This window comes from Bufo gargarizans, chromosome 6 (assembly GCF_014858855.1).
Source record: "Bufo gargarizans isolate SCDJY-AF-19 chromosome 6, ASM1485885v1, whole genome shotgun sequence".
Taxonomy (NCBI): domain Eukaryota; kingdom Metazoa; phylum Chordata; class Amphibia; order Anura; family Bufonidae; genus Bufo; species Bufo gargarizans.
Window position 1 is genome coordinate 51073966 of NC_058085.1, and position 72089 is coordinate 51146054.

The 72089-nt window shown below is 44.1% G+C and overlaps 2 protein-coding genes across 2 annotated transcripts; both read left to right on the forward strand.

Moving 5' to 3' along the window:
• The first annotated feature begins 1221 nt into the window (after positions 1-1221).
• On the forward strand, positions 1222-26858 carry TTYH2 (tweety family member 2). The gene is made up of 9 exons (XM_044299340.1): positions 1222-1313; positions 13428-13497; positions 13582-13637; positions 13718-13810; positions 18391-18483; positions 18597-18739; positions 19072-19257; positions 20224-20302; positions 26008-26858. The coding sequence occupies exons 1-9, from the start codon at positions 1242-1244 to the stop codon at positions 26086-26088; spliced, it is 873 nt and encodes a 290-aa protein (XP_044155275.1). The 5' UTR covers positions 1222-1241; the 3' UTR covers positions 26089-26858.
• A 4795-nt stretch (positions 26859-31653) lies between these two features.
• DNAI2 (dynein axonemal intermediate chain 2) lies at positions 31654-49923 on the forward strand. The gene is made up of 14 exons (XM_044299282.1): positions 31654-31702; positions 35188-35375; positions 37935-38096; positions 40168-40289; positions 41340-41482; positions 41601-41714; positions 44955-45094; positions 45506-45628; positions 46027-46250; positions 47178-47313; positions 47450-47596; positions 47768-48004; positions 49269-49307; positions 49535-49923. The coding sequence occupies exons 2-14, from the start codon at positions 35193-35195 to the stop codon at positions 49538-49540; spliced, it is 1776 nt and encodes a 591-aa protein (XP_044155217.1). The 5' UTR covers positions 31654-31702; positions 35188-35192; the 3' UTR covers positions 49541-49923.
• Positions 49924-72089: the final 22166 nt, after the last annotated feature.

Sequence of the window (72089 nt, forward strand, 5' to 3'; positions counted from 1 at the left end):
CGTTATGTGTGATGGTTAAATCGTTGGCCAGCAGCGCGTGCGATGATATTTGCCTTGTTATAGAAGAATCCTGGAAGCCTCTGGTGTCTCTGGGAAGGGAGAACGCCCAGATAAAGGGGTTGATGGTTTCCATCTGCTCCCGGGATCCTCCTGGGAGTCTCTCATTACAAGCTCCTATGGCTTACCACCGCCACCTCCTGCTTTTCCTGCTGCGCCCATTGATTTCAGATATTCTTATTTGGGATGTAGAGTGAGAACCTGGAGAGAGCAACTAATGGCCGAGGAGCCAGAGATCTGCAGAGCGCATAAATAATAAAGCAGCGGCAGAGCTGAGGGGCGGACTCGGACCTCACAGACAAGAGCCGTGGGATAGACTCCCAGCCTTCATTGCAACTTACGTTTTGGATCGCAGATACGTTTCGCACCACTAGACTCCTTAAAGGGAGCTAAAAAATGGCTGCTTTCATCCCCTTTTGGCTATGGGTTGTTTGCGGTATTGCATCTTGCTTCGTTCACTTAAAGGGGTTGTCTCCTCTCAGACAATGGGGGCATAAGCGAGGATATGCCTCCATTGTCTTATGCAGTGGGACCCGCACCTATATCAGGAACGGAGTGGGGAGAGCTGTGGCTGGAGGACCCCGGATTTCCCAGGGTCCATCCACCACCAAGCGCTGCTCGCATAGAAGTGAATGGGAGTGCACCGTGTGTGACCGGCCACCATTCACTTCTATGGGCCTGACGGAAATAGCCAGGCCAGCGCTCAGCTGTTTTCGGTGGCCCCATAGAAAATGAATGGAGGGTGCCATCCCACCGCTTTCGGGGCTCCGTTCTCAATATAGGTGCGGTCCCAGCGGTGGGACCTGTAGCTATAAGACAATGGGGGCATATCCTAGCGATATGTCCCTATTGTGTGAGATGAAACAACCCCTTTAAATAGGGTTGCAGTACCACCTGGGCAAGAGTGGCGCTGTTTAAAAAAGATAAAGAAAGCAGCCATGTTTTCTTCCTCTCTAAAAATCTATAATCGTTCTGCCCTTACTGGAAGTACAATTCAGCTCTCCATGTCCTGAACTCCTGGGGCAGGGCTAGTGCTTATACCTAGCAGCTAATATGAACAAGCAGAGCTGCAGTATAAAGCATGGGTTGGGGGGACTGAGCAGCATCCTGGGAAATAATGAAATAATATGTGGTATATATTAATACAGTATTTGTTGTTTTGTTTTTGTTTTTTATCCCCCAGGATGTTGAGTTTTGGGCTGATAACGGTGTTATTAAGCTGGGCCTCCTTAGCCCTGGAAACGTCGGCTGCGGTGGTAAGTTAACCCTTTCTTGCTGATGCCTGGTGAATTTATTGTTCTTATGAGAAATAGGTGGTGTGCATTTTGAGACGAAGCTACACTATAGCGAAAGAGCGCCACCCCTGTTTATAGGTTGTTTATGGTATTTCAGCTTGCGCTACTTTCACACTCGTGTTTTGGCTTTCTGTTTCTGCGATCCGTTCAGGGCTCTCACCAGCGGTCCAAAACGGATCAGTTTTGCTCTTATGCATTCTGAATGGAAAAGGATCCGCTCAGAATGCCTCAGTTTGCCTCCGATCAGTCTCCATTCCGCTTTGGAGGCGGACACAAAAACGCTGTCTGCAGCGTTTTGCTGTCCGCTTGACGAAACTAAGCCAAACGGATCTATCTTGGCACAAAATGTAAGTCAATGGGGACGGTTTTCTCTGACAAAATTTGGCACAATAGAAAACAGATCTGTCCCCCATTGACTTTCAATGGCGTTCATGACGGATCCGTCTTGGCTATGTTACAGATAATACAAACGGATCAGTTTATGACTGATGCGGTTGTATTATTGTAACGGATCCGTTTTTGCAGATCCATGACGGATTCGCCCAAAACGCGAGTGTGAAAGTAGCCTTAGTCTTATTCACTTAAAGGGGTTGTCGCATTAAGACAACTTATCCCCAGTCCACAGGAATGGGGGCAAGTGTCTGATCGGAGGGTGTCCGACTGCTAGGGGGGCTGTGCTCCCCCATTTGTATAGTGTAGCGGTCACACGCACGTGCTGCCGCTCTATGGGGCTGCCGGAGACAGACCAGCGCGTATACTCTGCTATCTCCGGCAGTCCTATAAAGCTGAATGGAGCAGCAGACATGCATGCTTGTCTACTGCTCCGTTCAAACAGGGAGCATGGGCCCCTGCTCTTGTGATCATTGGGGGCCCCAGCTGTTGGACCTCTGCTAATCAGACACTTGTGTCCTATACTGTGGTTAGGAAATAAGTTATCTTAATGGGGCAACCCCTTTAAACAGGCCTGAGCTGCAGTACCAGGCACGGCCTACGGACTGGTGTGGCACTGTTTCTTGAAGAAAGCCTGGTGATGAGGGGGCAGAAAAAGTCCATGGAAGTCTATTGCTTCTCTGTTATATACGAGCATGGAGATCCAGGGCGGTCATTCCAGCTTGCATAGACTGTATAGTAGAGAGCCTTCCTTAAAGGGGTTCTCCAAGACTTAAAGGGGACCTGTCCCCTCTCTTGATATGTCTATTTCAATAAATACATTTATTCCAGGTAATATAACAATTCTGGATCAATTTTCTTGCAACACTTTGTTGTATTGCTCCTCTGTTATTCCTCCTGGTTACTTACCGGCATTACCAGTTGGAGGGGGGTGTTGCTCTACACTCTCAAACTGTCCAGTAAGTGCTGCCTTTATCAGACTGCAAAGGGACACACCCCTTTGAGTAGAATGGTAACACCCAGTCGTTAATTTATTCATGGATATCCAGAAGGAATAACAGAGGAGTGGTACAATGCAGAGTTCTACACCAAAAAATGCTCCAGAATTGTAATTTCATGAGAAATACAAAGCAGGCTTGGACTGGACCACCGAAGAGGCGGGGGATTCCTAGGTGGGCCCCCAGTCTCCTACGCCCAAGATGGAGTAGTAATTTCTCCTTTGTCAGGAGAGATAATTTTTGTAACCACTAGTTGGCAGTATCGCACAGTGATGCAGCCTCCTACTGGTGTACATTGTACAGGAGGCCCCGCAGTATCTTCTAGACTTCTGGAGCTGCTGGCTATGAAGGAAGAGAGAAGGTGTCTGTCTTCCTGCTGTCCGGAAACTGTGGCTGCTGGACAGAAGGACTCCTCTGTGGTGCTGGGCTGATTTTCTCAGCTGTGTGACAGATGTCCCACTCTAAAAGCACCCCTAATATTGAATCTTCTCCAGTTGGCCCCCTAATACCCCTGCAGCTGCTCCAGGATCACGACTATTACCCTGCCTCAGGTGACCCTAATGCCTCTGCTTTAGGTGCACCCCCATTAGTGCCCCAGCTCCAGATGCCCGTCGATGCCCCTACTCTAAATGCACTACTAATATTGCCTCTTCTCCAGTTACCCCTGCTCCAGGTTCCCCACTATTACCTGCCTCAGGTGACCCTAATGTCTCCGCTTCAGTTATGACCCTCCGTTTGTGCCCTTTTGCTCACGTTGATCCTCTAGCACCTTTGCTTGGGCTTTGTTAAAGGTTATGACTGCAAAGAGGTTGGACTTATGCCCCAAACATTCTGCACAGTGCGTCATATTCTCCAGTATTGACACGTATGGTTTACATGGCGGTAGTGATGATATTCCGTATTTACAGGCATCACTGCTGCCATGTAAAAAGATACTGGTGGTGGAGGAGTTAAAGGGGTTGTGCAGGTTTTCAAGTTATCCTCTCCACACCATAGGGCATAACTATATGATCAGTAGGGTCTGATTCTGTGACCCCCAACTGATCCCAGGAATGGGTCCTGTTCCCCCTCTTTATGGTGTGACAGGCCACACATACGCCCTGCTGCTCCATTCATTCTCTTTGGGACCACTGGAAATAGCCAGCGCTGTACTCCACCATCTCCAGCGACCCCATAGAGAATGGATGGAGAGGCAGGGCAGATGCTCGACCTGCCACTCAATCAAGAAGGGGGATCAGTGGGGGCTCTAGCGTTCAGACCCCCACGGATCACTTAGTTATCCCCGATCCTGTGGATACAGGATAACTAGAAAAGTGGACACAGGCTATTTAACAGGCGAGCATTTCTATTTTAGGCTACTTTCACACTTGCGTTCGGTGCGGATCCGTCTGGTATCCGCACAGACTGATCCGCACCTATAATGCAAACGCTTGCATCCGTTCAGAACGGATCCGTCTGCAAACAGCTTTTTCAGATCTGAGTTTTCACATTGTGAAAACTCATATCCGACAGTATATTCTAACACAGAGGCGTTCCCATGGTGATGGGGACGCTTCAAGTTAGAATATACTAAGAACTGTGTACATGACTGCTGCCTGGCAGCACCCGATCTCTTACAGTTACCCCCTCAGGTGCCGCAATTAATTCATTGGTGGCCAGTGCGGCCCCCCCTCCCTCCCTCCCTAGTATTAAATTCATTGGTGGCCAGTGCGGCCCCCCCTCCCTCCCCAGTATTAAATTCATTGGTGGCCAGTGCAGCCTCCCCTCTCTCTCCCCCCCCCCCCCCCCCAATTAAAATCTCCCCCATCATTGGTGGCAGTGGAGAGTTACGATCGGAGTCCCAGTTTAATCGCTGGGGCTCCGATCGGTTACCATGGCAGCCAGGATGCTACTGCAGTCATGGCTGACATGGTTACTTAGCAATTTTAGAAGCATTATACTTCTAGGGAGGGAGGGGGGCCGCGCTGGCCACTAATGAATTTAATACTAGGGAGGGAGGGGGGCCGCGCTGGCCACCAATGAATTTAATACTAGGGAGGGAGGGGGGCCGCACTGGCCACCAATGAATTTAATACTAGGGAGGGGAGGCCGCACTGGCCACCAATGAATTTAATACTGGGGATGGAGGGGAGGCCGCACTGGCCACCAATGAATTTAATACTGGGGAGGGAGAGGGGCTGCACTGGCCACCAATGAATTTAAAACTGGGGAGGGGGGTGCCTGGCAGCACCTGATCTCTTACAGGGGGCTATGATACGCACAATTAACCCCTCAGCCCCCTGTAAGAGATCGGGTGCTGCCAGGCAGCAGGGGGCAGTCATGTACACAGTTCTTAGTATATTCTAACTTGAAGCATCTCCATCACCATGGTAACGCCTCTGTGTTAGAATATACTGTCGGATCTGAGTTTTCACGATCTAACTCAAATCCGATGGTATGTTCTAACATAGAGGCGTTCCCATGGTGATGAGGACGCTTCAAGTTAAAATATACCATCGGATTGGAGAAAACTCTGATCCGATGGTATATTAATAGGGACTCCTGACTTTACATTGAAAGTCAATGGGGGACGGATCCGTTTGCAATTGCACCATATTGTGTCAACGTCAAACGGATCCGTCCCCATTGACTTGCATTGTAAGTCAGGACGGATCTGTTTGGCTCCGCATGGCCAGGCGGACACGAAAACGCTGCAAGCTGCGTTCTAGTGTCCGCCTGCTGAGTGGAACGGAGGCGAAACGGAGCCATACTGATGCATTCTGAGCGGATCCGCATCTACTCAGAATGCATTGGGGCTGTACAGATCCGTTCGGGGCCGCTTGTGAGAGCCTTCAAACGGAACTCACAAGCGGTGCCCCGAACGCAAGTGTGAAAGCAGCCTTAGTTTGACACATATTTTGGGCCAGATTTTTTATTTTTATTTAATTTTTTTTTATTTTTTACACCTAAAGAAAACCTTTTAAGGATAGGGAATGTGAAAAAGATGAAACAGCTATGACATGACAGGTAATAAGTGTCTGGTGGTGGTCTGACTGCTGGGATCCCCATGATCAAGGGAACGTGGTCTTAAAGGGCTTGTCTCACTTCAGTAAGTCGGGTTTATCATGAAGAGAAAGTTAATACAAGACACTCACTAATATATTGGTATTATTCATATTGCCTCCTTTGCTGGCTGGATTCATTTTTCCATCACATTATACACTGCTCGTTTCCATGGTTACGACCACCCTGCAATCGAACAGTGGTGGTCGTGCTTACACACTATAGGGGAAGGCTGGAAGTGCGCATAGTCCATCACCTTTACCTATAGTGTGCAAGCACTGCCACCGCTGCTGGATTACAGAGTGGTCAAAACCATGGATACGTGCTGTGTATAATGTGATGGAAAAGGGCCAATATGGACAATAATAATACATTAGTAAGTTCCTTGTATTAATCCTCTCTACATAATAAATGCCATTTTTTTGAAGTGATGCTGCCCCTTTGTGTGCTAAACTTAGAATAGAATAGGGTTAGGCAAACAATGTCTTGGTGTGTGCATTGTGTGTTTCCTCTGTGTGATAGGAACTGCATGTGTCTTGTTTATCCATATATGTGTAAGGCTCCTGTCACACTTGTGGTAGCAGGGTCCGGCAGGCTATTCCAGTGGGGCAACAGCCTGCCAGATCCGTGCTTACTCTAGCCCACCGTGCCGCCGGAGGTCTGCTCCAGCCCCATTCACTATAATGTGGGTGGGCCGAAGGTCTGGCGGCAGGATGAACCCGTACATGAGCTCTTCCAGAATCTGACCCTGTCCATTCATCACTTTAAGTGTCTCAGCTGCGTCCTTGTGCTCCCTGGTATCAGCCCTCTTCTTACGCTCTCCCCCAGCTCCATCAGCAGCTATCATGGGAGATTCACTTTGTCCTCTCTGGGGAATACTAAACGTCCATTTAATTCCAGTCAGTCACTTAGTAGAGGTCCGCAGTCTTGTTTCTGGGACGTCAAGATATAGTATACTATATGTATATACAGTGAACACACACACACACTGTATACTATATGTATATACAGTGATCCCTCAAGATACAATGTCCTCAGGATACAATATTTTCAGGATACAATGGTCTTCTCTGCCCCACCGTAAGTTGAAACCAGACTCCACATACAATGTCTCGGACACTTCTCTGGTAACATAGCTGGATTAGTTGCTAGTTAGCAGCTAGCCCTGGATGTTATATGTAAGGACTTGCTTTATCTGTCTTAGTTATCTGCTTATTTTTCTTACATCTTCATTTTCTCTTATGTTGGATGATATTTTGGGGCTTTGGAACTGATTACTCAACTTACAATGGTTTCAACATACAATGATTGTCCTGGAACAAATTAATATTGTAACTTGAGGGACCACTGTATTCTATATATTTAATACATATCTATATACTATAAAATGTTTAGGTTATATATATATATATATATATATATATATATATATATAATGCAACAGCTCTCTGCAAACCAAATAAAGTACAAAAAAAAATATTCTACTGCTTCGCTTATTACGTAAATTAGAGATGCTTGGCAAATACATTTTGTACAAAATGTGGGCCCATCTGCCGTACGTCAAGGCGATCTCTGTAAGACGGGAACCTAACACTAAATTCTACCTGTTATGTGCCATGACGGCCACCATACAATTCAGGGAGTGCAGGTTCCACATGCATGCTGGGCCCACCATTTTGTACAAAATGTATTTGCCAAGCATCTCTAATTTACATAATAAGCATAGCATTAGAATACTTTTTGTACTTTATTTGGCTTGCAGAGAGCTGTTGCATTGTATTTTTTACTTTGTGTTTTCATCCACAGCAAAGTGCACCTGCGATTGGGATTTGCTGACTGACCCCCTTTTTTTTTTCTTTGTGTGTGTATATATAGATAGATAGATAGATCCAGAAAAACGAGCGGCACTCCGTTAGATAAAAGCAAGTGAACCCTTTATTCACCTAGGTGAAAAAAGGGTTCACTTGCTTTTATCTAACGGAGTGCCGCTCGTTTTTCTGGATCCATTGATTGGGGTAAGAAGTCCATCCCCCTGGGACGTGCACCCGAACCTTCTTTCTCAAGCCAGTGCCGCCATTTTTCTTCTACACTATATTTATATATATATATTTATATATATATATATATATATATATATATATATATATATATATATATATATAATAAAAAATTTAGATTGAAAGTCATCATAATTTTTTAAAACTGACTGGTGATATGGTACAATTTTTCCCATGACTTTTGAACAAAACAAAAAAAACAATGTTGGGGTACATTCACACGACCGTGTGTAATCCTTTCAGTTTTGCGGTCCGCAAATAACGGAACCGCGTTTCCGCATTTTGCAGACAAATGACTTCCGTTTGTGTTCCGTATGTCTTCCGTTTTTTACGGTCCTCAAAAAATGGAAGGAAAAAAAAAAGATGGAGAGGAAAAAAAAGACCCATTAAGGCCTTCAAAAATACGGAAACAGATCCGCAAAAAACAGATGACACACAGAAACCATTCCGTATGTCATCCGCAATTTGCGGATCCATTGACTTGAATGGGACTGCGGACCGATCTGTGCGGACAATAGTAGGACAAGCTTCATATTTTTGCGGACTAGAAATGCGGAAACACTGATGCAGACAACATACTGAACGTTGTCCACACATTTTATTCACCCATAGAAATGAATGGATCTGCATCTATTCTGCAAAATGCGGATCGGATGCGGATAAAATTATACAGTCGTGTGAATGTACCCTTAGTCACAAATGTAGTTACGAGGCTGGTCACGTTTTTACCAGGTTTTTTAGGTGAGGAAAAAAAAAACACCAGCTCCTGATGTTGCATGGAAGTCTATGGGAAATATTATTGAGGTTGTGCCAAGTTGGCATTTTTTTTCACCATAGACCTCTATTTATTTATTTTTTGACCTGTTTGCAAAAAATGCAAATATGGTGTTATTTATTGGTATTTTTTTGTCACAATGTCTGTTCCCTATAAAAGTGACATTAGAGGAGGGAGGGGGGGGGGCACATAGTTTCCTAGATAAAAATGTAAGCTATGAAAAAAAATATTTAAAAAAGCTGTTAAAAAGCACCAGGTGCTGAAACATACTACTTTGACAAAAAATTCCACAAACACACATTGAATAAAATAAAACATAAATGGTGGGTGCTTTTTGGATGTTTTTGTTTTGGCCCCCTAAAAAAATTCCAGGCCAAAAACATAGAGGGGCATTTATCAAAACTGTTGCAAAGGAACCTGTCTTAGTTGCCCCTAACAACCAATCAGATTCCACCTTTCAGTTTCCAAAGGAGCTGTGGAAAATGAAAGGTGGAATCTGATTGGCTGCTATGGGCAACTAAGTCAGTTCTACTTTATACGGCTTTGTTAAATCTCCCCCATAGTGTGGCAGCGCCAGAAGTTTCGGATCAGTAGCCAGAACTGATGCTCCATCTACATGGACCGTCGGTTCTTGAACTTGATGTGTTGGAAGCAGGACAAATGGGGAAGAGTAAGGAAGTGGGCGACCTTGACAGAGGCTATATTGTGACGTCTTGACGGCAGGTGCAACAAAATGGCCGCCCTTGTGGGGACGTTCCTGACTTGTGGTGGTTAGCACCTACCAAAAGTGGTTCAAGGAAGGAGAAGCGGTGAACCAGAGACAGGATCATGGGCGCCCAGAGCTTCTGAATGTACTTCCATCCTTACAAATTTCCGAAACCATGATCGGTCTATGAGGCGACTTTCACACTGTAATGCGGTCCAGCAGAGAATCTTCTCAATACTGGAAAAAATGGTTCCACTTAGTCCTCATGCATTCTGAATGGAAAGAGATCAGTTCCGGATGCATCAGGATGTCTTCCGTTCCGGCAGCATTCCGTTTTGTGACCAGACATAACCGCTGCAAGGTGTGGTTTTGTGTCTAGTCATAAAATTGGATCCGGCACTGAAAACAATGTAAGTCAATGGTGATGGATCCGTGTTTTTATTATTTTATTTTATTTTATCTGTCACTTATTGACTTTCAATGTATATAGTGATGGATCCGTTTTCTTCAGTTTTTTTTTATTTCACACAATACAACATAACGGATACATCCTGACATGCAAAATCAAAACGGATCAGTTAAATTCCGGTATTGAGATCCGGCAGAATTACCAGCGCAAGTGTGAAAGTAGTCGAACTTTATAATACAATAAAAACTAGAATAAAAGAGAAAAATAAAAAAAATTATATATTTATTTTGGTGTGTTTTTGAGCATAATGGACCGCAGTGCACGTGTTAATTAACCTCCGTTTTTTGTGCATAGCTCTTCAGACATGAAAATTATAGATTTTTCCACTTTTTGGTGCCGTTCGGAGCGCCCCCTCCAGCGTGTCAGATGCACTACAGGTGATGTCAGTCTGTGGCACTCTGTGATTTAGTATATGTGACTGGCGATAAATGAGATTTACGTTTAGCCCCATCTGGGGCGGCGGCGCTCTCTCATGTCCCTAAGTGGATCATGTCACCTCAGAGCGGCTCGTCACAAGCCTTTATAGCTGTAATGAGCCGTCGCAGGTGTCTGGTTCTCTCCGGGAGGGCGGCAAGGACCATCTGGGTGAGAAGCCTGGAGACGTATTGATTGCACATAAAACCTTTAGCCAGGGATGCATTAGTTAGATTATCAATTAGCTGATTAGAGTATCGGGGACCCTGCCATGAAGCAGTCCCTCGTATGTCACTCTGGTCGTAGAGGGGGGGGGGGGGGGTCGTCTTGTCATTGGCTAGCTCTAGAGAACTCGACCCTGGACAGCTGCCATAGTAAGCTTACACACCCCTATTTGCCATTTTTTTTTATCATAATAAACCCACATAATACCTCCATATAGTGCCTAAACAAAATGCTGTATAATACAGCCCTCATAATACAACATGTAGTATATGCAGGATCCAAAAAATAGCCACATAATGTGGTACTATAGTGCCAAAAAACATATACAGCATCCAAAAAGTACCTACACGATACTGTCATATAGTGACAAAACAATACTGTTATATACAGCCCTCATATTACAACCATATTGATATGCAGCATCTAAATAATGCCCACATAATATGCACAAAATATCCACGTTACTGCCATATATTGGCAAAACAATACTGCAATATACAGTCATCATAATACAACTATATAGTACCCAAATAAAATGCAGCAAAATATGGCCATATAGTGCCAAAAAATACTGCTGTACAAAGCTCTCATAAAACATCCATATAGTGCCCAAACGATATACAGCATCCATAAAATACCCATATAATATGGCTATATAGTGCTTAAACAATACCTTTCCATGCAGTCCTTATAATACAAATAATGCCCAAATGATATGTAGTGTCCAAATAATACCGACCTAATACAGCCATATAGTGCAAAAAGAATACAGCTCGTGTAATATTACCATATAATGCCCAAATGATACTGGCAACAATATGCCAAAAATAATACTGCCATATACAGTCCTAATACAACTATGTAGTTCCCAAGTGATATTTAGCATCCAAATAGTCACATAATACAACCATATAGTGCTACGATACTGCCACGTACAGCCCCCATAATACAACCCTATAGTGCCCAAATGGTATGTAGCTACCAGGTAATACCGACATAATACAGCCACGTAATAATACAGCCATATAGGCGCCTGTTACATCAATATAGTGCAGAATTTAAATAATATCCACATAACACAGCTATATAGTTTCCATATAATACTACAAGTTAATTCCCAAATTATAAGTGGTTTATTTAATTGCGGGGGTTTGCTCAATTTGCCATCCCTTATAATCGCCCTTTCTGGTGTATATAGAGGTTATGCCTGCCTGGATAGTTCTCATTCCATGCATCGCCCCCTAGAAGAGGCTTTTCCCCAAAAAATTCAAGAAAGCACCTTTTCTGTACCTTTTTAAAAATGTGAAAAACGTTTTTAAATATCTTGCTTCTAGGCTGAGATATAATCACTGGAAGTTACAGGCCTGAAGTCTGAGGCTGCACTACTGAGACATTCTAACTCTCTCTTCTGGTTTGTGTCAGGTGCTAAGTTATCGTGGAGACTTTCTTTGGATAGTGAGCTGAATCCACACAGTGTCTCCTGGTCGACGTTGCACCTGATAACAATCAGGAGGGGGACGTGTTATCAAAATCTTTCAGTAGTGCAGCCTCAGGCTTTGAACCTGTATCTTCAATTGATCATATCTCAGCATAGGAATAAGATATTAAGAAACTGTTTTCACATTTTTTATGTACGCCAAAGGGCCTTTTGTTTTTTTTTTTTGTTTTTTTTAGTATGTTTATCTGGAAGATTTCCTTGAAGATCAGGTCAAGTGCAGATCTGCAGACTCAGATTTATCACATTACGTATCCAGAACTTGACACCCAGCTCTGATATATGTGGCCTTGGTTGCGGCTCCCCTCTGGGAATCTAATATCTCAGAGATGCAGGTTGTGTTCTTGGATTTCCCTGGGGTCTGATCTCAGCTTTTTGTCCTTCTCTGATTCCTCCAGTCGTTGCTAATTGGATTTCTCAGTTTTCTCGAGCTCCGGCTTCGCATGATTTGCACATTATATTCTTTCCTCCACGGTGATGAGGCAGGTATCGGCATAGAAATGAATAGTGACATTGATTCTCATTAGAAAGAGGTGCCCCTCACTGGCCACAGGGCGAGATAGCATTCTGTGCCATGTAGAGGAGGGCACCATGCACGGTCTGCTCTGTGGGAAGTGTCATCTAGTTTGGGTTCTGTTAAAGGGGCCTCGCAACCTTTTTCAAAAGAATTGTTGAAGAGGATCGGTCCGCTCTCCTGATATGTCAAAATCCAGATATTTTTCTCTAGAAATACATGTTGCGTCATTCCTCTGTTATTCCACCTGGGGGCGATAACATTCTCTTTGTCTCACATCCCAACACACAAGTATACTGCCTGCACTTATTGAATAGTGTGAAAGTCCCGCCCCATTGACAAGTAGAATGGTATCACCCAATTGTCCGAGTGTTCAGAGGAACAGCAAGAAGTAGAATTATTTTATGTAGAATGCATTTAATAAAACCGTTTTGAAGGACTCCGCACTTAGAACTCAGTTATTCCTCTTGGAAATGTATGAATAAATTGACAACTGGGGGAGATACCATTTCCCTTGTAAGTGGGTGGTGACCCTACAGACTCTGTAGTCTGTTGGGATCCACCCCATTGACAGCTGAGAATGGTTACACCCAGTTGTCGATTTAGGTCTATATTTCCAGGAGGAATAACAGAGGAAGATGCTCCAGAATTGTTATTTCATGGAGAAGACAAAGCGGTCCCCTTTACGTGACATTTAGCCCTGTTGTCTGAGAAAGCCGGGTGAGGATCTGATTCCTGATGGACCCTGTTGACCTGAGTTAGATCCTTCGAGGGTAGAACATTTTGGAAAGTCTGATAACAACCCCAGTAGTGTGAATAGAGCCTCACACAACTGCGGTCTGTGGCAGGTTTGCACATCAGGACACTAGCAAAGCTGGGCGGCAAAAGCCATGTGGAGAATGTAATGGTGGCCAAACACCAGGTCAATGATAATTAAAGGGACATCTGTATTTTAAAGGAAAATGCTATAAAGGATACCATGTCTTGCAGGGCACCAGTGATTTCTGCGTGGCACCAGACAAATTCATCATGAACATGACACAAGATCACATCAGCGCAGGTAATCTCCGCCATAGATGGACACTTGGGTGGGAGGATGCCACTGATGATGCCCAGTAACTATACCTTGTACTTGTCTTTGCAGAAGTCGTCCATTATTACTTGTACTGCAGCCAGAGTCTGAAGAACCCCTTCCAGCAGGTACACGGAGGAGACCCCAGACCGTATGTCACTGTGAATCTGCCAAAATCTGACACTAATCCTCTCCCCCTTCTTTTCAGACCCTGAACGTCTTCCAGAAGTCGCTGACCACCATGCAAATCCAGATACAAGGCTTACTTCAGTTTGCCGTGCCCATATTTCCTACTGCCCAGGTAGGACTGATGTAAAATAGTTCTGCACCAAAATAAATCTGTGTACAGTCACCACTAGGGGGAGCTAACGGTGTAGGGAGTTATACAGCTAGTATTAAACTCAGTGGGAACTGGATAAATCTGTGTGCAGCGAGCGCCCTCTTGTGGCAGCTGTAGAAATGTCCCAGCAAGCAGGAGAGCTTTTTCACCATGGAGCCCATAGTAGGAGCATGGTCATTCTTCACAAGGCCATAAATATTTCAGGGGGCTTTCTATACTAGAAAATTTGATTGCCGATCCGTCAGTGCTTGACCTCCCAGATCCCCACCGGGCAGCACAGTGAGTGGACGAGCGACAGTACCAGGTACATCTGCTTCCACTCCACCTATAAGAGGAGGCAGCTCTTACAGTAGAGTCATGGCCCCTTCATTTTGTGGTTTGGTCCAACAAGTCACACTAAGGATGGGCCGTCAGTTTTATAGTCCCTGTCCCTTTAAGGAGTAGTTTCTTCTGTGACTTTTATGGCATGGTGATAAGATATGCCTTAAAAGTCTGATAGCTGCAGGTAGAACGGGGCCTTAAAGGGAATGGATGCAGGCTTGGCTTTCTCCATGTACTGGTATGTGACTTCTAAAAATAGCCAAGGAGAAAGAAGAGGACATGGAGGGACCCTGTTCTTGAGACAGAAGCAGGTTCCATACCTGTCAGACATTTATGGCATGTCCTATCAAAATGCCATAAATGTCTAAGATGGTATTACCCCTTTAAAGATAAAATTCTGCCTTCCTGCAACAACCACTAGGGGGAGCTTACAATCTTTCTGAGTACAGATTTATTAATAAAGTAATTATCTCTTAATCCACAAACCATCTATCCACATAATAGGTGATGAGTTTATGACAGCTAGGAGTCCCACTGATGAGAAGAACTGAGGTCTCGTGTCCTCTGAGTATGCACGGTGAGGCTTCAGTCAAAGTCTATGGGACGGACCAAGACAGCTGAGCACTGTACTCTATATGAGTCAGTCCAGTAGACTTCGAATGGGGCACATTCTCTTCCACCAATCCATTCAAACAGGGGACACATAACCAGGGCCGCCATCAGGGGGGTACAGCCAATACCCCAGTAAGGGGCCCAGACCCTGTGGGGGGGCCCGGCCAGTTCCAATAAAATAAAAATAAAAAAAACTTTTTTTTTTTTCTTTTCTTTTTTTTTTTCCATCCCATTTGTCAGTGACTTGAGTTGAACTTTATTGCATCGCTAGAGGGGGGCAATTGATTATTCCTTGCTAGTGATGTCCGGTTTATGAACGAATCATTAATTTGAATCGATTCAGTTCACTGAACCGAACGAGTCGATTCACCTGACTGAGCCGATCCGAGTGAAACAGCTCTGTCTGACCTAGAACACAATAGCAGAGCCACTGGCAGCAGGGAGGGGAGGGGCTCGGGAGGCGTGTAATCTGATCCTAGAGTGGAAGCTGCTTCTGCCAGCCCCTCCCCTCCCCGCCCACCAACCAATCAGAGCTGAGTCAGTGAGTCACAGCACACAATAGCAGAGCCGCTGGCAGCAGGGAGGGGAGGGGCTCGGGAGGAGTGTAATCTGATCCTAGAGTGGAAGCTGCTTCTGCCAGCCCCTCCCCTCCCACCAACCAATCAGAGCTGAGTCAGTGAGTCACAGCACACAATAGCAGAGCCGCTGGCAGCAGGGAGGGGAGGGACTCAGGAGGAGTGTAATCTGATCCTAGAGTGGAAGCTGCTTCTGCCAGCCCCTCGGCTCCCCGCCCACCAACCAATCAGAGCTGAGTCAGTGAGTCACAGCACACAATAGCAGAGCTGCTGGCAGCAGGGAGGGGAGGGACTCGGGAGGAGTGTAATCTGATCCTAGAGTGGAAGCTGCTTCTGCCAGCCCCTCCCCTCCCCGCCCACCAACCAATCAGAGCTGAGGCAAGCACTAGTAGCTCTGAGTCTGAGTCACACAAATACACAGAGTCTGAGAATCGAATGAGTCACAGGTTAAAAGAATCTAAAGATCCGACTACAAGCAGCGTTTTGGTGTCCGCCTCCAGAGCGGAATGGAGGCGGAACGGAGCTAAACGGATGCATTCTGAACGGATCCTTATCCAGCTATTTCAAAGGCTCCAAATTATTTATTTTCATATTGATCCTTATGTCTTCTCCTTGGCTCAGCAGCTCGATGTTGTGGGGTCTTTGCTCGGGGGTAAAATGCAAAGCTGTTTTCTGGATTATCCCACAGGGCCAGGATCCTCCATCACTTAGTGTTATTAACCCCTCCCTTGCCAGCCCACCCAGCCCTATTTAGCTTTGTGTTCAGCTTTGAAAAAAATGGTTAGGCCATGAAGGGGTTAATTAAGTGTTGGAGGGGGTGGGGGGTGTTATTGTGCATATTGTGTTTGGGATCCATTTAACAAGTTTGACCAGTTGGGTTTGAGAGTGGTTGAGTGTCATCCACAGATCCCCCCATAACAGTGTGTCATCAACAGATCCCCATAACAGTGTGTCATCCACAGATTCCTCATAACAGTGTGTCATCCACAGATTCCTCATAACAGTGTGTCATCCACAGATTCCTCATAACAGTGTGTCATCCACAGATTCCCCATAACAGTGTGTCATCCACAGATCCCCCATAACAGTGTGTCATCCACAGATCCCCATAACAGTGTGTCATCCACAGATTCCTCATAACAGTGTGTCATCCACAGATTCCTCATAACAGTGTGTCATCCACAGATTCCTCATAACAGTGTGTCATCCACAGATCCCCCATAACAGTGTGTCATCCACAGATCCCCCATAACAGTGCGTCACCCACAGATCCCCCATAACAGTGCGTCACCCACAGATCCCCCATAACAGTGCGTCACCCACAGATCCCCCATAACAGTGCGTCACCCACAGATCCCCCCATAACAGTGTGTCATCCACAGATCCCCCATAACAGTGTGTCATCCACAGATCCCCCATAACAGTGTGTCATCCACAGATCCCCCATAACAGTGTGTCATCCACAGATCCCCCATAACAGTGTGTCATCCACAGATCCCCCATAACAGTGTGTCATCCACAGATCCCCCATAACAGTGTGTCATCCACAGATCCCCCATAACAGTGTGTCATCCACAGATCCCCCATAACAGTGTGTCATCCACAGATCCCCCATAACAGTGTGTCATCCACAGATCCCCCATAACAGTGTGTCATCCACAGATCCCCCCATAACAGTGCGTCATCCACAGATCCCCCATAACAGTGTGTCATCCACAGATCCCCCCATAACAGTGTGTCATCCACAGATCCCCCATAACAGTGTGTCATCCACAGATTCCCCATAACAGTGTGTCATCCACAGATCCCCCCATAACAGTGTGTCATCCACAGATCCCCCATAACAGTGTGTCATCCACAGATCCCCCATAACAGTGTGTCATCCACAGATCCCCCATAACAGTGCGTCATCCACAGATCCCCCATAACAGTGCGTCATCCACAGATCCCCCCATAACAGTGCGTCATCCACAGATCCCCCCCATAACAGTGCGTCATCCACAGATCCCCCCCATAACAGTGCGTCATCCACAGATCCCCCCCCCCCATAACAGTGCGTCATCCACAGATCCCCCCCCCCATAACAGTGCGTCATCCACAGATCCCCCCCCCCATAACAGTGTGTCATCCACAGATCCCCCCCCCATAACAGTGTGTCATCCACAGATCCCCCCCATAACAGTGCGTCATCCTCAGATCCCCCCATAACAGTGCGTCATCCACAGATCCCCCCATAACAGTGCGTCATCCACAGATCCCCCCATAACACTGTAACAGTAAACCTTGTGCTTTTAAGGTGTTTTTTCTTAAATGTGCCGGGGAAGATTGCTAGGGCAGATTAGAACAGGTAGTGTAGTTAGTGTTAGTGTAGGGTCCTGCTTAAAAGAGTCTACAATGTCGTGGTAGCAGGCTTCATATTATTTGGTCAAAAATTAATTCCTTACTGAAATCGCTGATTATCACTTTTTACTGTCTTTGTAGTTGTAAAAAAATAATGAAATTGGGGGTAGGTCCTTGGGGGTGGAGGGGAGGTGGAGTCAGGACGGATTCTAAAGGGGCGGGGTAGGAGGGGGGGCCCGGGCCTTGAGCTGTGTAAGGGGCCCCAAAATTTCTGATGGCAGCCCTGCACATAACCCCCGTTATTGTGATCAGTGGGGGTCTCCGTGGTCAGGCCCCACTGATCAGACTGATTATTAGTGTTGATTATGGGATTCATCCCCTTAGAGCTGTATAAATCCGCATGTAGTTTGCTGCCCCTAGTGGTGACCAGTGATATTTCAAAGACATTTTTATTTTTATTTTCAGCTAATGCTTATAATCTACAGCACAATGTGTCTTTTCTGCCTGGGCACAGCTGGGGATTTGTTACTCGTGGCAGTGAATGGACCACATGCTGTATTTTGTCCTCTACAATCATCCTGCATTGTTCTCCACCATAATTATATCTGCATGAAGTATAAACCTATATACTGACCCCATCCATTTAGTGTAAAAATCTTAAAACCACAATGCTGTTCCTTGTGCTTCTTCCAGAAAGATCTCCAGGGCATCCAACTGCTGCTGAACACGTCTGAGTCTAACCTGCACCAGCTCACCGCTCTGCTGGACTGCCGAGGACTCCATAAGGTACGGGGGAGGGGCAGGGGGCGACAGAGCCATTTTCCAATTGTGCCATTTTTATAAAACCCTACACTTCCAATTATCCGGAATATCTGGTAATCCGGAAAACATCTTCTCAGGATTACTTGGAGGCCCTTATCGGCATCTGCTACGACGGAGTGGAAGGACTTCTTTATCTCGGCCTCTTCTCTCTCCTGGCAGCATTTGCCTTCACCTCCATGGTATGTGCCGTACCACAAGCCTGGAAGCATCTGGTGGCAAGGTGAGATTTCTAGATTGGCTGTTATGCCATAATCGTACTCCAGGGGGCAGCACATGAAAGGGCAGTTGGTATGTGCTCCCTATTAAAAACAGAGGATCACCTGTGGGTCGTAAGGGAATTGCATTTCGAGCAGTTGACTAATTGAATATAGGAGCTGTTTATAGCAGACTGTACACGCCAACAGCTGACCATAAACACTGCTGTCAATTATTAAGTCCCCCTCCCCCATGGTGATGTCCTACATCCTTCAGATGCCTCTAATGAACATGCCGTGATGCTATCCGCTGAGGGATGTGCGATTTACTCCCGGGCGTTTTTTTTTTTTTTTTCAGAGACCGCGATTACAACGACATTGATGAGGAAGATCCCTTTAACCCTCAGGCCCGTCGCATAGCGGTGCACAACCCCAACCGGGGGCAGCTGAGGAGCTTCTGCAGTTACAGCAGCAGTCTGGGCAGCCAGGCCAGTCTGCAGCCGCCAGGTCAAACCATCTCCAACGCTCCCATGGCCGAATACATGTAAGTAGTAGTTGCTAGAGATACCAGTGTAGAAGAGCTGTGTTTGTTATCTCGTACAACCACCACCTAAAGGTGGTTCTCTATAGCATAGGTTCAAGGGGTAGATAACATGTAGGTAGGTGTCAGCAACCTCTGCCACTCCAGCTGTTGTAAAACTTCAACTCCCAGCACGCACACTTGCTCGCTGTTGCAGGAACTCCCATAAAAGTCAATGGAACATGCTGAGAAGTTGTTTTTTTTTTATGATTTGTTGGGAAGTGGTACTTGATTTAGAATCACCTAAACCAGGGATGCCCAACCTGCAGCCCTCCAGCTGTTGCAAAACTACAACTACCAGCACGCTTGGACAGCCTACAGCTATTAGGGCATGCTGGGAGTTGTAGTTTTGCAACAGCTGGAGGGCAACAGGTTGAGCATCACTGATCTAAACCAAAGACTAAACTCAGATGGAAATTCAGCTCTGCTACATCTGTAGGTTTCATCTTCCAATTTGCCATCTGGAAATACAGCTCTAAACACCCCCAGCGATCAGCTGTAATATATGGTAGTAACTGTCAGCAAGTGTTTTGTTCCCCTGCAGTGCCACCACAGGAGAAATAAAGCATTGCACTCTTCCTAGTAAAATTAAAAAACAGCCTATGTAATGCAGGATCGGCTAGGTCCTCCAGAGCTGAAGACAATCGCTCTAGGTCAGGCATGCTTAACTTGTGGCCCTCCAACTGTTGTAAAACTACAACTCCCACCATTCCCTGCAGTAGGCTGGTAGCTGTAGGCTGTTCAGGGATGCTGGGAGTTGTAGTTTTTCAACAGCTGGAGGGCCACAGGTTGAACTGTTTTTTGGAAGAAAGCACCCATGTTCTGGAATGTTTTATAATTCATTTAACCATTTATTACATTGTACTGAATGCTACTGGCCCTACAGTTTCTGCACGACTAAATCCGCGTCTCTTCTGCTTTCTCTTAAAGGAACCAAGCAGCGCTTTTTGGTGGTAATCCTCGCTACGAAAACGTTCCACTCATCGGGAGAGGATCGCCCCCACCCACGGTACGCTGGGCCTCTGAATCCAAATCCTTCTTGTAGCCGCCTGCTGACAGCTTGTACTGCGGTCATTTAAAGCAATACAGGATAGTGTGTCAGGGCTTCACTGTCCTAGTCCTTTATCTAAATACCTGCCAGCGTGGGTTTTTGATGCCCCCACTTGGCACTTAACACCTGACTTGACACTCTATGCTTCTGATGGTATTTTCCCAATATTTCCAATAAACTAAATTATTATCAACAGCTACTTGTATGAGATCAGAAAAAAACATGTCTGCTTCCTTCCAAAAACAGCGCCACCTTTGTCCATGGGCTGGTATTTCAGCTCGGGGCAAATACAGGTGAATCGGTCTGTGCTGCAATACCACAAACAACCTGTGGACAAGGGTGACGTGGTTTACCAATGATACCTTAACGTGTCTGCCATATCATGAGGAGTGTAAATTTAAAAAAGGGTGGTTCCTCTGACGCCACCTCGGCTTCAATCACCAGCTATATGCCTCGTGCCTCTCCTAGTACTGTTATAAATTAATTTGTCCTCCTCCATGACTGCTCACCAATGTTATTAGGTATTTTGATCTTGGAACTGCGTGGATATGTGATTCCCATGGTTGCCCAAAGTGTGAGTAATGACAAGACCCCCCCCCCCCCCTCACCCTTGTGCCTCTTTTTGACCCCATGGGCCTTCAAAGGAATTTAGAGTACAGTGGTCTCATTTAAAAAAAGGAATAGATTAATGAAAGAGGTATGACTCCTTTATAAAAATCTGATTACTAGGGCAGTAATAGGAGGAATGTGGTTTGTGTCCTGCCAAGCCTGCTCTTAAGGTGGCCATATTACATTACATGTGTATCGGACAATTTTGGCAGGATGGGAGACAAACTGATGTGTATAGGAATGTCCTGACTCTGCCCAGATAAAGAAAGAAGGATCAGGCATGTTGGAGTTCAACATGCTCAATCCTTTTGCTGCCAGAGGAGTCTGACCCAGGCTTACTCCCCTCTTCCTATCAAAAACGCCTGCGCTCTCAGTCAAACTGAACGCACATGTGTGCGAATGAGTGTTTGGTTGACAGCTATCTAACATGTATATGTGCCCCCCAACAACCTCCTGTAAGCGTCTGTACTTGTCAGGCAGTGCCTCTGTCTCAGTTCATAGTCAAGCAGCCTGACAGAAGCCACGCCGTGACATTCCACGTTATCCGGCATTATTAATCAGATTTTTCAAAAAAGAAAAAATTTATGGAGAGAATCAGTTAAGACCCCAAAGATAATCCACTTGGTGGTCAGCATTCAACCATGGATGTGTAATGTAGGCACTAAATATACATTTTAACATGTAAATGGTGTTTTTAGTAATATGCTGCATTTTTGGAGTAATTTTGCTTGCCACTTGTTCACATGTATTCTGCCTGCTAATCCATCTTTTGTTTCTGCATGCTTGTTTTGGAGCTTTGTAATGTAAAACGTAAGTTGTATCACTGTCTGTAATGTCCAGTGTCCACCCACCCACTAGAGTGTCATAGGGTCAGAGTATATATGTTATATCAGTCTGTCTGCGGAGACCTCCCTTCCCCAACCAATCCAATCCTTATGGGTGTGCCACTTCCCTGTGCAGAACATCCCATTTATGGGATTGGGGTAGGTTCCCGCTCTAAAAATAAATATATATATATATATATATATATATATATATATATATATATATATATATATATTCCACAGCACATCCAAGGCGTAAAAAAGTAGAAAACAGCTTTATTTACCAGACCCGCGACGTTTCGATCCGCTTTCTGGGATCTTTCTCAAGCAGTGACATAGTAAGCAGTGCATATTTATACAGATTTACATAATTAGATAATCATCAAATTAATTACATTAGTCAAATTCAATAATCTCAAAATATCAATATAAAAACAATATCCATATACATTATGTACAAAATAATTCCATGATAAAATACAGTGTAGTGATGTGGCTACCAATGCCACTTTATAAAATCATCATAGAGTAAAAAAAAATCGTACCACCTTATCATAATTGTGATTACAAACATGTGTGGAGGTCTTCATAATGACCTAAAGTGTACAGGTGTACCTTAAAAACATATTGATGAGGCAGGTCCTAGGAGTGGGCGATGGAGATGGTCCACATGGATCTCGGCGTACTGTTCATCGTAATGCGCATGTCAAAGGACCTTTCAGAACTTACAGGTCATGTGATCGCGCATTGATCATTGTATTGCGCATGTCGCAGGACCTTTCAGAGTTCACAAGTGAGGAACAGAAGTATTTGAACACCCTGTGATTTTGCGTGTTCTCCCACTTAGAAATCATGGAGGGGTCTGAAATTCACATTGTAGGCGCATTCCCACTCAGAGACAGAATAAAATAAAAAAATTTCAGGCAATCACATTGTGTGATTTTTAAAGAATGTATTTGTCTTGCACGGCTGAAAATAAGTATTTGAACATCTGAGAAACAGCAAGAATTCTGGCTCTCAAAGACCTGTTACTGTGCCTTTAAAAAGTCCACCTCTAGTCCACTCATTAATCGAACTTAGTAGCACCTGTCTGAGTTCCTTAAAGACACCTGTCCACCCCACAGTCAGTCAGACGCCAACTACTACCATGGGCAAGACCAAAGAGCTGTCAAAAGACACCAGAGACAAAATTGTGGACCTCCACAAGGCTGGAAAGGGCTACGGGGCAACTGCCAAGCAGCTTGGTGAAAATAGATTAACTGTTGGAGCAATTGTTAGAAAATGAAAGAGGCTAAAGACAACTTCCTGGGACTTGAGCTCTATGCAAGATCTCACCTCATGGGGTATCACTGATGGTGAGAAAGATGATGAATCAGCCCAGAACTACAAGGGAGGAGCTGGTCAATGACATGAAGAGAGCTGGGACCACAGTTTCAAAGGTCACTGTTGGTAGAACACTACCCCGTCATGGTTTCAAATCATGCATTGACCGGAAGGTTCCCCTGCTCAAGTCATCACATGTCTAGGCCCGTCTGAAGTTTGCCAGTGACCATCTGGATGATCCAGAGAAGGCATGGGAGAAAGTCATGTGGTCAGAGGAGACCAAAGTAGAACTTTTTGGTCTAAACTTCACTCGTCGTGTTTGGAGAAAAAATAAGGATGAGTTGCATCCAAAGAACACCATCCCTACTGTGAAGCTTTGGGGGTGTTTTTCTGCGAGGGGACAGGATGACTGCACTGTATTAAGGAGAGGATGAATGGGGCCATTTATTGTGAGATTTTGAACAGCAATCTCATTCCCTCAGTCAGAGCATTGAAGATGGGTCGTGGCTGGGTATTCCAACATGACAACGACCCGAAGCACACAGCCAGGATAACCAAGGAGTGGCTCTGTAAGAAGCATATCAAGGTTCTGGAGTGGCCTAGCCAGTCTCCAGACCTAAATCCAATAGAACATCTTTGGAGGGAGCTGAAACTCCGTGTTGCTCAGCGACAGCCCCAAAACCTGACAGATCTAGAGGAGACCTGTGTGGAGGAGTGGGCCAAAATCCCTGTTGCAGTGTGTGCAAACCTGGTCAAGAACTGCAGGAAACGTTTGACCTCTGGAATTGCAAACAAAGGCTTCTGTACCAAATATAAACACTGACTTTCTCAGGTGTTCAAATACTTATGCTCAGCAGTGCAAGACAAATACATTCTTTACAAATCATACAATGTGATTTCCTGAATAAAAAAATAATAATTCTGTCTCTCAGAGTGGGAATGCACCTCCAATGTGAATTTCAGGCCCCTCCATGATTTCTAAGTGGGAGAACTTGCAAAATCACAGGGGGTTCAAATACTTCTGTTCCTCACTGTATATAATATACCAGATTTATCATTTTAAAAAAGTACCATTAAAGTGCACATTAAATCTCCCCCACAGTGTGTGTGTATATATTAGGGAGTTGGTATTTTTAAGCAATTCATGACCAATGTTGTATGTTTGCTCATGGTCAAAAGTTGAAGGGGTTCTCCGGGATTTACATATTGTTGACCTGCCCTCAGGACCCCCTTTGATCAGCTGTAGGAAGAGGCCTAGGCCTGTGGCGTCACATGGCTCCATTCAAGTGAACGGGGCTGGGCTGCAATACCAAACATAGGCGCTATCCAGTGTACGGTGCTGTGTTGGTATGCTGCAAGGAGGCCGCGGCACCCACGGGAGTGCTGCTGCCTTATCAAACAGTTGATCGGCGGGGGTCCTGCAAGTCAGATCCCCGCCAATCTGATATTTATGACCTATCCTGATTATAGGTCATCAATGAAGGCCTGACCCTCTTATCCACCAGAGCTCCATTAATAGAGTGGCCCCCCTCCATACACAGTGCCATAAACAACACTGCCAGTAGAGTGCCCCCACAAAAACAGGGCAAGAAGAGATGTAGGATTCATTTTTCGTGATACACAACTTAATGCTCCTGCTACATTGATCGATGGAGAGAGAAATGATCAAGTTCTGCCGCCACTAGGGGGAGCTCCCTGCATATTTGGGAGCAGCATGAATACACACATCAGCTCCCCCTAGTGGAGAGAATAGGCAAATGATAGTGACCGACAAATTTGGATTTCTGCTGGATGTCACGGAAACTTGCAGGTCGCATTGCAAACGCATTGACTATCAATGGGTGCAATGTAGCAGCACAACACTTCAATTTTGGCGTGTAGCTTTAGATACTCACCTTTATGCTTTACCCATAGGAAGGCATAGAGGCTGTGCATTCAACAAATACAGCAACCACTGATTTCACATGGGGCTGCAGCTAAAAAGCTGACGTCACCCTGGGTCCGATGTTCTGAAGATGATTACTGAGCTCTTTCTGTGGCCTTGGCTGTTTTCTCTGATTGCACAGGACTTCCTTCCCACCGCCTCCTGTTCATTAGCCGCTCCATTAAATATATAGGACGTTTAAGTGCTGCGGTTTTCCTGGGGTTAAGGACAGCATTACACAGCTGAGTAGCATGTAGTGTACACAGGTCTGACTGATAGACAGCAAGTACTTACCAAGGTCTAAAGCCCTAAACCAATCAACCCCTCCCCCACACTACAGCATTAATATATCCCCCGGAGCTGAGGCTGGTGTAATAAGGAGGGATGTTACTTGTGCAGCCCGCCATCACCGGCCTGGCAGGGTCGTCCATCCTGGATTTGTAAAATTTTCCGCCACTGACAAATCTGTTGTAAAATCAAAATACGAATGTAAGACATGAAGATTTTGTCCGTGGTGTAAATTTTATGGTACGTGTAAGGGTCATTGGGTGAAATGCAGGTTTGTGTGATCTCCAAACATCTTGAGTTAGCATTTCTTTATATCTGATGGAAATCCCCCAAACCCCAACCACCCATACCTTAATTTTAATTTGCATACACATTAGCACCCATAGAAGCTTGGCACACAATCATTATACCAAGAGCCACCACTAGGTGGAGCTCATAGCTTACAGATTTATATAGCTCCCATTGAATTCAATACTAATGAGCTCCCCCTAGTGGTAGCTTCATTTAGCCAGAATTTCACTAATTATCAAGTCAGGCATTAACTTTAAGTTGGTTATTCTGTGGAGCTCGATGGTTTCTGTCTCCCTGATACCCCTCATGGTCTGTATATGCTCCGTCGTATGTCTTGTGTATGATGCGTGCTTCTATATTGTATCGTGATTTCACCTAATTAGATTTTTTTTTTTTTGTTCTAGTATTCCCCAAGTATGAGGGCGACCTACCTTTCCGTCACTGAAGAGCCATCCAATATTTATGGCAACGAGTATCCAGCTTAGACCCCCCCCCCCCCCCCCCCCCTCACCCTTATCTGCCAGCTGACGGCGCAGCCTGTGGAGGCCTCCCCTCCTGCCAAGAGCTAATGGAGAAGTCTGTCATTTTTGGTTGATATAGGGGAGTAATGGCTTGCAAGCCTATCAGGCCGCAGGAAAATCCCATCTTACAGTGGACTGGACTATGGTCACACTATGGACATGACTTGGAAAGAAGAAATGCAATATAGCAATTTAAGTGTGTCTGAGATTTTTTATTGGGGGGAGGGGCATGAGTTGGGAATAATGGCTTTCCAATCTCTCAAATATCGTCCCGTTGCAATATTTATATGACTGAGAATACTAGAACAGGAATACCACTGCTCCTTGCAGGTCTGTATATGCACCTTGCCCTAAAATAGAGGAAGTGGCTGAGGTCTAACGGTTTGGCTCTATGGAGCCACCTGCTGGGAGACTGGGGTAACAACCACTCAATCATTTTTTTTGTTTTGTTTTTTTATCTAAACTCATATCAGTATTGCAGGGGCTCAGGAAACCCCACCAGCTGTGAAACTGATGTATCCTCAGCGTATGTAATGTTTTCTATGTACACTATTATCGCCCGCTGACAGCAAGGGTGGTGAAGCTATATAGACTGATATATGGTGACTACTTGTATTGTTTTTACTTGTTTAAAAAAAAAAATTGCTGCCCGATTTTTTGAGGCGTTTGCTTTATTTTTTATTACGTGTGACTTGTCTTTCTTCCAGTCCCTGGAAATAAACATCTTAAGGACACGCTGTAATATTGTCTATGGTATTTTATTAGAAGGGGAGGGGGATCCAAAAAAATCTGAGTTGTAGTACCAGACATGGCCTGTGAATAATGGGGTGAAAGTCGCCAACACCTTTTAAAGGGGTTAAGCCATGATTGATAAAAATAAAAAATAGACATCATATAGTACGCGACAACCTCTTTCTAACAAAGCTAGAACCAGGCCTGTACCTCACATGGATCCAGAGATCTCCCCATTCATTGCTCGAATTGTTCTGCTAGATTTATTTCTAGATGTTACCTCGGGGTCACTTACCTTTCTCAGGGTGTATGTCCTTTTTGCTGCAGCTTTTTCCCTGTAACTGCCACAGATTCTAACAGAAGATATGGCTGGTGGCAGTTGAAGATTTAAACTGAGCGTGTGCGACCACCTCAGTGAGGTGGACAAGAAATAAGGAAAAGCGCACACAGCAGGTGGCGCTGTACACATGCATTTTATTAAATAACTAAGTAGCTATAATTTTTGAATTACATGCAATTACAAAAATATTCAGATCCAGGTGCTGGTTTTAAAAAAATGTTGAATATTTTTCTATTCATAGTTGGAATGGGCATCAATGGCAGAACACGCATTCCTAAAAAAAATCATATATACCTCTTTTTATTATTCTCACTGTCACCCCCATCATGATTCTGGGAGGAGCCATCATCTGAGCTCAGGGTCTCCCTCTGCTCACAGTGTATCATTTTATATAACGGGGTATTCCAGTCCTCCACAGGAGAGGGGATAACTATTAGATGGGTGGGGGTCCATACTGCTGGGACCTCCACCAATCATAAGAACAGGGCCCTGTACCCTTGCAGCCCCCCTGGAATAAACGGAGCAGCCGTTGGCACATGCGTGCTGTCGCTCTATATCAGGGATGGCCAACCTGAGGCTCTCCAGCTGTTGCAAAACTACGACTCCCAGCATGCCCAGACTGCCTAAAGATACCAGCCTACAGCAAGGCATGGTGGGAGTTGTAGTTTTACAACAGCTGGAGAGCCACAGGTTGGCCATTCCTGCTCTATATTGATTTCTATGGGAGTTCCGGAGATAGCCGAGTACATTACTCGGCAATCTCCTATATTCCCATATAAAAGGAATTGAGCGGCCATGCACATACCCAACCAGCCGCTCCATTCATTTTAGGAGGACTGCAGGGTGCAAGGGGCCCCCGTTCTGGTTATCGATGGGGGTCCCAGTGGTAGGAACCCCACCGATCTAATGGTTATTCCCTGTCCTGTGAATAGGGGATAACTTGTAACAACTGGAATACCCCTTTAAGATCATTTAGCCGCTGTATCCCGCTATTAACTAATGTAATACTGCCCCCTATGGACAGGAATATGTAGCAGTACTAGGTAGAATATTTAGGAGTTGCCCTATAAAGCCAACTTGTTCCCTCTACTAAGCAGCAGTAGAGAGTTGTAAACCAGCGCCTGTGGCATGACCATCCACGTTTTCCAAGAGATGCCATTCAATACTTCATCTTTCCTGTAGGGGCGCTGTTGAAAATAAAAAAAAATAACCATTGCAGTTCCCTTGTCACAAATGCCTAATCTAGTGGATGCTACCAGCGAGATCTCCCCACCATCAGCTGGTATCATGGAGTATATTATTGTTTTAAAATCTAACAGCAGGTGGCGCCAATCTATTACCCCCAACTCCCACCCTATAGGAAACCTGGCGGTCTGCAGAAAAGTGCTGCCCTGTAATCGGAATAAATTAGGGGGTACTCTGGAATGATAATACTTTCTAGGTCATTCCTCAAGAGCAGAACTCTGTGAATGCAGCCTACATGAAACCCAGGGGACAAGCAGACCCAAGCCTAAACAGACACACATACTCCAATCACATCCAAAGCTGTCACTTAATTAATCAGCTTGATATATCCTAGAAAAAAACTGCACCCCATTGCAATGCATTGTGCGAAACACGCTTTTCTTCTGTCTGCAGCAATGCAGAGCATGCTCAGTATAGACTCTGACCCGGTGGAGTCATGTGGCCTTGGAATTTAGCAATTTTGAATGCAGGTTTGGGTGTGACTGGAGTATAGGATACAAGTAAAGAATAAAATGTCTGCCTCAATCTAAATTATGATTTTTCAGAATGCGCTGCCTTCCTTGCCTTTACCAGATTACCGGAGACCTTCTCAAAGAAGAAACCACATTCAACAGAAAACTTTCCGTTAGGCTCTAGTTCTTCCAAATCTGCAGCAAGAACAAAAATAAAAAAAATGGCAGTATACAACAAAATTATGATTAAATCATGCAGGAAATCTAAGGTGATGTGCAATGGTGATTTCTGGTCAAGATGTCTTCTATATGGCTACCAATTACTACACCCACATGGGTGGCCATCCAGCTTTCCTGTAGTCCTGATGTGGATCTGCTCCTGTGTAAGCATTCTTTTTTTTTTGCTGCAGATTTGTCATTCTGGACTGGGTGACAACCAGTTTAGCCTCCATGACAATGGCTGCCACCCACCTTTCCACGTCGGTAACTTTAGGGAAGGAGGGTGACCGCTCCAGCGGGGGAGTTGTACTGGTGTCTGTATTAGTTGTCACCCAGCTTTACCATAAACTGACTGGACAGATTTGAGAACTACTACACCTAATTTCCCTACTACCGACCAGTATGTCTTTGGAAACCAAGGAGCCCGGTGCCAGGGGGTGCTTGCCAGGGGGAAAGGCTCTTCGGTTGTGGCAGGTCGTCCGCTCGTCATGGAGCAGATAAATGTTGGGGTGCACTTTCCTTTGTGGGGGGCGCTATTGTAATTTATTACCAACTTTTAAAGTAGGTACAAAGCATAGCATTGCTAGCCACAGTGGACCCACAACAGTACCATCACCCCCATAGCATTGCTAGCCACAATGCCCCAGTCAGTGACTGCCACAGTGCCCCCACAACAGTACCATCACCCTCATAGCATTGCTAGCCACAATGCCCCAGTCAGTGACTTCTACAGTGCCCCCACAACAGTACCATCACCCTCATAGCATTGCTGGCCTAAATGCCCCAGTCAGTGACTGCTACAGTGCCCCCACAACAGTACCATCACCCTCATAGCATTGCTGGCCTAAATGCCCCAGTCAGTGACTGCTACAGTGCCCCCCACAACAGTACTATCACCCTCATAGCATTGCTAGCCGCAATGCCCCAGTCAGTGACTTCTACAGTGCCCCCACAACAGTACTATCACCCTCATAGTATTGCTGGCCTAAATGCCCCAGTCAGTGACTGCTACAGTGCCCCCACAACAGTACTATCACCCCCATAGCATTGCTGGCCTAAATGCCCCAGTCAGTGACTGCTACAGTGCCCCCACAACAGTACTATCACCCTCATAGCATTGCTGGCCTAAATGCCCCAGTCAGTGACTGCCACAGTGGACCTACAACAGTACCATCACCCTCATAGTATTGCTAGCCGCAATGCCCCAGTCAGTGACGGCTACAGTGCCCCCACAACAGTCACCCTCATAGTATTGCTATTTACAGTGCCATCACCCCCATGGCATTGCTATTGCCAGTGCCTCCAAAACAGTACCATCACCCCCATAGCATTGCTATTCCCAGTGCCCCAGTCAGTGACAGCTACAGTGCCCCCACAACAGTACCATCACCCCCATCTGGCATTGCTAGCCACAGTGTCCCTGTCTTAGTGACAGCTCCAGTTCCCCCAGAACAATGACAGCCACAAAAACGCACCAAGAAAATGCCCATTTCATACCCACCTCTGACAGTGAAAGGTATCAGAACCGGTTGGATGCGGGTAAAACTGCTCGTGTTGGTCCATATCCATAAGGCAGTCACCCAGATTCAGATGAGACGCCACCTTTATGAGACTTGGGGCTCATGTACACAAATGTATTTTCTTTCCGTGTCCGTTCCGTTTATTTATTTTTCACACTGTATGCGGAACCGTTCATTTCAATGGGTCCGGAAAAAAAAAAGGAAGTTAATCCTTGTGCATTCTGTTTCCGTATGTCCGTTCCGCACAAAAATAGAACATGTCCTACCTATTGTCCGCATTACGGACAAGGATAGGACTGTTCTATTAGGGGCCAGCTGTTGCGTTCCGCAATATATGGAATGCATACGGACGTCATCCTTATATTTAGCGGATCCGTTTTTTTGCGGACTGCAAACTACATACGGTCATGTGCATGACTCCTTATTGTGGTTTTGTCACATTTCTTGGGAGGAATTTTTGCATCTATCGCGCCATCAGAAGAAAAGGTCTCATGTCAATGAACGAATGTGAAGCCCTTGTCACGTACCCCGCGCCTCTTTTAGTATTAGAGACTTTTTGAGATCTGTCATGCTATTGCTCATATTAAAGCGGTTGCAGTGAGACACTGAATAATCTTCTCTTATACTAGTCCTAAAAAAAAAATCTCCAAAATCCATCCACATATGTAAATCTGATCCCAAAATAAACCTGTCCCCCAACCTGATAATCCTTCCATTTTCAAGGTAATCCCAACGATTAGCGGGGACACACTGCCATCCAGCGGCGTGCTCTAGAACTACACCCACAAAACTAGACCCTTTATACGAGCTCATTAAAGTAGCGTCAAAATCATATGGCGTACATCCCATTATAAAACGCCTCCACTGACTGGCAATCCTACGGATTATATTGTGCGGTTTTTTTACGTTTCTGAAGGAACGCCACCACTCAAAATGGCGCGTAAGGGAGCCGAAGTGCTAAGTGAGCATGCGCATTAGAGTTCCCAGGCATTTCCGGCGTTTGCGTTGCTAGGATACCGTACACAACTCTAGTGGGTCATCCTATGAACAAAATACCGACCACAGCAGAGGTAATGGCGATCGCGGGATATTAATGACTCGTTTATGTATTTAGCTGCACGTTTGGCGGGTCAATATCATTTCCAGGAACCCCTGAGCCTCCGTGGCTGGTGGTATTAGACATTTTACACTGTGGGACTATAAGTCTCAGCAAGCCCTCTGCTAGGAGTTGTAGTTCTTATCCTTGGCTTCCCTCTTGTGGTAGGAGGGACATGTGATATGGGCATATTTGATAAAAAGGGGGCACCTACCAGAGCAATGACCAGTACCACCATTCGTAAATCACCGCAAACCGTTCCGCCGCCGCCGCCTGGCTCCGGTGGTGCTGTGATTGTAGTCGTTAGGTGGGGGTTTACCTAAAGGTCCTGATTTTCATCATTTCTGGTGCATTTCTATGGTCACCCAGCTTTCCCAGACTCCTGAATGGCCGCTGCAGCCCCTCAGAGGGCGTCACCCAGTTTTCCCAGAGTTCTCCGTGGCAAATCTGTGCAGTCCCTGTACCACTGTGTAGCTATGTCCGTGCACTCTTCAGGAAAGCTGGGTGATAAGAGGTAGAAGCCGTACTGGCGGCCATGCTGGTCACCACCCAGCTTTTCCGATTCAAGGATTTGTTTTTGAAAATGCTCTTTTTTTAATGTTTTTGAGAAAGCTGGGTGACAACAGTATGGCCTTTGGGAAAGCTGAGTGCCTGACCAGCTCCAGGGAGGTTGTCGCCCTACTTTCCTAGACCACTGAGTGGCAAATCGGCCCAATTATGCAGCTATACTGGGAAGTAGAGGATATAATGCTGCATAACATGGAAGATATGTCACTCAGGAGTCCAGAAAAGCTGGGTGAAATCTCCCTGTAGTATAATATGTTTCTTTATTACTGCATGAATAAGCAGATTAATCTGGATCTCGGGAAAGCTGAGTGACTGGCCTCCATTACAGCTTCCACAGAGGTTGTCACCCTACTTTCCTAGAGTCCTGAATGGCAAATTGGTCCAATCATGTAGTGACATGAGAGTAGGGGATGCAGTGATACATGCTTAGGCAGATATGTCATTCAGGGCTCCAGAAAAGCTGTGTGACACCCCCTGTAGTAGATGTAATATTCTCCTATTGTTGCATGGTTAAGATGAATCATCTGGAGTTTGGGAAAGCTGAGTGCCTGACCTCCATTACAGCTCCAGGGAGGTTGTCACCCTACATTTCTAGACTCCTGGGTGGCAAATTGGCCCAAATATGCAGCTATACTGGGAAGTAGAGGATATAATGCTGTATAACCTTGCAGATATGTCATTCAGGAGTCCAGCAAAGCTGGGTGAAATCTCCCTGTGGTATATTTTTTTCTTTATTGCTGCATGAATAAGCCAATTTATATGGATCTCGGGAAAGCTGAGTGCCTGGCCTCCATTACAGCTCCACAGAAGCAGTCACCCAACTTTCCTAGAGTCCTGAGTGGCAAATTGGTCCAATTATGTAGTGACATGAGAGTAGGGGGTCATTCAGGAGTACAGAAAAGCTGGGTGAAAACGATCTTTGATATATATGTTTCTTTATTGCTGCATAAGTAAGCCAATGTATCTGGATCTTGGGAAAGCTGAGTGCCTGGCCTCCATTGCAGCCCCACAGAGGTTGTCATCCTACTTTCCTAGACTCCTGAATGGCAAATAAGCCCAATTATGTAGTGACATGAGAGTAGGGAATGTAGGGATACATACTTAGGGCTCGTTCACACGACCATTGCCCCTCCGCTGCCGTATTGCGACTCGCATACGGCGGGTCTGCAATACACGGGGCACCGGCCGTGTGCATTCTGCATCACGGATGCGGACCCCATTCACTTGAATGGGTCCGCAAATCTGGAGATGAGGTGCGGAACGGAACACTACAGAGTGCTTCCCGGGGTTCCGTTCCGTGCTCTATTTGCTCTATCTTTTTGCGGAACGGACGGATCGCGGATCTATTGCGAATGGGTCCGTGATCCGTATGCAGCTGTCCACAGCATGGGCACGGAGGGGGAACAGTTGTGTGAACGAGCCTTTAGGCAGATATGTCATTCTGGAGTCCAGAAAAGCTGGGTGACACCCCCTGTAGTATATACAGTATAATGTTTCTGTATTGCTCCATAAGTACGCCATTTTATCTGGATCTTGGGAAAGCTGAGTGCCTGGCCTCCATTACAGCTCCACATAAGTAGTCACCCGACTTTTCTAGACCCGAGTGGCAAATAGATCCAATTATGTAGTGACATGATAGTAGGGGATGCGGTGATGTGTCATTCAGGAGTCCAGAAAAGCTGGGTGACACCCCTGTAGTATATACGGTATAATGTTTCTGTATTGCTGCATAAGTAAGCCAATGTATCTGGATCTTGGGAAAGCTGAGTGACTGGCCTCCATTGCAGCTCCACAGAGGTTGTCACCCTACTTTCCTAGACTCCTGAATGGCAAATCAGCCCAATTATGTAGTGACATGAGAGTAGGGAATGTAGTGATACATACTTAGGTCTCGTTCACACGACCGTTGCCCCTCCGCTGCCCTATTGCGACTCGCATACGGCGGGTCTGCAATACACGGGGCACCGGCCATGTGCATTCTGCATCACGGATGCGGAGCCTATTCACTTGAATGGGTCCACAAATCTGGAGATGAGGTGTGGAACGGAACACTACAGAGTGCTTCCCGGGGGTTCCGTTCCGTGCTCTATTTTCTCTATCTTTTTGCGGAACGGACGGATCGCGGACCTATTCAAGTGAATGGGTCCGTGATCCATATGCAGCTGTCCCACAGTCGGTGCCCGTGCATTGTGGACCGCAATTTGCGGTCCACAGCATGGGCACGGAGGGGCAACAGTCGTGTGAACAAGCCTTTAGGCAGATATGTCATTCAGGAGTCTAGAAAAGCTGGGTGACACCCCCTGTAGTATATACAGTATAATGTTTCTGTATTGCTGCATAAGTAAGCCAATGTATCTGGATCTTGGGAAAGCCGAGTGACTGGCTTCCATTACAGTTCCAGGGAGGTTGTCACCCGACTTTCCTACACTCCTGAATGGCAAACTCGTCAAATTATATAGTAATATGAGAGTAGGGGACGCAGGGGTACAGTGATATGTCATTCAGGAGTCCAGAAAAGCTGGGTGACATCCCCTGTAGTAGATTTAATATGTTCCTGTATGAGTAAGCTGAATTATCTAGAGCGGCCCGGCCTCCATTACAGCTCCCACATATGTTGTCACCCAGCTTTCCTACAATACTGACTGGCATCTCCAAAAAATGATGAGTGACAACCCACTCAGCTTCCACAGAGGTTGTCACTCAGCTTTCCTAGACCCCAGAATGGCAAATTTGCCCAGTTATGTAGTGATGTGAGAATAGGGGGATGCAGTACTAAGTAGCAAAGTCGATATGTCATTCAGGAGCCCAGAAAAGCTGGGTGGATGAATTGATTCGACAGAAGAGGGCGACCCAAGGATCTCACAAGTGTCTACCTGCTCTCCTTCCCTCCAGGCACCATGGAGATTGTCTACGTCTACACGCGGAAACGCAGCGAATTTGGGCGACAATGCAACTTTTCGGATCGCCCAGCAGAGCTGCACGTGGACATACTGCCCGACCCCTCCCAGGCACTGAACTTCATCGAGAGGAACCCCTGTGACATTGGCATCCAGTGCGCCCACAACATGTCCGAGCACGAGGTATGAGCCAGAGACCATGAGCGTTTTTATATTATGCGGTGTCATACTCTTACAGACCTGCAGGTGGCACTGGTGATGGCTGCTGCATCCAGGCTTCTCCGGGAATATGTCCGGTCCATAGAGAAGGGAACGTTTACCGAATCTCAGAGAACCGACTTAAAGAAGTCCTCCGGGGGAGAGGGGTGACACCCATATACTAGTGCCACCTTTAGTACCCATGCAATATTTTTACCCTAATGCTGATATAACAAGTGTCAGCCATAGTGCCCATATCATATTGACATATAATAGCACCAGCCATAGTGCCCATGTGATATTGACATATAATAATACCAGCCGTAGTGCCCATTTAATAGACTTATAATAGTACAAGCCATAGTGCCCATGTGATATTGACATATAATAATACCAGCCATAGTGCCCATATCACATTGCCACATAATAGTGTCAGCCATGGTGTCCATCTCATATTGTTGTATAATTGCACCAGCCACGGTACCCATATGATATTGCCAGTCCTAATGCTCTTATAATCACGACAGCCCTAGTGCCCATACATTAGTACCTAGTGCCCATTTAATATTGACATATAAAAACACCAGCCATGGTGCCCATATCACATTGACATATAATAGTACCAGCCATGGTGCCCATATCACATTGACATATAATAGCACCAGCCCTAGTGCCCATTTAATATTGACATATAATAGTACCAGCCATAGTGCTCATAAAATATTGCCATATATTAGTACCAGCCATAGTGCCCATATCATATTGCCACATAATAGTGTCAGCCATGGTGTCCATCTTATATTGTTGTATAATTGCACCAGCCACGGTACCCATATGATATTGCCAGTCCTAATGCTCTTAGAATCACGACAGCCCTAGTGCCCATACATTAGTACCCACGTAAAATTACCAGCCCTAATGCCTATATAATAGTGGCAGCCATAGTGTCCATATAATATGGCCTGCCCACATGCCTGTATAATAGTGCTTGCTGTTGTACCAAATAACACCCATATAATTCTGCCAGTCCTAATGCCCTTTTAATAGCCGAAGCCATAGTGCCAATACAATATTGCCGCTATAACGGCCATATTAAAGTGTAAGCCCTAGCGCCCATACAATACTGCTAGTCTACATGCCCATACAATAGTGCCAGCCTTGTATAACACTGTTGTGTACATCAAATATTACCAGCCTTAATGCCTATAGAACAGTGGCAACCACAGTGCCCATGTAATCGTACTAGCCTTAGTGGCAGTTTTGTGATGCCCGTGTCAGTAATAGTGCCCATATATATTAGTGTTAGCCATGCTACCTAATATAACACTCCATTTTCCCATGTCCACCCCCTATTGACAGAAAGTCACGATTCCACCAATCAGTGGCTCCTCTCATGTGACGGGGACGAATTTGACAAAGGAAAAACAGGATTACTACTATAGTGGCAGAGCCGTGCTATATGTGCACCAGTGTTATACCAGGGTCAGCCAGTAGGGGGGGACATACTGAGATCTCATAGGAACCTCTATTATTCCCATATCTCACAGCTAACAGGGTATATAGCTGTTCCCTGTCATGATACCTCACATCATGTCACTTCTGGATGCCACTACGAGCAGCTGGCAGCCTTAGTTTATCTAATGCCAGGGGGACGAGATTACAGCAAGACGGGTATAAATCACGCCAAGGACTCTGTAATTGATCGGCAAAATGCAATTCCACTAAATCCTAATTAGTGATGTTAATAAGTTAATCATGTCCCGGCCATTAAGTAGTTACTGCTAATTACGCTACAGAGAGTTTAGTTAGTTGGCAGAAATCTCAGAGCTATCGGTTTTCTGTTTACCCGAGCTGAGATTTATGGGGCACGGTGTAGTCGCTTCCATGGCATGTGCCAAAGCGGTTTGAGCTGCTATTGTATATGCAACAGCTGATTGGTTTGGTCTTTTGCCCTGTAGAGCTGGGTCCATGGACCTAAACCCAACCAGGGGCAACATCTGCAGGGGGTTTGCATGTTCTTTCCCTGTTGACATGGCTTTCCTTCAGATTCTTTGGGTTCTTCCCCTGTCCAAACAGATTCTTGGCCTCCTATGATAATGGATATGAGATTATTTGAAGAAAAAGCCCAACATGAAGCCATTGTCTTCTGCTGGACCTCATAAGCCCATTAGAACCTTTGATGCACCAGCCAAACCCTGATAGCAAAGGATTTCATGAAGCTGCATGATCTATAGAAATGTTCTTCATCTTTCTATGGGCTCTCAGGAGGTCCACATTCTCCTTGTGGAGATCCAGCTAGAAGGGAGTCTTTCAGGCGATGATCCTGGTGGGTTCTACCTGCTTGCTTCTTGAGTAAGGTTGATGAGTCTCCCAATTAAATCAGTGGCGTAGAGGAGCACCATAGTGTCTTGGTTGTTTCAAGGTCTTTTCACTAAAAGATCCTCATTCGTGATTTCTGCTAGAAGACAAGGACCTTCATCTTGAGAGGTTTGTAATGGATCTAAAGTATGGATTTGCAGACTAACCTTCTGTTTTCCTCTATAGGTGAACACAGAAAGGTTCGAAATGGAGGTGCGAGGAATAAACCACGTGGAAGGCGGCTGGCCGAAAGACATTAGCCCACAAGAAATGGAACAAACCTCTCGTTACAGGAAGAAAGTGGAGAAGGACGACCATTATATCACCACCATTACTCAGCTCGGCAATGTAAGGATGTGGTGCTGGGAGTCAATGGCCAAAGCGACTACACATTTCATTACATTTATTTAACTCTTGTTTTATCAAACGTTTTACATGTCAGAATTTGCAATTAGGGATGGTCCATGGGCTGAGACCACCACTGATCACTGAAATGAAAGGGCAAAAGTGCTCAGCTGAGCCATATGCCCCTTCGGCTTTGATTATGTCTCCTCAAAGAGTGTTTGGTGTCTGGACTCACATACTTTCTATGGATCCATACAAGGAGAGCCAATCGAAGACGAATGGGTACAGTGCTCAGCTCGGCTAGACACTTCCTTCCCTTCATTTCAGGGTCTTCGCGCCCAGACCATCACCGATCAGATCTTCTGAGGTATCAAATGTCTGATGAAATTATAGGCCTCAACGTCAATATCTAACCTTGGTGATGACCAGTGTTTCTACAGATTATCTCATCTTCTGCTTGAATATTTAAGCTTCTCAATATCATGTTCATCATCTTTGTGATTGTCTCTGTCCATCTTGTTGCTGGTTGTCCACGTACCTATCTTAGCATAAAGAGAATCTGTGATCATCATCAACCCTATTAAACCAGGCAAATTGCCTGATAGGGTTGATCATGCTGAGTAAAACTATATATTTTTCTTGAATGGTTGTGGATATACATTATATAACTTTTCATATTTATGACCTATGTGGGGCTGGCCATAGCACTAGGAGCACCGCCCCTGTGCCCAGTCTATTCCTCCCTCCCCTTTGATTGACAGGGCTAGCCATCTCGTCTAGCCGTTTTCTCACACCAGTACCAAGTCAGCTTAGACGAGACTTGGGGCCTGTGCAGTGGATTAGATGAGCGCTGCTTTCTGAGCTTGGGAAGCAGCAGATCTATTGTGCAAGCATCAAGTTGGCCCAGTGATTCGGCCCCTGCGCAGTAGATCTGATGAGCTCAGAGTGCAGGTCTCATCTGATCCACTGCGCAGGCACTGAGTCACTAAGCCGAACTGGAACTTACTCAATGGATCATCTGCTTCCCAAGCTCGAAAAGCAGCGCTCCTCTGAACTACTACGCAGGCGGTGAGTCACTAAGCCAACTCGGGTCTGGAGCAAGAACACAGGGCTAGACAAGATGTCTAGCCCTGTCAATCAAAAGGAGTACACAGAGACTGTGGACGGTGGTCCTAGTGCTACAGCCAGCCCCTTGGTGCTCCAAATAGGTCATTAGCATAAATATAAAAAGTTATATATCTCCACAATTCTTCACCCTAGAGAAAAAAGAAATATAGAATTTACTCAGCATGATCAACCCTACCAGGCAATGTGTATGTTTTTATAGGGTTGATCATGCTGACAGAGGCTCTTTAATTGTCTTATCCAAAGAGTTGGGTCTTCTCTAGGATGTCCATATATTTTTCCAATGCAATGTTTAGGATGATGTGGTCAAGGATCTTCTTGTGATCTTCAGTGTTGGTTCGACCAACAACTATCCCTCCATTCCCTCCGTACACATGCAATTTTGGGTCACCCAAGTGTGCATGTGTTCTAAATGGGAGAGGGCAGTAAGCCACTGCCAGTACCTCTGGTGGCAGCTTGTTTCCCCCTGAACACAAAAGGACTGGTCATGTTGATATCCAACAGCCTGATCCTTATTACACCCAACATGTGCCATCGAGGAGAGTTAGTACACCTTCATACATGTTAGATGATTGACTGGCCATACCAAAATCAGCAGCTGATTATAAGATGGCCTTCTTTAAGGAGAACTGGTCCTGAGGATGGTCTTCTTTTATGGGGTTGTCAACTTTTAGACAACCATGTCTCAAATTTATCCTTAGTTCTTGTTCCACCAGTTGACGTCTTGGTTTTCTTGGTCCCTATAGAAGCTGATGCTGTAGGAATAGTGATGGTAGAAGCTTGTTAGGTTTCCCGAAACCACTCCTGTTAGGTGAATTGTAGCTGACATGGCAGGAAATACATCGTCCTCTAATCATCGCTCCTGGAAACCACAGAGTGAGGAGAAAGGCGGAGAGGAGCGCAATGGCCCCTGATTTACAGCCTGCTTTGTGTTATCTTGTCATCCCAGGTGATGGAGCACTGCATCAAGCAGAACAACTCCATCAATATTTACGAGGAGTACTTTGAAGAAGAGGAGGAGCTGGAAGGAATGGACGAGGCGCCTTCTGCCAAGACCATTAACGTGTTCAGGTAACACTTAGGACTTTCTCGCAGCTAATAGACAAGATGGTTTACGTGACACATTAGAGAGGCAGCCCGCTCTGTATCAGTACGGGGTGGAGACAAGAAAGTCTTACCCCTTGAAGAGTTTTGGTACTCAAGTTAGTTATCACTATCACCATCCTGCTGAGGGCAATTCGGGCATTCCTTAGGCTAGAACTTGTGCAGCAGACCATGCTGATGTTTGTCTTCGTTTGCATGGTACCAGGTAAGTACTTGTGCTTTGGTGTCCATCCATGTCTACAGGGCAAGTATACAGAGCTAGAACAAACCATGTTTCCTGGCACCAGATGATACTGGCAGGGAACCAGTGCCGCTCATTGACTGTATCACTGTTCTAGATCAGCGTTATTCCATATATACCCCTATATGTATACACTATCACTGTTCTAGATCACCAATACTCCATATACTGTAGACACATGTGTACAGTATTACTGTTCTAGATCAGCGTTATTCCATATATACCCCTATATGTATACACTATCACTGTTCTAGATCACCAATACTCCATATACACATGTGTACAGTATCACTGTTCTAGATCAGCGTTATTCCATTTATACCCCTTTATGTATATACTATCACTGTTCTAGATCACCAATACTCTATATACTGTATACACATGTGTACAGTATCACTGTTCTAGATCAGCGTTATTCCATTTATACCTCTATATGTATATACTATGACTGTTATAGATCACCAATACTCCGTATACTGTATACACATGTGTACAGTATCACTGTTCTAGATCAGCGTTATTCCATTTATACCCCTATATGTATACACTATCACTGTTCAAGATCACCAATACTCCATATACTGTATACACATGTGTACAGTATCACTGTTCTAGATCAGCGTTATTCCATTTATACCCCTTTATGTATATACTATCACTGTTATAGATCACCAATACTCCATATACTGTATACACGTGTACAGTATCACTGTTCTAGATCAGTGTTATTCCATATATACCCCTATATGTATACAGTATCACTCTTCTTCCAACAGAGACCCCAATGAGATCAAGCGCACAGCCACGCATCTCTCCTGGCACCCTGATGGTGGCAGGAAGCTGGCAGTGGCATATTCCTGTCTGGAGTTCCAGAGGGCCCCCAAAGACATGAGCTATGACTCTTATATCTGGGACATTGGTGAGGAAAGTTTATTTTTTACAGTCTAGATGCAATTGAGAGAATCCACCACTTGTGATGCCTACTAAACACAGTTTTAATATCTATTCGTGCTCCTTCCCCCCCCTCTGTTACGCAGAGAATCCAAACAAGCCGGAGCTGACCCTAAAGCCTGTGTCGCCTCTGGTCAGCTTGGAATACAACCCCAAGGACTCGCACATCCTGGTCGGAGGATGCTACAATGGACAGATCAGTAAGTGCGACATTGACCACGTGACTGCTGCCCTCTAGTGGTGGAAGTCTTGCTTCAAGTCAGATATAATTTCATGATAATATATTAATAATAATAATCTTTAGTTATATAGCGCCAGCATATTACGCAGCGCTTTACAATTGGACAGTGTATTTTGTGACCCTTCAATGTACCAAGAGATGCCCAAACGTTTGCAGAAGACTGTTCCATCACTTACATATAATCCAGGGCTATAAAGCTGTAGAGCAGGCATCCTCAACCTGCGGGCCTCCAGCTGTTGCAAAACTACAACTCCCAGCATGCCCGAACAGCCTACAGGTATCAGCCTACAGCAGGGCATTGTGGGAGTTGTAGTTTTACAACAGCTGGAGGGCCGCAGTTTGAGGATGCCTGCATTAGAGAATCATATCAAAGATGATGTGCTCCTTCCTAGTCCTCTACTAGCTAGGGGCATTTAGTATTCAGTCTGTGCAGGGAGACTTGCAAAATGCACTGTTCTTGTCTAATTACCGTTCAAGACTCATACATTCAAGTGCATGGGTGGGAACGTAAAATCGGGACGGTCGTCTAAGGCCTCCTGCACACGAACGTGTGCTTCCTGTTGCCGTATTACGGACCGCATTGGCAGATCCGCAATACACGGGCACCGTTCCGCGTGCATTCCGCATCACGGATGCAGACCCATTCACTTCAATGCAGAATGGTGCGGAACGGAACCCTACGGAAGCACTACGGAGTGCTTCCGTGGGGTTTCGTCCCGTACTTCCGTTCCGCAAAAAGATAGAACATGCCCTATCTTTTTGTGGAACGGCCGGATCGCGGACCTATTAAAGTGAATGGGTCCGCGATCCGCTGCGGCTGCACCACGGTGGTTTTTGTGCATTGCGGCCCGCAGCACGGCCACAGGGCGCACACGTTCATGTGCAGGAGGCCTAAATCAGATCCTAAAGTGTAGCTCACCTCTGAGTAACACTAGCTCTGTAATATCTCTTCATTTGGGCTCGTTAACACAAACGTTTTTTGCGTTCCATATACGGAACCATTCATTTCAGTGGTTCCGCAAAAAAAAAAGGAATGTACTACGTATACATTCCGTTTCCGTTTTTCCATTCCATTGAAAGATAGAGCATGTCCTATTTTTGTCCGCAAATTGCATTCCGTGGCTCCATTCAAGTCAATGGGTCCACAAAAAAAACGGAACACATACGGAATGTACTCCGTATGTCTTCCGTATCTGTTCCATTTTTACGAAACCATATATTGAAAATTTTATGCCCAGCCCAATTTTTTCTATGTAATTACTGTTTACTATATATGCCATATGGAAAAACGGAACAGAACTAGAAACTCGGCCCGCAAAACACTGAAAAAAGAGATAGGGTCGTGTGAACGAGCCCTTAATCTAATGAAGTGTAATTTGCAGTGTAGAAAAAAAAAGGTGGAAACCATCATCAAGCAGATGGATCTGTATGTATAAGGCCTCATGCACACGACAGTGTTTTTTCACTGTCAGTGATTTGGCTTCAGTGGTCCGTGTCCGATTTTGCTTCAGTTGTGTTTCCTTGTGTCTTCCTTTTTTTTTGTCTGACAGTGTAAAAAAAAGGAAGGTTAATGAAAAGTGTAATTTTATTGCACCTAGGTCTTGTAGAAAAAAAACGGACACGGACGACATACCAGTTGTGCATCCGTTTTTTTTTTTTTACGGACCCATTGACTTGAATGGGTCCGTCCTCCATTTTCCACTGACAAGAATAGGACAGGTTATATGTGTTTTGACGGACTGGAATCACGGATCACCGACGCGGAGAAAAAAATGGAGGACTATCAGTTTTTTTTCACAGCTCCATAGAAATTAATGCGACCTCCGCTAAACTGTGAAAAATGACAGAACGGACGCGGATGCACACAACGGTCGTGTGCATGAGGCCTAACTTTGAGAGCATAATGATTTGCAGCTGTGAATAGTCTGTGGCTCTAATGAGCTCACCTTGAATGCCCTATTAATACTGCCCAAAAACGAGATAAAGCCCAAAAGCAACAGTTAACCTGCTTGTTGATGGTTTCCACCTGATAGCAACGTAATGCATTTATGTTACAAAGCTGAATTAACTGACTACATAGGAAAGGTACAGTATTGTTTAGACTATAAGATGCACCTGACTAAAGGACACCTCCAGGTTTTAAACAACAAAAAGATGGAAAAATGATTTCACACAAGATCAGCACAAATAATATCGTACATTTATTCCATGGGTTAGAAAGATTATGGTGATGCCAAATATGTCTGGGTTTTTTATTTTTGCGTCAGTGGAGCTTCATGAGGGCTTGTTTTTCGTGCGGTAAGTTGATGATTCTTTGGTACTATTTTGTGGTACGACGTACGACTTTATGATTGTTTTTTTTTTATTTGGGTAAAGCTAATTGAAAACTATTATTTATGGCAACTTATTTTAGATATTACTTTCTAGTGATAATCATTATCGCTATTACTGTAGCAAGTAACGGGTATCGCTAGAGAAGTGATCCTCGTATTATATGCTAAAGATTGGATGGGGACGGTGTAAATTATAAAATTTATTGATAGTTGTGTATTTGTCTGCAAGTGTACGCCCTCTGAATGATGGGGGGAGTTGATAGCATTCACAGAATTCCATGTTATCCCACCCCCTGGGATCATGTACAGTTACACAGGGAGAGGATTATCTATGCCTCTCCTAATCTAATCTCTCTGCAGCCTGTCAGCATGTTTCCCATGCTGGCTGACATGAGAGCCAGCTGAAGGGAGGGTCCTACTTCAACAAGGTCTATCTCAGGCTGTACAGCAGCTAGAGATGCTAAGAATCTAAGACCTGGAGTATCTGTAGGAATGCAGATGTCACTCCTGACCTGGTTTCTAAAGTTTAGTACAGCTCAGATTCTTAGCTTTAAAACATGACCTGGCTCACATCTCTATCTGCCATGCAGCCTGAGATAGAGTCCTTAGTAGCTGCTAAGCCCCCTGACTTTGGACTATAAGACGCGGGGATTTTCTAAAAAGTGCATATCATAGTTTTAGAAATATGTTTAAAGTCAAAAGTGGAGTTTAACAGGATTACTGCCTCTACTCATTGGGCAGAAAGCTATTTTGACGGGGAAAGCATTGACTTTGTTAGAAGGAGTCTGATACAGAATAAACACCTATGGCCTGGATTTGTACAGGACCCATTCTTCAATGTGTAATGTCCTCCTCTTGTTTTCCAGGTTATTGGGACACCCGGAAAGGTGGACAACCGGTGGAGCTGTCTGTCATCGAACATAGTCACCGCGATCCTGTGTACAAGGTCATATGGCTGCAGTCAAAAACTGGCACAGAGTGTTTCTCGACTTCCACCGATGGACAGGTGACCTGTAGAACTTTTTTTTTTTTGTTATAGGAAAACTTTAGGGGGGTGGATCACATCATCCATCATTCTCTTATATTGCATGAAGGGCTTCTTCCTTTTGTCCCCCCCCCCCCTCCCTTCTCATTATATGAAGGAAGAACAGCATAACCCTCTGGATTCTACTTCCCCTTTTTGCATTTCTGGTCCTAGACCAACCCTGGACTAGGACTCTCCTTTCCTCTGGGGCTGATAGCAGCAGCACCCATGATCAAGTAGTCACCATGGGAATCTGCCCCATGGAACAAGGGTATGCACTGCAGAAAATCTCTTTACGATCCCGTCTAGTGGGATTGCATTGCCAATTTGCCATATAAATACCTTGTCTAGAAAGTAATTAATATTTAGTTTTTTGGTGAATTTTGGTTACAGGTCTTATGGTGGGACTTACGAAAGATGAGCGAGCCAACAGAGAAGCTGATCTTGGACATCACAAAGAAAGGAAATATTGACTTGGCTTTAGGTGGCATCTCCCTAGAGTTTGAGCCAACCATCGTAAGTGAATGATACATTACTCTTACGACTACATGTCCCATGAGTCCATGCCCAGGCATGACAAAGGCAAGGCTAGTTCAAGTTGACATCTATCTGAAGCTATGGTTAGATACAGTAGAGGCTTCTAAACTATAATGAAGATGCAGGAGTCTGGATTAAGAAGAGGTCCAGGAGAGGCTACAGCCTGTGCCCAATGCAGCAGCATGCACATCACAAGCCATTTCCAAACTCTAGTCTACTGCAAGCAGGTGCCGAAGTGATTGGTTGTCAGTAGACTTGCATCATCTAATAAACAGCCTGGAGGAGATTATGTGACAACAGCACCAGAATACATAGGACTAAGCTGATTTTGGGCTGTAACCCAAAGTGTTTCTAAATTGTTCTTCATTTTATCATAGCCAACCAAGTTTATGGTGGGGACAGAACAAGGTATGGTTATATCCTGCAACCGAAAGGCCAAGACCCCTGCTGAAAAGATTGTGTGCACTTACAGTGGTCACCATGGCCCCATCTATGCAGTACAGAGGAATCCATTCTTCCCAAAAAATTTCCTGACAGTAGGAGACTGGACGGCTCGCATTTGGTCAGAAGACTCTCGGGAGTCCTCCATCATGTGGACTAAGTAAGATATTATAACTAGGTAATACTGAGAGTTATGCACAGGGCTTGTGCCCACAGGAGGCCCTCCTGCCAGGGTACCAGTGTCAGTGTAGGGGGCTGGAAAAAAATGCTTTGCAGTTCTGCCTGATAAAAAAAAATGTCCAACAATGTGAGGACAAACATCTGAATAGATAGAAATACATTGTACAAATAAATACAGACAGATTGCTACGAACTGGTCTGCAGTACCACAGCCTTCCCCCCTCCATAATAGTCCATAATACTATCATGCCACAGTGCTCCCAGTAACAGCCACAGTGCTCCAAACATCAGCCACAGTTCTCCAGTAGTCTGAGATGGTCTATTAAAGGGGATCTCCCATGAACACATCTAATACCCTATCTGCAGGATAAAGCATAAGTGTCTGATCGGTGGGGGTCTAACTGCTGGACCCCCGCTGATCGCGAGAAAGGGGGCGGTCACACGTGTGCTGCCGCTCCATTCAGCTCTGCGGTGCTGCTGGAGATAGCGCTTGTACTCCGGCAGTCCTATAGAGTTCAGTGTTGCGGTAGACACGCATGCATGACTTCTGCATCATGCAAATTGGGAGCATGGGTTCCCGTTCTCGTGATCATCAGGGACCCAGCAGTTAGATCCCCGCTGATCAGACACTTATCCCCTATCCTGTGGATAGGGTATAAGATGTCTTCATGGGTCAAATAATTAGCCGCTCCTACCATTGCTTTGAGATTCCAATTGTGTATTAACGCCTAAGAAATCTTACCTGTCAGATCACATTCTCTTCTATAATCTCCTGTCCTTGTCCAGCATCAGAGACTTTTGAATTGATAAGAAAGTATGTTGCTGTGACTGCCTACAAATCTGACTGATGAGCGTGCCAGAATATAACTTGGCATATACCCAGCAGATTTTGTTCTTCCTTCTCCAGATATCACACAAGTTACCTAACAGATGCCGCCTGGAGTCCAGTACGACCTTCTGTGTTCCTTACCACCAAGATGGATGGGACCTTAGATGTTTGGGACTATTTATTCAAGCAGAACAACCCCTCCTTGAGCCTGAAGGTACTAACTTGGTTTGTAGTGGGGACTGGAGAGCGATAGAGGCTTCCTTATGTTCTATGGAAGAACTACTACTACCTATGTTGACACTTGAAAGGAACTGGCCGACATTTACCCACATTCTGTCTTCCTACCACAGGTTTGTGATGAGGCACTCTACAGCCTTCGCTTCCAAGATAATGGCCGGTTTGTAGCTTGCGGCTCTAAGATGGGTCTGACAACTCTGCTGGAGCTGTCTCCTGGACTGTGCACAATGCAGAGAAATGAGAAGAACATCGCCACTGCTGTAAGTTCGGTCACATACTGAGTTACAGCTGCGTTCACAATTCTGCAGGCTTCAGAGGTGGAATCCCCCGGCATTCCCTGATTGTTCAGTGTCTGGAAGGAGCCTGTTTTAGTGTTTTGCATTCTGGTAAGTCCATGTCCATATTGCACATTCTCACTCCGTCATTCTTAGATGTTTGAAAGAGAGACAAAACGAGAGAAGATCTTGGAGGCTCGACACCGTGAGATGCGTCTAAAGGAGCGGAGCAAAGCTGAGCCGAGCAAAGAGGAGGAAACCAAGGATGATAAACCTGAGGAGAACATGGAGGAGTTGATCGCCAAGGCTGAGAAGGAATTCTTTGACATCATCGAGGCTGAGCGCAAGCGAACAGAGCAGGAAGTGAAGAAGCAGGCAGGGGACGAGGACCAGGTATTATGTTCAGTGGTTCTTATGTCCTGTTATGACATGTAACATACACATTTTGTTTGGAAGAGCGCCTCCTCCTGGCACAGCAGTGATGATGCCAGTAACTTTAGTGTCTCTGGTTCACATTTCATCCAGAAATGATTGATTAATTCTGCTCTGCATGAGGAGGAAGTGGACACATCTGAGTCAACTTTTGGGAAGGGACATCAGAGAAGGGGGCATACAGTCCTGTAATGTTTTTGGAATATTGTTCCACCCATTTTTCAAATGCTTGCCCAATTCCACAGCATTTAAATCACAAATAGTGTATATGTCCCCCCTCGTCACATCACAACAAATAAAGATCCCCTATAGTATCCACAGACCCCAAATCATCCCCCAGAAATATAGACTCCCAGACCCCATTGAAAAAACACACACCCCCTAAATAAATACAGACCCCAAACCATTTCCCTGAAATATACACCCCAGGACTAATACAGCCCCTCTGATGTGCACAAAGACCCCCTAAATAAGTACAGACCTAGTAAGCTAATAGACCCCAGACTAAACTTCCTAAATAAATACAAACACCCCCCTAGACCCCCAGAATAAATACAGACCCCCTACAGAGCCAAGACCAGACCCCCTAAATAAATAGAGGGCCAAGACTAGACCCCCAAATAAATGCAGACCGCTTAAATAAATACAGACCCGCTACAGATCCAAGACCAGGCTCCCTTAATAAATACAGAGCCCCTACAGAGACAAGACCAGACCCCTGAAATAAATACAGAGCCCAGACCAGACCCCCAGAGTAAATGCAGATCCCCTACAGAGCCCAGACCAGACCCCCAGAGTAAATGCAGATCCCCTACAGAGCCAAGACCAGACCCCCAGAGTAAATACAGACCCCCTACAGAGCCCAGACCAGACCCCCTTAATAAATAAATACAGGCCCTCTAAGGTGCCAAGACCAGACCCCCAGGGGAAATACAGACCCTTCTTTATACAGATCCCAGGCCAGACCACCATACTAAAGACCCTAAACCAGACCTTAGTGTTGATCAGTAGCCGCCATATTGAATATACTACTACTGAGCGAGTCTGTGTAGATTTCCCGATATGACTGGACCCAGCCATTGTGCGGCTGGTCTCTGTTATCAGCCACGTCAGATTGATTTTCAGTTGTATAATGGGAAGCCCAGAAGAACCCCTGTCCTCCTCATCGCTACTTTCTCCGTTGACATTCACCTACACATGGGTCTGCTCTTATTGTCTTCCACAGGAAAAGGAAGTGTCGGAGGAGAAGGAGATCCACTTGCAGGTCAGTTTCTCATTTACTGCCTGGAGCAAAATCTTATTGATAACCCTGGACATAGTTATATCTGTTTATGGGAAAGCTGGGTGACTGCCAATATGGCCGCCTTTGCTTTTCTTACTATGTGAAAGCTGGGGGACAACCTGTATGGCTGTAATGACCCTTGGGTGTGCTTTTCCCTTGCATACTGTGCCCGTCTCCACCTTCTAAACCTCTCCCTATCTTCTCTGCAGGCCTGACCCTGCCCGTGGTGCCACAGATGATCCAGACGTGACTGCTGTGATACCATCTCATTTTCCATAGGACATTCATATTTTTTTGCATTTTCAATGTGGAAATAAATAATTTATTGCAATATTGGGTGGAGGCCTACAACATTCAGTGTAAACTGGCACCGTGATATTGGTGCGAAAATATTGGTGAGAAGGTCCAGATTTCTGCATCAGTTACAGTCATTACATCCTATACTCTATTCACATCAAAATCTGCGTTCAGAATTCGGATTATTTCCTGTAGTATTTGATGTCTCTTTGCTGCCCCCTGCTGGTTCAGTGAGCAGCAAAGCACGTTGTTAAAGGGGTTGTCTGGATAGTTCATCAGTAAGTGATTGGTGGACCTCCAATGCCCGTCACCCCACGCTGATCAGATGCTTGAAGAGGCTGTGATGCTCCTGTAATCGCTGCAGCCTCTTCGCAGCTCACCAAGCACAGCGCCATCCATTGTATAGTGGCTGTTATTGGGCCTGGGCTGCTATACCATTCACTTGGTTGGGTCTGAGCGGTGCTTAGGCCACGTGACGACAAACGTGACGTCACTGACCTCGGAAGATGCTCCATGAGCACTGTGGTGTTTTCAAACAGCTGATCGGTGAGGGTGCCGGGTGTCAGACCCCCAACTACTAGATAACGATGACCTGTCCTGAGGATAGGTCATCGGTTTTAACTACTTGGACAACCTCTTCAGGGTGGCAGTACCCAACGGACCACCTTTCATCATCATTTAGATTACATTATACCATATCCACTAATCACATCCAAAGCTGCATTCAGAAGTTTGCTGTTTTCCAGTTAGATCTGGGCTGTAATATCTTACACCTCTATGCTGCCCCCTGCTGGTTCAGGGTCTTTAAAGTATACCGATGAGCAAAAAGCAGCCCTATTTCTACCATTTCTAATAGCCCAAAGAAAGTAATGTCTAGAGGTCAAAATGGCAGTGCCCAACTGATCACTGTCTATCATCACTTACCTTATGTGTTACACACCATTCACATCCAAAGCTGCATATAGAATTCTGCAGATTGTCTGCGTTTTACATTTATTATATACACTTATATAGCGCTGACATATTCCGCAGCGCTTTACAGACATTAGCATCAAGCTTTCCCCAATGGGGCTCACAATCTAAGAAACCGGAGTACCTGGAGGAAACCCACAAAAACACGGGGAGAACATACAAACTCCATGCAGATGTTGGCCTTGGTTGGATTCGAACCCAGGACCCCAGCGCTAGGATCGAATCCACTGAGCCACCGAGCTGCCCCACATTTCTTTACTGCCCCCTACTGGTTCAAAAGCCCATGATTTCATGAAAGATTTCTTCTGTTTAATTCTACCCCTTAAAATGGATTTAAGGAACGTCGGGAGGTCAAGATGACACGGCCCAGCTATCTTATGTCTTATACACAATTCACATCCAAAGCCTACATCGGAATTCTGCTGATTTCCTGCTCCGAGAGTGCAATTTTTATGTCTCTCTGTCGCCCCCTGGTGGTGAAGTGTTTCAATTATTAAAAAAGTGAACAAAGAAAGTCTTTTAATGAGGCAGTGCGGACGACCTAGTGAACAGGTCTGACCGATTTTCTTTTTTTATTTATCTATAAATAAAGCTTCATCATTGTATAAAACTCTGCATCTTGTGTCACCATTTACAAGATCACTGATTGCTGTCAGTGAATGGGAACATTCTTGTTTATATGACAAGGCTGAAAACCTATGCAGACATGGGGTTTGGTATACTTGAATCCACTGCAGGGATGGGGTGTGCAGACATAGCAGGTCTTAAGACACCAGAATTATATATGTCACATGGTAATTGGGGAAGGAGAAGGGGCAGGAGCTTCATGTTGCGCCTTATGTCCAGTCTCGGCAATCTGGACAGAGGTTTAGTTACCATAGTTGCCAACGGTCTAAAATTTTCATGGACTGTCCCTAATTTTCAGGGACAGTCCTGGCAAACTTGAGCTGGGTCAAAAAATTAGTGGGGCTTATGTAAATGGAGGTTCCCATATGGGTGGGTTTGGACGTTTCCAGGGCGGGCCTTGCAAAAGAAAACAATTGTACCCAGGCCCTGGTGTCGGAGGTGCCCCAAAGGCCTCCCTACCACGTAAAAAGACGTTATTATAAATGACACATGGTAGGTGGGGGGACCAGTACAGATTTTGCAATGGGGCCCAGCAGTTTCACAATCTAGGTCCTGGTTAATATTTAGCTATTCTGCTTTGATGTCAGGGTATAGTTAGCCAAACCTCAGGGGCCAAATGACCAATAGGGTGGTGCCCAAGGACCCATAGCCAAGAGGTGCCAATAGCTCTTTTGCTAGTGCAAATATACTAATATTACACAGATAGTTCCCCATTCAATAATTATTGGCACACAGTGCCCTAAAAAAATAACTGTGCCCAGCAAATAGTGTCCAATACTAACAGTGTAAACATAATGTCCCCCCAAAAATAATGATGCTAAGCTGATACTGTACCAGGGTGCCCCCACAGCAATAGTGCTCCCCAAAGTGCCACAAATAGTAATAGTTATCTGCCAGAGTGCACTTATTGTCAACAGTGTGCCCAATAGTAATAATGCCACCATTGTGCCCCAGAAGTAGTAATGTCCCCATGGTACCCATACAAGTGATCATGTCCCCTATAGCCTCTCAGTAGTAATAATTCCCCCTATAAATGTGTGCCAGTAGAATACTATGCCCCCTAATGTGTGCCATTACAAAAAATACCTCCTTATAATGTATGGTAGTAGAAAAATTGCCCCCTAATAATGTGAGCGAGTACAAAAAAATCTCCCCATATAATGTGCAGCAGTACAAACAATACCCCCTTACAATGTGTGCCAGTACAAAATACCCCCTTTTAATTTGTGCCAGTACAAAAATTGCCCCTTACAATGTGTGCCAGTACAAAAATACCCCCTTACAATGTGTGCCAGTAAAAAAATACCCCCTTATAATCTATGCCAATACAAAAATAGCTCCTTAATATATGTGCCAATACAAAAAAATTACTCCCTTACAATGTGTGCCAGTACAAAATAAATTTCCTTATAATGTGTGCCAGTACAAAAATGTCCCTTATAACTTGTATCAGTACAATAAATACCTGTTTATAATGTGTGCCATTATACCGCCTTACAATGTGTGCCAGTACAAAATAGCCCTCTATAATGTGCCATTAGAAAAAATGCCCCCTTATAATGTGTGCCAGTACCAGAACCGATGTCCCCATAGTGCCCACCATAATGTATGTAAGTACAAAATGCCCCTATTTAGTGTTCCAGTGGAAACAATGTTATAATTAGTGTTGAGCGCGATTATTCGAAAAGCGCATTTTTTTTTGCGAATATCGCAACTTCGCGATTTCGCGAATATTTCGAATATAGTGCTATATATTCGTAAAAACGATTTTTATTTTTTTTTCACAAAATTACAGTACACATATAATTGATTGTTTCCCAAAGGTCCAAAAGCTCAGATCTTACTCACATTGCCTAGAAAGTGATTGAGGCGCGAATCTTCGTAAGGCGATTTTATTAGCGCACATGCGAATATCTACACTTGTCCCAGAACAGAGGCAAAGGGCTTTGCATTCATACATTAGTGAATTGAGTTGCGAATCTTCGTGAGGCGATTTTATTAGCGCACATGCGAATATCGGCACTTGTCCCAGAACAGAGGCAAAGGGCTTTGCATTCATACATTAGTGAATTGAGTTGCGAATCTTCGTAAGGCGGTTTTATTAGCGCACATGGGAATATCTACACTTGTCCCCAGAACAGAGAAGGCAAAGGCCTGTGCATTCATATAGTATAGCACCATATTCGCGAATACTTAGAACTTCGTAAAATTCGATTTACGAATATTCGTATTTTTTATTTTAGTTTCCACCTTACAGATTACATTGATCTGTACTCTGTCAACTACTGTCATCACCCCCAACTGTATCTCGATTGATTCCCAAAAGTCCAAAAGCTCAGATCTTACTCACATTGCCTAGAAAGTGATTGAGGTGCGAATCTTCGTAAGGCGATTATATTAGCGCACATGCGAATATCGGCATTTGTCCCAGAACAGAGGCAAAGGGCTTTGCATTCATACATTAGTGATTGAATTGAGTTGCGAATCTTCGTAAGGCGATTTCATTAGCGCACATGCGAATTTAGCATAGCATAATATGTATTATGCGATGCGAAAATTCGAATTATCGCATATGCGAAATAAAAACGAATTTGAATATTCGCGAATATTTTACGAATATTATTTCGAATATTTGTGAAATTTCTCGAATTCGAATATGGGACATGCCGCTCAACACTAGTTATAATAATACCCCTGTCCTTAGTGGCCAACACCATGCTGCCAAATAAAATAAAAAAATCCCCAAAAAATTTCGGTCTGTGTCTTGAGCTGTTTGCTGCAGGCGCGATTATGACGTCATTGCACGGCCTTCACCGGCCTCTCAGAGGCTACAGACACTAGGAACTGAGGAGATAGATGATGAGGAATATGCAGGGATGAGAGCTTAAACAATAGAAGCACTCATTGTCCAAGACCTCCACCCCGACTTGTCCCTGGGTGGTGCAGCCTGAGGCAATCGCCTCACCTTGCTTCTTTGGCAATGCGCCCCTGTTGGTAGGAGGCCTTTGACCTTTTAAAGGCCCCAAATCACAGAGGGGATCAACAACATTAATGTTCAGAACTGATCATTGATTCCATCAGTATGGACATAGAGTGGTGTCACCCACAGGCTGCAGTGCATGCTGCTAGGCGACCACTTAAACATACAGTTGTGTTCAAAATAATAGCAGTGTGTTTAAAAAAGTGAATAAAGCTCAAATTCTAGCTTCTATTTTTATACAGACAAATGCATTGGGAACACTACACATTCTATTCCAAATCAAAACATGAAGAAAAATATATCAAATTTGTGTTTAAATAAAAGTGAATATTAGACTGTTCAAAAAATTAGCAGTGTTTGTATTCTTCTTTACAAACGTAAACATTCACTATATAAACTGAGAAATGTTTGAAGATTTTGCTTTCCTCTGAATCCCGTCACTAATATTTAGTTGTATAACCGCTGGACGTCTGTGCTGCTCGGAGTCACCACCTTCTGGCCCCTGTGAACAGGTATTCCAGCCCAGGATGATTGGACTACATCCCACGGTTCTTCTCTATTTCTTGGTTTTGCCTCAGAAACTGCATTTTTTATCTCATCCCACAAGTTTTCTATTGGATTAAGATCAGGGGATTGGGCTGGCCGCTCCATAATGTCAAGCTTGTTGGTCTGGAACCAAGATGTTGCCCGTTTACTGGTGTGTTTGGGGTCGTTGTCTTGTTGGAACACCCATTTCAAGGGCATTTCCTCTTCAGCATAAGGCAGCATGACCTCCTCCAGTATTCTGATGGATTCAAACTGATCCATGCGATAAATAGGCCCAACACCGTAGTATGAGAAACATCCCCATATCATGATGCTTGCACCACCATGCTTCCCTGTCTTCACAGTGTACTGTGGCTTGAATTCAGTGTTTGGGGGTCGTCTGACAAACTGTCTCCGGCCACTAGACCCAAAAAGCACAATCTTACTTTCATCAGTCCACAAAATGTTGCGCCATTTCTCTTTAGGCCGTCAATGTGCTCTTTGGCAGATTGTAACCTCGTCCGCACATGTCTTTTTTTTCCCACAGCGGGACTTTGAGGGGCTTCTTGCAGACAGCTCGGCTTCACATAGGCGTCTTCTAACTGTAACAGTACTCACAGGTAACATTAGACCGTCTTTGATCTTCCTGGAGCTGATTGTTGGCTGAGTCCTTGCCATTGTGGCTATTCTTCTATTCATTCGAATGGTAGTTTTTCTCTATATTCCACGTCTTTCGGGTTTTGGTTGCCATTTTAAAGCATTTTCGATCATTTTAGCTGAGCAGCCTATCATTTTCTGCACTTCTTTATATGTTTTCTCCTCTCCAATCAACTTTTTAATCAAGGTACGCTGTTCTTCTAAACAATGTCTGTAACGACCCATTTTCCTCAGAATTTCAGAGAGAAATGCACTGTAACCAGCATGTACAACATTTGCTGCCTTCCTTCCTTAAATAAGGGCAATAATTGCCAACGGTTTTTCGAAGAATGAATGAGCTCACTCATTGAACTCCACACTGCTATTATTTAGAACATGCCCCTTTCAATAAGTGATTGAATTACACAGAATCAGCAGCATGCATATCATGACTGTTGGATTTCTATTACTCTACTACACCTGCTAGTAAATTATTTGCCATGTAGAAATATCATTTCTACCAAAAATAGTGATTGATCAGGTTAGTGATGTCTGACTGCTATTATTTTGAACACAACTGTAAATGTATCAATGTGGAGTTTGAAGAAGTTTCCTCAGAGTTCGCCTTTAAGCCACGCTATTCTAGGCAGCTGAAAGCCCATTAGCAGTGCCGCTCCTCATTACAGCTTCAGCTACATCCAAACATGACCCTTGTGTGACATGTTAGAAGCCATTCTGAGAAAATCTGCTTTTGTGCACCTGATACCAACACAAGGTTCTTAACCTCTAGCAAGCAATCGACCCCTGCCCCTCTCATGCCGCTAATCCCAGCTCCATTCACAAGATCAGCAATAACACGCGGCTTGGTCCATGCCATCTGTGCTGTCCCAGGTGCCTCGCCACAAGATGCCATCTGCGTCTCTCCTGGCAGCAATAATCAGACACATGCAGGATACAAGAGTTTGGAATTGGGCAATTTCAACAATATCATATATATTTTAAGCAACATTTCAAAAAATAAAAAATTATATAAAAGTTATGCCAAATAACTTTTTAATGGTGGCATCTAGAAAATACACTTGACCTGACGTACATAGCTTGATGCACCCTCTTCCTGCCCCTTGTTTGACGTTTCAGAGAAGTGGCAACATCATCCCCTCACCTTTCCACGTTTTCTCTCCCCCTGGGCGCCTGTGCAGTGAAGCTGGGGTGTACAGCCAAAAAATTATGGGACTTGGAGTCTTTTTTTTTATATTTATTATTATTTATACAGTATATATATATATATATATATATATATATATATATATATCACATACAGTCCTGATCAAAAGTTGAAGACCAAAAATTGCAAAAATTCATATTTAGTTTGGCTGGATCTTAACAAGGTTCCAAGTAGAGCTTCAACATGCAACAAGAAGAAATGGGAGTGAGAAAACATTTTTTGAGCATTCAATTTAATGAAAACAACTAATAAACTGAAACAGGCTGTTTTTCAGCTGATCCAAAGTTTAGGACGACATGCCTTTAAAAGGCCAAATCTGTGCAAAGATGTGGATTCATTGTCATTTTCTGTCAAGTAGTCACACGTTGTGATGGCAAAGGCAAAAAAAAAACTCTCCCTTTTTGAACGTGGTCGGGTTGTTGAACTGCATAAGCAGGGTCTCTCACGGCGCGCCATCGCTGCTGAGGTGGGACGCAGTAAGACAGTCATTTGTTTCTTAAATGATCCTGAGGGTTATGGAACAAAAAAGTCAAGTGGAAGACCCCAAAAAATGTCATCAGCACTGAGCCGGAGGATCCAATTGGCTGTCCGTCAAGACACTGGACGATCCTCGACCCAAATTAAGGCCCTTACTGGTGCTGACTGCAGCCCCATAACCATCAGACGGCATCTGAGGCTGAAGGGCTTCAAGGGCTTCAAAAACAAAAAACGTCTTCAAAGACCTTGTCTCCTTGAACACCAAGTTTGGACTTTGCAAGAGAGCACCAAACATGGGACATTCAAAGGTGGAAGAAAGTTTTATTCTTTGATGAGAAATTTTTTAACTTTGATGGTTTCCAACGTTACTGGCATGACAAGCAGATCCCACCTGAGATGTTTTCTACGCGCCACAGTGGAGGGGGCGCCATAATGGTCTGGGGTGCTTTTTCCTTCAGTGGAACATTGGAGCTTCAGGAAGTGCAGGGGCGTCAAATGGCCACTGGCTATGTCCAGATGTTGCAGAGAGCATTCCTCATTACTGAGGGCCCTCGTCTGTCACGGATGGTGTAACAGAAAACAAGAAGTTACAAATAAGGATCCGACTGGCTTGATCCGAAACTAAGGAACAAAAGAGTGACCCCTATTTAAGCCCTGAAACTCTCCCTGTCTTCTCAGCCCATGCAAAGATCTCTATGATTAAAAATTGCATGCCCTCGTGCCTCGACTGTATGACACCTGAACACCCTATAATAGTGAGGGGACACGACCACCGGCTCCCTACACTTAATATGGAGGGAGTCAGGGTCACCTAGGATCAAGCAAACAGTAAAACACAAATAAATCAACAGACTTATCTGTAGAAGCATCAGTTGTAGCTTGCAGCGGGAGCACACTCCAGGAAGTTGTATAAACCGCCAGGTAAGGCAGTATGGGGAGGAGATATATAGGGAGGCAATCACTGCTAATAGATGACAGCTGGGAGAGGGAGGAGAGATGTCAAAATAAAAGCAAAACAACAGAAGATCATGCAGGAGGTACTGAACAGCGTCTATCAGAACTTCTCAAAGATCTGGTTGTGACATCGTCTGTGTGGTATCGACTGGGTTTTTCAACAGGACAAGGCTACAGTACACAATGCCCGCAGGACAAGGGACTTCTTCCAGGAGAATAACATCACTCTTTTGGCCCATCCTGCGTGTCCCCTGATCTAAATCCAATTGAGAACCTTTGGGGATGGATGGCAAGAGAAGTTTACAAAAATGGACAACAGTTCCAGACAGTAGAAGGCCTTCGTGCGGCCGTCTTCACCACTTGGAGAAATGTTCCCACTCACCTCATGGAAACGCTTGCATCAAGCATGCCGAAACAAATTTTTGAAGTGATAAACAATAACGGCGGAGCTACTCACTACTGAGTCCATGTTTGGAAGTTGGATTTCTGTTTTGGGGGGGTTTAGTTTATTTTTGGAAGTGTGGTCCTAAACTTTTGATCAGCTGAAAAACAGCCTGTTTCAGTTTATTTGTTGTTTTCATTAAATTGAATGCTCAAAAAAATGATTTGTCTCACTCCCATTTCTTCTTGTTGCATGTTGAAGCTCTACTTGGAACCTTTTTAAGATCCAGCCATGCTAAATATGCTTAAACTTTTGATCAGGACTGTATGAACAGTTGCAAGAAAAAGTATGTGAACCCTTTGGAATTATATGGATTTCTGCATAAATTGGTCATAAAATGTCACAACAATAGACAATCACAGTCTGCTTAAACTAATAACACAAATAATTAAATGTTACCATGTTTTTATTGAACACACCATGTAAACATTCACAGTGCAGGTGGAGAAAGTATGTGAACCCTTGGATTTAATAACTGGTTGAACCTCCTTTGGCAGCAATAACTTCAACCAAACGTTTCCTGTAGTTGCAGATCAGACGTGCACAATGGTCAGGAGTAATTCTTGACCATTCCTCTTTACAGAACTGTTTCAGTTCAGCAATATTCTTGGGATGTCTGGTGTGAATCGCTTTCTTGAGGTCCTGCCACAGCTTCTCAATCGGGTTGAGGTCAGGACTCTGACTGGGCCACTCCAGAAGGCGTATTTTCTTCTGTTTAAGCCATATACTTATTTATTATTATTCATTTATGTGTTTATTTTATTTTTGTATCATTTTTTATTTTAATCTCTGCACCATAGAGAGGACCAATGGCAGGTCATAATATGGTCGGTTCTGTGCCCACCGGGAGTCCCTTGGGCCACCCAAAGTGTGCAAAAAATTATTGCATATTGCGTTATGTTGTTGTTCTGTGATTTGTGGCAAAAACACAGCAAAACCACAATGTGCAGTGGTCCCTAAAGGCACATGTTGTGTGTATGACCTGTCACTATAGAAGAACCAACACATGCATGATGACATAACCATATGTGTAAAGGTCTTGTTACTGTAGAAAGATCTGTACAGATGAAGTGGCTTGACCATATGTGCATGGGCTGTAATAGTTCAGGGACTTTGGTCTGGGGAAGTTAATAGTGCAGGGAGCTTGGTTTGGGGGTCTGTATTTATTTAGAGGTTCTAGTTGGGAGTATGTTTTGCATATCTATTTTCTTAGGCTACTTTCACACCTGCGTTCGGGGCTCCGCTTGTGAGCTCCGTTTGAAGGCTCTCACAAACGGCCCCGAACGCATCCGTGCTGCCCTAATGCATTCTGAGTAGATGCGGATCCGCTCAGAATGCATCAGTCTGGCAACGTTTGGCCTCCGCTTCGCTCAGCAGGCGGACACCTGAACCCTGCTTGCAATCTTTTTTCCCCACTTAACATTGGCAGCACTAGCAGCAATTTGCTAGCCATGTAATACTGCCATCTTGTGATGAGTGGGCTTAGTCCTTGAGGAAGCCCCTGAAGTTGGAGACATGTTTCTTATGCCTCCTCCTCTTTATACACTCTAGTTAGAGATGTAGCGGTAGAGGTGCACAGGTTGTACCCACGTTGAGTGCTGGTACTTAAATTGGATGTGTAATAATCCAGAGTGGCATTACCACCTCTTTTGTACCCCCACTATCTTTGTTGGGGCATCATGTGTCATCTCATATATATATTTATTGCCATGTCCTGCATAATGATTATGTATTTCCTGATTTTACAACTGTTTAGGTCTAATGTGCCTGGTTTACCAGCAGGCGGCGGCAATCTGTGCAGAGCTATGTTAGCTAGGATGGAACCCTCCTTCCATTCCATTTACCTCTCTAGAGAGGGAGGAGTTTAGTTAGTGAAGGTCAGTCTAGCCTTCCCCCCCTGGGGAGAGGTTGTGTGCAGAGTCTAGCTTTCCCCCTGTAAGGGGAAGCAGCAGGCCCTCGTTCCTGCCGGACGAGCCCTGTCTGTAAGTTCTACATGGTTGCATGTCCCCTCCTGGGCCTGCATTGCCTATGACCAAGATGAGTGAGCTTGAAGCCAGGAAGAAGTTCCCTGGATAAAGACAAAGATCCAGATAAAGATAGAGTCAGACTACCGCTAAGCAAAGTCCCAGCAGAAAAGGAAAAGCTCCTGTTTACCCTGCTAACATAGCAGAGCTGGGAAAGCTACAGCATAGAAGAGCTGAGATTGTTGCAGAAGTGTTTGCCTGCCAGAACTTAAGCCAATACCTGCTGATGACCAAGATAAAGTCTGGAAACTGTCTGGATTACCGTTTATTCAAGTAAAGCTGTGTTCAACATTAATACAAAGTCTGGACCCCATTTATTCTACTTATTCACTACCCAAGTTCAACAACCCCTTTCTGCACTGCTTCAGACCACCACGTCTGGAATCCAAGAATATCCAGGTAGGAGCACCGTGACATGTGCATACAACACCTTCAGAGATATTGTAGGCCACTCTACACCAGTCTGGCAATCCTACATCTGGGTACCAACACTACCATCAACAAAGGGGACTCCATGTCCTCGTTGCTTAACTGCAACTGGCGTCACGACTACTTGCTCTATAAAAGGAACATATTTCGTAGAAACCTCCTAAGGGGCAAGGGATACCCTAGACGCCTAAGAGTGGTCCGCTGCAGATGTGCCACAAAAATATTCTATATTTTAAAAACCTGGATCTGAATACTTTTGTAATTACATGTAATTAAATTTAGTATAGCCTCTGAGCTATTCAAAAAAATGTATCTGTACAGCGCCACCTGATGTTTGTTCTTTACCTTTCTTCTTGTCCACCTCACTGAGATGGTCACACGCACTCAGATTAAATCAACTGTTACCAGCCATATCTTCTGATAGAAGCTGTGGCAGTAACGGGGAAAGAGCTACAACAGAAAGGGCACGACCCAGAGATAGGACACGGCCCTGAGCTACCATGCTGAAATAAATCTTACTAAACGATTAGAGCAGTGAATGGGGAGATCTCTGGATCCATGTGAGGTACAGGGCTGGTTCTAGCTTTGTTAGAAAGAGACTGTCAAGTACTATATGATGTTTGGTTTTAATTTTTCACATTAATCATGATTTTCTCCACTACAAAAATGTTCTTTCTGAACGGAAATCTAACGGACCCCATGATAGTCAAGGCTCCATTTGCTTCTGTGACGAATGGGGGACTTCTGTTATTTTTGTTCTTCTGCTCCCATAACGAAGCAGAAGAACGGAAATGAGAAGCGCTGGTGTGAACGCAGCCCTAGGGAGGTAAATAGTTCTTAGGGTTGGGAAGTGCGGGCCCATGGTCTTAGAGTTACCCTTCTGGTTCCGATACATCAACTCATGTGCCAAATGTCCCAGAGCATTACATCTAGATGGTGTCAACAATGTGTGTAGGGTAGGCTGTAACTATTGTACCAGGGCTGCTTGATTTATGGATCATTGGAAGGTTCAGCAATGGAAGTCAGCCACTTATTTTCTCACCTTGACCAGGTTGCTGGGATAGATATTCCAGTGATGGCTGCAGAACTGGGCTGCGGGTCAAGCATTGTTCCTGATAGTTATAGCAACCAAACAAAATGCCAAAGAGAAGAAGTAAACGGAGCTGTGGAGCAGGGGTCAAGTCCTGGGAAAAAAAGTGTGGGAACTCACCCAAGATCCACTGCAACCCCCCCCCCCCCCCCCCTCCAAAAAATAAAAAAGCACAGAAAATCTAGCATGCTGTAATTTGTGTCGCTGCGGACTAAAAAAAAAATAAAAAAAGTAACACTTTTAGAAAAGTTTGTCCTGGGATTCGATCTCATGACCTCCACACAGCAGAAGCAAGGCATATGCCCTCACAGCTATGAAAGCTGTCTAGCTTGTTACTTAAAAAAATAAATAAAAATATAAGACTTCTACTGTAGGTAACTTTGCCCACTGTGTATGGATGTAGCAGAGCTGGGTGTGTTGGGGCAGCTGTCATGTGTATGGTTGTACACTAGGTATCAGTAGAAGTATCAGAAAAAAAAAAAAAAAACACTTTTAGAAAAGTTTGTCCTGGGATTTGAACTCATGACCTCTACACATTACAGGCAAGGCATTTACCCTCACAGCCATAAAAGCTGTTGAGGTAGTTGCTTAAAAAAAAAAACTAAGACTTCTACTTATACCTAGTGTACTGATACCTAGTGTACAACCATACACATGACAGCTGCCCCAACACACCCAGCTCTGCTACATCCATACACAGTGGGCAGCTGTCATGTGTATGGTTGTACACTAGGTATCAGTACACTAGGTATAAGTAGAAGTCTTATTTTTTTTTTTTTTTGTTTTTTTTTAAGCAACTACCTAGACAGCTTTCATGGCTGTGAGGGTAAATGCCTTCCTCTGATGTGTAGAGGTCGTGAGTTCGAATCCCAGGACAAACTTTTCTAAAAGACATTCTAAATGATCTCGTAGTGAAGGAGATGATGTCATTAGGGGGCGGGGCGCCATGAGAGGAGTCGCAGGCAGCGGCACCGCACAGACAGCTTCCTCTCAACTGAAGCCGCCCCTCCTCCCTTAACCTGCCCTGCACAGTGCGCTCCGTCTCCCCCTGTGAATCTGATTCAGCCGTGTTCTCCTGGCTTGAGGCTGAAAGGGAATGGCGTTCCTGCCATGAAAAAAGTGCAGGAACGCCGTTCCCATGCGTTCCCCCTCCACTCGACCCCTGCTGTGGAGTCTCAAAACAGAGGAATTAGGTGCCACCAACTATTTGGACCACTTACTGCAACGCTGGTCATAGACTAACGCCACCAAGAGCACATATCCATAGAAGACAACCTAAGGTCTTCTTACTCTCTGGAAGAATAGCTAAAAAATGTAGTTTAGCAGATTCAGGGTCCAGGTAGATCTCTACTGGAATTTCTGATGTCTAGGAAGAATCAGCCTGACAGATCAATGGTCACTGGTAGGCCCAAGGACAGTCAATGGTTACTGTAGAACAATCTAAATATTTCAGCCATGCAAATCCTTTTGTACAGGTTTAAGATTCAACATGGCAGATCCATGTTCCAGCTAGATTCACTTTGTCCAGCCACATGTAACTTTGTATAGCCATGGTTCATGCACCAGGTATCTGTTGCGTGTTAACCTTTCACATGATCATTTCTCAGTTCCAGCATTACAATATAATTTTACATTATAGGAATTATACAGGGTCAGTGGTCATCTTGTGGTTAAACTCACTTGAAGAGGATGCAACCCCATCATATCTGTTATGCTCCTATGTACAAGAATATAACTACTATAATACTGCTCCTATGTACAAGAATATAAGTATTATAATACTGCTCCTATGTACAAGAATATAAGTATTATAATACTGCTCCTATGTACAAGAATATAAGTATTATAATACTGCTCCTATGTACAAGAATATAAGTATTATAATACTGCTCCTATGTACAAGAATATAACTACTATAAAACTGCTCCTATGTACAAGAATATAACTATTATAATACTGCTCCTATGTACAAGAATATAACTACTATAATACTGCTCCTATGTACAAGAATATAACTACTATAATACTGCTCCTATGTACATAAATATAACTACTATAATACTGCTCCTATGTACAAGAATATAACTACTATAAAACTGCTCCTATGTACAAGAATATAACTATTATAATACTGCTCCTATGTACAAGAATATAACTACTATAATACTGCTCCTATGTACAAGAATATAACTACTATCATACTGCTCCTATTTACAATAATATAACTACTATAATACTGCCCCCTATGTACAAGAATGTTACTACAATAATACTGCTCCTATCTACAAGAATATAACTACTATAATACTGACCCTATGTACAAGAATATAACTACTATAATACTGCCCCTATGTACAAGAATATAAATACTATAATACTGCCGCTATGTACAAGAATATAACTACTATAGTACTGTTCCTATGTACAGGAATATTACTATAATACTGTTCCTATGTACAAAAATATAACTACTATAGTACTGCCTCCTATGTACAAGAATATAACTACTATAATACTGCCTCCTATGTACAAGACTATAACTACTATAATACTGTTCCTATGTACAAGAATATAACTACTATAATACTGCCTCCTATGTACAAGAATATGACTACTATAATACTGCTGCTATGTACAAGAATATAACTACTATAATACTGCTCCTATGTACAAGAATATAACTACTATAATACTGCTCCTATGTACAAGAATATAACTACTATAATACTGCTCCTATGTACAAGAATATAACTACTATAATACTGCCTATGTACAAGAATATTACTACTATAATACTGCTCCTATGTACAAGAATATTACTACTATAATACTGCTCCTATGTACAAGAATATAACTACTATAATACTGCTCCTATGTACAAGAATATAACTACTATAATACTGCCTCCTATGTACAAGAATATAACTACTATAATACTGCTCCTATGTACAAGAATATAACTACTATAATACTGCTCCTATGTACAAGAATATAACTACTATAATACTGATCCTATGTACAAGAATATAACTACTATAATACTGCCTATGTACAAGAATATAACTACTATAATACTGCTCCTATGTACAAGAATATAACTACTATAATACTGCCTCCTATGTACAAGAATATAAGTACTATAATATTTCCTTCTATGTACAAGAATATAACTACTATAATACTGCTCCTATGTACAAGAATATAACTGCTATAATACTGACTCCTATGTGCAAGAACATAACTACTATAATACTGCCTCCTATGTACAAGAATATAGCTACTATCATACTACGCCTATGTACAAGAATATAACTATAATACTGCTCCTATGTACAAGAATATAACTACTATAATACTGACTCCTATGTGCAAGAACATAACTACTATAATACTGCCTCCTATGTACAAGAATATAACTACTATAATACTGCCGCCTATGTACAAGACTATAACTACTATAATACTGTTCCTATGTACAAGAATATAACTAGTATAATACTGACTCCTATGTGCAAGAACATAACTACTATAATACTGCTCCTATGTGCTCCATGTGTGTTGGTGGTTCTCCCCATGTCAGGAACAAGCCCAGGGAGGGGCCTCCCTGGGCAGGGATGTTCCCCGAGCAAGGCCCAGGCTTCCAGGCCTCCACTGGGAGGCATTCCCAGGCTCTTTCCAGAATGGATACGAGTCCAAAAGTGAATCCTGTGACAAGTAATGACCAGAATGAAAGAAACACCAGTGCATTAAGTGCAAGTAAGAAAGGAGTAACGGTTGTGGTTCCAGAAGGAAAGAAAGATTTAGCAGCAGTGAGTACATCAAAGAAAGTTGAGGTGAAGCAGTCCTTCAGCCCAGGCATGCAACGTCCATGATGATGGTATCTGGACTGGAGGGTGGAAGGTTTTAGTGAAGCTGCGCCAGCATAATAATGTCATGTGGCATCTACCAAACTCCTTCTTCATTGGGAGAGAGAAAGGCGTCTGCTTCTACCCAGGTCAGCCCAGGATATGTTTTAAATGTGGCAGAGCCGGTCATGTCGCAAGTGTGTGCACTGTGGTCAAGTGCAAACTGTGCAGTGAGGTCAGCTATGTAAGTGAAAATTGTCAGAATATCAGATGTAATTTATGTGGCACGATGGGTCACCCTCACAGGGATTGTCCAGACGCATGGTACAATATCGGTAAGGAGCTTCCAGATGAGGAATTGTTGGAGGCAGATGCTGTAGAGGAGGAGGCCTTAATGTCAGGGTCCATTCTCACTAGACAAGAAGGCCAACAGGGATCAGGTACTGCAGCTCCAGAACATGAGGCCCCATATACTGCACAGGGGAGTATGGAGGTTGTCCCTGAGGGTAGGTTCAGCAACAGTTAGAGGTAGCTTCTTCTTCTTCATCACCAGCAATATTTGAGGAAAGTAAGAGCAACAAGAGGAGGAAAAAAGACAAGTCCTCCCGTAAGCCTGAGGGAGATTACAGCATAACCAGAAGTGTCAGGAAGAAAGTCCATAAAGGGTCACAGGTGATGGTCATTTCTAACAGGTACAAGGTCCTGTCAGAGGGAGATTATGAGAGAGAACTGAAGAAAATAGATGACGAATGTGAAAGGGACACTGAGGATCCCCCGACCAAATAGAAACCCTATGCTGTAGAGTCCCAGGTAGAATCAGACATGGAGACAGATGGTAAGCAGGGCGACTCCGATCTATGATGATGGGTATTACCTCGCTGCTCTTCCTTTTCTGTTGTGTGATGATGGCCGGGTTCTCTTTAAAATTGCTTTCCAGCAATGTGAACAGTATCAAAGAAAAGGCACATTGGGCCAGATTTATCATGACTCTGACAGCTCACTCCACTTTAACATATGGCTAAAGTCAGTTTTATCCAAGTCAGATTTATGATTGGCCCTTTAAGACTGTAATAAATGTGGTTTGACAGTAGCAGTTTATCAGTCAGTAAGCAGCTTTACAAAAGTCGCACGTTTTTATGAAAAAGTCGCACGTTTTTATGAAAAAGTTGCATGTTCTATTAAAAAGTCTCATAAGATAAGCATGGTCCTCACTGGAGTGAAATTGCAACTTTTTTGCGATTTTTTTTAAATAGTCCCAATAGTAAATCTGTCTAGAGATTCAATTACATAAGAAAACACGCCCACTTTCAGAAAACTGGTGAGCATAGTGCAGAGCATAGTGCGCAGTTTTAGCGTTTGGGACTTTTTTGGGGACTTTTTCACTCCATTATTCTGACCTGAGCTAATGATAAATCTGTCCCATAGTGTATAACCACCTGAGATCTCTTGATGCAGATGTAATCTTCTTGCAGGAGACATGTCTGACCACATCAGGACTTCTACGTGAGGCTGAGAAGGAATGGAAGTCTGGTCCTTCTTTCTGGTCGCTGGCTGTGGAGCCTTATGCCAAGGTTGCTATATTGTTTACCACCAATGATGTGACTGTACACAGACTGACAGAAGTTATTATGGGTCGGTGTCTGGTCCTGGAGGTTACTATCCATAGTAGAAGACTCCGGCTCATTAATATCTATGGCCCACAGTCAGTGGCGGAAAGGATCCAGTTATTTAATGAGGTTAAGCAGTATCTTTTTACCTCTGTCCCAGTAGTGTTGGCTGGAGATTTCAATGTCACTAGGACAGCGGGTGACAGATCCTCTGGCCGAGCAGAGACCAGGGACTCCAATGTCCTAAATAGCATGTTCCAGCAAGCAGGTCTCAGCGATGTCTTCACATAGGATGGTAGTAAGGCCAAAATTTACATACTCGTGTGCTGACAGAATTAGTCGCATTGATATGGCTTTTGTAAACCCTACAGAAGTGGTTAGTGGGATGAGTGAGAAGGTCGCTTGGCCTTGTCGTTCAGCTTAGGAGCCACTAGGCATGTTGATGTTGGTAGGGGGCTATGGAGACTTAACTCCAGTCTCCTGGAGAATCATCATGCCCAGGATTGTGTCCACTCTCCTTTTCAGCAACAACTAGAGAGAGTGGACTTTTGTGACAACACAGGTGACTGGTGGGAGGACGTCAAGGATGAGATCAGATCCCTCTTAAGGAAACTGTCATTCAGGAAAGGGAAGAGTAAGTTCAGCCAGTATCTCAAACTGCGGAAAGAATTGGAGTCACTGTATTTGGCAGATGGGCGGGATCAACAAAAGATAAACCGACTAAAATCTGAAATGAGGCAGTATTAGTACAGCAGGTACACCTCCCTGGCAGGTACACCTCCCTGGTTCTTGAGCGGGATTATGGGTCCTTAAGGTCACCTGATCCCTTTGAGAACTGCCATGAGCGTGTGGCGAACAAAGTGTTCACAGGTCTCACTGACTCCCAGGGTGTTTTACAGGAATCTCGGGAGGGTATCCTGGGGGTGGTGAGATCTTACTATGCTGACATTTCAGAGGAAGGCTTTGGATAAAGATAAGATAACTCAATTATTGGAGGCAACCAGGACCTGATACTAATGATGTGGACTTTTTTCCTTTGACAGCAGAATTGACGGTGGTGGAGCTTAAAGTGGCCATTGATAAATTACATCTAAAGAAGGCTATGGCAAGAGCACTTTGCGCTGTGGCATTAGAAGAATTTTGATATCTCTGACTTTTAGTCTAACCAGACTGTCTATTACTCTGTAAATCCCCTAGCACTGTTCTATGGAAACAGTAGGTTTAAAGAGCACACCAAATGCTTGAAATAACTTCTTTATTAACTTCAACTTGTCTTCATATATAACACTGTTGCCTTCGCAGCAGATAGTCCATGTACAAAACACGTGTTGAATAAAGTATCGTAAAATGGCAGTATGCATAAGATGGTGGTTCAACTGTTCAATCTTGTCATTCAACATAAAATGGTGGATATATTTCTCTCTTGAATATCTGTACTCTCACTTTAAGTTGTTTAAGCACTTTATGATCTCTCTGAGAGGTGTATCTGAGGTCTAACTAATAGTTCTACTTGCTGAATTTGGTTGCAATTTGCAATATGCAGTTAGCAGTAACTATTTGCAGATTGGTTGAGTATGATCTGATATGGTTGTATGCAATTTAGATTGCAATATGGAATTTGAATTTGGATTGTGAACTTTGTAGTTTGCAATTGGTGGAACTGTAAGTAAACACACATATGACTGGTTCAGTATACAGTTCTAATCACTATATTAACAGTAGGAACATTATATAACTGTTTTAAATACCTATTTTGGCCTCTCTGCTTCCATAAAACACAGCTCTTAGTGAAGTGAATGTCTGTTCAACTTCTCTCTCTGGTGAATAATGATTTCTAGCAGCTCCTGCTAGGGAACTTCCCACACAGGCTGTGTGTGAGGCTGGCTCTGATTGACCAAGACTCCTGCTTTGTGTGAGGCTGGCTGTGATTGGTCTAGATTCCTGCCCAGCAACAACAGTTTAACTCTATGCTTTCTGTTGTTTCTGCTGTGTCATTGAGCTTACCTCACATCCATATAATGAATCTTAAAGGCATTAAGTCACTGTAAATAACTCCGCTTTTGTCTTTAACACACAAACATAGGAACTGTATTAAGGTTATTGGCAGGTCTAGCTGTATAAACATATAAGCTGTATTAGCAACCGAGGACAGGTCTTAGCTGGCCAGCTACACTCCCACCAAAATTACCTATAATTCCATGTTCTTAGTGGTAGGAATTTGAGGAATTTTCCATCAGGTTCTCAACTTCCAAGTGTCTTTCATCACTCTCAAGTAAAACAACTAACTTTTGTATAGGACGTTCCAACTTGAGTTGAGTAGTAAGATGTTTTCCTTTTCTGTCAAGTTTCGAGTCTCCTATTTGTAACAACACTCTTCTTAATAGTTCATCCTTTTGAACTTCTACAACTTTGGCCAATTTCCATTGACTTCTAGGCAAATCTTCGTCTTTCACTAATACTATGTCACCAACTTGGACATTTCTTCTGGGTGTTTGCCATTTACTTCTTAGCATAAGATTGGCTAAGTACTCTTTCCTCCATCTATTCCAAAACTGATCTGATTAGATATTGAACTCTTTGCCATATCCTTTTAGCATATAAATTCTCTTTGGTGAACTTGCCGGGTGGTGGCTGTATGTAATCAGACTTAAGGTAAAGTAGATGGTTGGGAGTTAAAGGGTCCAAACTTGTTGGATCGTTGAAGTTATCAACTGTAAGTGGACAACTGTTAACAATAGACATTACTTCATAGAATAGGGTCCTAAGTAAAGCATCATCTATTCTTCTGGCGTTCCTTTTCAACACTGAACTTAACACATTTCTTACAGTTCTGATATGTCTTTCCCAAACTCCTCCTGTATGTATTGCATGTGGAGCATTCATGTGAAAATCACATTGTTTCTCTAACAAATACTCAGTTACTTTTTCTTTATCGATCTCTTTTAGAGCTTTCTTCAATTCATTCTTTGCTCCGACAAAATTAGATCCTTGATCAGATCTAAGCTCTCTGACAGTACCTCTAATGGCTATGAAACATCTCAAGGAGTTGATGAATGCGTCAGTTGACATATCCTCTAACATTTCCAATTGCTCTGGAGGTGGGACATGTAAATATCAGTCCATATCACTTGTACTCCTTGCGGTTCTGTTTGGTAATGAATGGGCCAAAACAATCCATTCTGCTATAAAGAAATGGTGGTGATGGGTTTACACAATCTGCCGGTAAATCTGCCATTCTTTGTTCTTTGGTAGGTCTGCGTGCCTTTCTGCAGACTACACATTTACTTATATACTTTGCTATGACTTTGCTTCCTTTCACAATCCAGTAACCACCTCTCAAACAACTTTGGGTAAAGCTTCTTCCTTGTTGCAAGGATATGTTGTGGTAGTGATCAATAATCAATCTTGTGAAGGTAGAGTTTTTGGGTAGAATTACTGGATGCTTCACTCTGCTAGGTTACAATGCATTTCCGGGCTCCCTCCCACCTTCAGTATACCATCCTGCAGAACAAGATTACGCTTGTACAATGGGTGCTTGTTTAGAAGCATTTTAGATTCTTGACTAAGTCTCTTCAACTCTTCACTGTAGAATCTCTGTTGAATGACTCTTATGACGTTTCTTCAGCTTTTATTCTTTCTTCTACATTCAACAATTCCTTCTTTCTGATTCCCTTTGCCAAACATTGAATTTGAGCTGCTACATTTATGACCGTATTCCATTTTGAACATCTGGCTAGTCTTTCAAGTATGTAATCTTGACACTTGGCAGCAGTGCTCAATGTTTGTACAACTTTTACTTCTGGATAACCCATAGACTATTCTGTGTAACCTTTACTGGGCATGATTTCCTTTTACCAAAGGAACTCTGGGCCTGTGAACCAATTTGAATTTTTCAATTCTGTTACATTTAGGCCTCTTGAAGCATGATTTGCTGGGTTATGCTTTGTGTCAATGTGATACCAATGTTCTGGATTAGTTATTTCCCAAATTTTCTCAACTCTGTTGGCGATAAAGATATGGAATCTTCGAGCCTCGTTGTTTATGTATCCTAGCACAACATGTGAGTCTGTCCAAAAATATTCTTCATCTATTTTTAATTCCAATTATTCTTTCAGAAACTTGCTTACAGATGCTGAAACTACGGCTGCAGTCAGTCCAAGTCTTGGTATTGTCTGAATACTGGTAGATGCAACTCTGGCCTTCCCCATAACCAGGGCACAGTGTATCTTTTATTCTACTATTACTCTGGTGTAGGAGCACTGACCATAACCATAACTACTGGCATCTGAAAAGTGATGAAGTTCTATTTTCTTGTACTTTCCGAAAACATGAGGTGCAAAACATCTGGGTATCCAAACTTCTCTCAAATTTTGCTAGTCCCTTATCCAACTCTCCCACCTTGGCCTCAAATTTACAGGTATGGGCTCGTCCCATCCCAACTTCTGTCTGCATAATTCTTGTAGTATTTATTTTGCTCTGAGGATTACTGGGGCCAAGAATCCTAATGGATCAAATATAGAAGCCACTGCGGAAAGAATGATACGTCTAGTTGCAACTTTCTCTTCAATAGATATTTCAAAGAAGAAATTGTCATTCTCTATAATCCATCCCAATCCAAGTACGTTCTGAACTGG

Excerpts from the sequence above, each read along its gene's own strand:
- TTYH2 (XM_044299340.1), top strand. The coding sequence starts at position 1,242 with ATGTTGAGTTTTGGGCTGATAACGGTGTTATTAAGCTGGGCCTCCTTA. Across the intron at positions 18,484-18,596 it reads ACTGCCGAGGACTCCATAAG|GATTACTTGGAGGCCCTTAT; the intron begins GTACGGGGGAGG and ends ACATCTTCTCAG. Across the intron at positions 19,258-20,223 it reads GCTCCCATGGCCGAATACAT|GAACCAAGCAGCGCTTTTTG; the intron begins GTAAGTAGTAGT and ends TTTCTCTTAAAG.
- DNAI2 (XM_044299282.1), top strand. The coding sequence starts at position 35,193 with ATGGAGATTGTCTACGTCTACACGCGGAAACGCAGCGAATTTGGGCGA. Across the intron at positions 45,095-45,505 it reads CGACTTCCACCGATGGACAG|GTCTTATGGTGGGACTTACG; the intron begins GTGACCTGTAGA and ends TTTTGGTTACAG. Across the intron at positions 45,629-46,026 it reads TAGAGTTTGAGCCAACCATC|CCAACCAAGTTTATGGTGGG; the intron begins GTAAGTGAATGA and ends ATTTTATCATAG.